We start from the raw sequence: 72089 nt of genomic DNA, 5'->3' as shown, positions 1-72089 counted from the left end.
AGGAGGTCTCTTCTATTCTTCACTTAGCAGCAGCACCTTAGCTACTACCCACCTCTACTACATACTAAGGCAAAGGATTTTGTATGGAGTACAGTCCGCAGCTGAGAATGACTGGAGATATTTCTGCCTCCTGGCTTTCCCCTGCCTCCCCTATACTTGCTCTGTCACATTCATGACACAAGGGGACAGTCAAACAGGACTCAGAGACGTCCTGAACTGGAGAGGTTTTACAGCACCATAGAGGAAATCACCAGGAACTGTATTTATCTCAAGTTGTTAATATTTGGTCTAGACATAGGACTGCAAGTGAACTGATACATCATACAATGCTGATAGCTGCTGGAGATGTTACCCGTGGTATCCCAGGAAATTCTTTAATAGAGGCAAGTTTGTTTGTTTGCAGAAATAATTTCAGATCACTTCCCTTGCAAAGCCTCAGAGGCTTTTGGAGATGACGGTTTAGGTGCTCTCCGCACTCCTCCCCTCCCCTATCTGCCTAGCAGGTGGGATGCCACGATACGACTGAGCCCGAGCACACACGGCCTTCAGAAGGCTTCAGGCCGCCTCCTGCTTTCCTTGCACAAGGCTGCACTGGAGTCTGGCAAAGCTCCCCTGCAGCAGAAACACCTGGATTCCCAAATCTCTGTCCTCTCAGTGGTACTGCCATGCATCTGCTCCGGCAGCACGAATGGCCAAGGGTCTTACAGCTGCTGTCCTCCACAGCGCTTGCATGAGGAATCCCCTGTGAGTCTCACCCCCATTTTCCACCTTCCCAGGCAGGCTATCGGAAAGACAGCCAACTAAATTGCTACCCGAGTAATGAAGAGAAACCCCTTCACAAAGGAATTCACACCATCTCATTAAAACAATAATTAAGAGTCTAGTCACCTAGACCATCTCCCTGTTCTTGTAGTCCACATTATCATCACCAAAAGTCTTCTCCTTCCCTTCGGAATCAGCCTCCACCAGAATATGATGATGCCTGAAGAAATGGCAAGAGACAGGTCTGGATAAGCCTATCTAGCTTCCACTAACCAAAGGTAATAACTCAGGTAGCTTACATCCCCATGCCAATAGCACTTGTGCAAGGGGATAATTTAAAAAAAGCGCTGTTAGTCTCCTAACAGCCAAGGAAAAAAAAAAAAAAAAGATTAACTACTCTTCCTCTTGCTTGTGATCATGGATTCTCGTGGATCATTAAGCAGGCCTTGCAAACGCCAGTCAAGATCAGCCTTCTTCAGAGTACCATCACTGATGTTAGGAAAAAACCCAAACAAACTGGAAAACAGCAGGCCTTCTTTTTCTTATAGGGATGGTTATACCTAGATGTTTACTAAGCAAAAAACCCTTCCTTTAAAAATGTAGCATTAGGATGAATCCTGAGTTCAGACTGTGTGCCTGTAAAAGATCCAATAGGAAAGCATGGAAAATACAGGAAGAGCCGAATATAGTGAGCATAATGAAATCCAAACTGTAGCAATAGAATGCAAATGCTGAGTGTGACTGAAGAAAGGCCAACTAAGCATCTCTGGGAAGGCCACGCTACAGGCATTCATCCTAGCAGACAACCAGAAGACAAAGAAAGAAAATTGAGCATTTCTGAAAAATTCAGGAGGTCCATGAATTTTTACAGAGAACTACCAGCATGTCCTTGACGGAGAGAAAAGAGGGCAACTTTTAACAGCTAACAAAGTGTCTGCAAAGCCAGCAGTAAAAATATTGTTTTGGGATAGTAAGATTATTCTTTACGTTTAACAGTATGAATTACTGTCCACAGAATATACCTATTTGTGACTGCATAGTAATTTTATGTACACAGTCAACAGTGTCAAATGTACAGAGAAAAGATGTCACTGAACCTTAGCCATATGACAAGTTTGAAGTGACTTTACCACCGTATTACTGAAATTATCAAGGAAAGAAGAGTCTGACGTTCCTAAATTTCTTAAAGGATGAATAATTTAATTTAATTCCCACACTGAATAACAGATTTACTTGTAAATGCTCAGACTTTCATTCTGCATTCAGGGTAAGCACCCTGGCTTTGGGGAAGAAACACTGTATTTTCTTTTATACACAACAGTGAGTTTCAGACAACCCTTCAACTGTAAATCTCAATTCCCCTCATTTATTGGGCCATCATTGACGCCTCCATAACAGCAGAAGTCAGAGATTTGAGGGTTTTGAAAGGGTTTAGATACACAAGTCTCTTTAGACTCATGGGAACCGTTCCTGTAAATCTTTCAGGCGGCTCTCAAAAATTTCAGTCTAAATTCCTTCTCCTTCCCTTTGCATTTTTTAAAGAAACTAAACACAGCCCTGGCGAACAGCAGCAAGCAGAGAGGAGACTACGTTATCATCAGCGTTAGCAAGGTAAAACAAGAGAATTGGCTTTGCACGGTAGGAAAGTTTAATAAAAGGCACTTAGAAGTGCCATCACGTTTGTCTTGCACGTGTAGCTGTCACACACGGTATCGAGTGAGTGGTGTTGCAACGCCATGTAGCACAAGGTGAAGTTAGCTGCATATAGTGGCTGGCCAGAGATGAAAATGCTTCTGAAAGATTGCAAGTTACTACTGAACATAACCAGAAAGATAAGTTTAAAAAGCTGAAGGAAGGAAAGAAATTCATCCCATTTCAATTAACTGGGAAGGCTGAACGGAAATATTTACTCCCAAATAGCACTAACAGCTTCAAGTCCGATTCTCCTTTAGGGGACAGAAAGTTTGATAAAAATGCAACACCCTGGTGCTGATTATGATAAATGCTCATTGAAGACGTATTTTGGTAGCGATAAGGAGCTGCGTGACCTTGTGGAGACCCAGTGCTCCCAGGCAGACACTTGGGGCGGCGGCAGCCGCACCTCCGTACAGAGGCAGCCCTTCTGCAGAAAAAGCAAATAAAGAAATGAGCTCAGCTCTGACACAAAACATCTTTTAACTCAATTACTGTTTACAAACACAGCCGTGCTCCTGTCTGGGGGAGCAGAGCCCAGATACTGTCAAAGCGGATAATGAAATGGAAAAGGAAAAAGTAGGCGGGGGGGAAGCCTTTGCCCCAGCATCCCTCCTTTTCCTAGCCCTGGTCATTTGGAGAAACGCATCCAATCCCACCCGGAGATGCAGTGAGGATTGGCCTCCCAAGAGGAGCAGGCAACATAAAAGTCTGGAATGTACTCTGTCCTACTCCCATCACAGCACGGCATTTGAATATTGGATTTAGTGTTGTGCTTCCACAGATATAAAATTAGGCCGACAGAAGTCTGGATTCAGGCCCTTGCTCCATACTGCTAACTTGTAGAGAGCCGGTAGCCAAAAGCATTTGGAACGGTTGTCTCTCTCCAGATGCTGCCATTCATTTCTGTGGGAACAAGACCACTTACATCTAATTACAGTTTCTACTCAAATTAACAGGACAGAAATGACAGCAAAAAAAAAAACCCAACAAACTTCTCCGGACTAACTGGGAGACCTTTCGTCAGCACAGCTTATAAAGCAGTTGACTTTCAAACACACCAACTTTTAAGTAATTTAAAGTTCACATGTTTCAACTGCTCAGTTTGTCTCATCAGCATATTAAAGCAACAGCAAAAGAGAGAGAAAAGGGACAGTTTTAATAAAAAGATCTCCTGCTTGTGAAAGATTTGTTAAATGACCATGCAGTCAAGTATGGAATTGGGATAAAACATTGTTTTCATTATCAAACCACATGCCAGTTGCACGTTACATTATATGATGCGGGCTAGACGTTATACAAAGACACGTTTTCACCGATACACACGTTTCAGTCCATACGCAGTATGTAGTCTTACACGTGCATATGCATCTGTCTGTCACTTAATTGTGGAAATCAGGTCTAACTCCACTGAAAGGTAAGAAAATCTGCAGTTTTCAGATGAGAATCAAGCCACCCATGTACACCTCCCTTCCTTGCATTACATTTGCCATCGGGATCATATCAGTAGTCCATCGGATGCAGAATATTTCTGCCCTTCTAAGTCCATAGGAATTTTGTCATTGCCGTCAGCTGGACTATGTTATCACCACAGGCGTTGACAGACTTTGCTTGGACTGGTCCAGTCACGAAAAGGATGGAAATAGAGGAAAGTGTAAGGCTACGAGATTCCTTCCTTCTGTCTCATCAGGCAGTACTAATGCAGTCCCATAAGGGGTCTCCACGTCCTGCTGGTGAATCGACATCCGATTCAGGTTTTCTCCCTGCCAAACAGACAATCTGCACATGAAAATCATTCTGTGCTATTAATCATAGAATCATAGAATCATTGAGGTTGGAAAAGACCTCTAAGATCATCGAGTCCAACCGTCAACCCAACACCACCATGCCCACTAAACCATGTCCCTAAGCGCCTCATCTACTCGTCTTTTAAATACCTCCAGGGATGGGGACTCCACCACTTCCCTGGGCAGCCTGTTCCAATGTTTAACCACTCTTTCAGTAAAGACATTTTTCCTCACGTCCAATCTAAACCTCCCCTGGCACAACTTGAGGCCATTTCCTCTCGTCCTATCGCTTGTTACTTGGGAGAAGAGACCAACCCCACCTCGCTACAACCTCCTTTCAGGGAGTTGTAGAGAGCGATGAGGTCTCCCCTCAGCCTCCTCTTCTCCAGGCTAAACAACCCCAGTTCCCTCAGCCGCTCCTCATAAGACTTGTTCTCCAGACCCCTCACCAGCCTCGTTGCCCTTCTCTGGACACGCTCCAGCACCTCGACGTCCTTCTTGTAGTGAGGGGCCCAAAACTGAACATTATTATATTATATTATATATATTATATATATTATATATAATATAATATATTATATTATATAATTATATAATAATATATTATATATTATATATTATATAATTATATTATATATATTATATATTATATTATATATTATATTATTATAATCATTATTGATTTATTATTCTGGTCCAGCCTTGGATAGTTGCTGTCTCTCTTAGATCTTAATCAATGTGTGGTAGATAAAATCATTCATAGCATTCTAAAAGAGGGGGTTACATCAACATAGTTAACAGCTTAATACATTCAACGGAAAATTCTGGTCCTTTTTTAACGTAAATTCATCAGCAAACAGGTTCTTTTGCAGTTCCTTACCAGCAGTGCTACTGCATTTGGGTATTACATGGATGCGCAGGTTCTAAACGCAGCCCTGTTCTAAACATGAAGGGGGGACATAGAGCAATGCACAACTGTCATACAGTGTAGGAACACGCACTGTCCCGCTTACTAGTAACAGCTGTTTAATCATGCCTAAGCTCTGAGTGAATTTACACCTGATACGTGCAGATATATACAAGCAAACACTTACCAGCTCAGAATGAGCAAATTACAGACTCGAAAAGGAATGGACAAATCAGCGTGCACAGAAGGTACTGCCAGATACGGGCCCTCTCTCTGATGTTACAGGTAGGTAAGGGTCAAATACAAGCAATGAATTACACTTTATAGGATACCCATAACCCATCTTAAGACCTATTATCACCATCAAAAAAATTAAAATGAGTTTGTGGCTGACTTCTAACACACCAGCTCCTAAATTTTGAAAGTTATTTCTCTCCCAGATTTCACAATTGGACGAGATTTTAAAGGATGTGATAGCCAGGTCCAGCTCCCAGCTTTTCCCGAGGGGCAAAGTAAAATCACAGAAACCATCAAACATCCATTTTGTATGTTCCCGTTGTGAAGGCAGCTGATTATGGAGCAAGAATTTATAGACTGCAATGCACAAATTTTGACTTTTCCTTTTATTTCATCAGCAGAGCCCTTAAGACGCACCAATCAAAGTAAAAATCCTTCTCTAGAAATATGGACTTCACCTCACACTGGGCAGACTTTAAGAAACATTTCAAACCTGAGATGAACAAAAGAAGAGGAGGAAATGTTATACAATGTGGATCTAGACGAAATTCATAGGAAAAAAATGAATTAGTTTTAACTGAAGCTTTTCTCCCCTGTCCTGCCTTTCCTTAGAGAAAGGAAGGCTCTCCATTTGCTCCCACTTAATTATTCCAAACACACAGACATGGTGTTTCAGCACATTATGCCTGTTTAAAAGTGATTTTCAAATAAACACTGCAAAATCTATTGGACATGCGTAGAATTCCTTGCTAAGGGTCCAGCCCAGTTTCCATTGAAGTCAGTGCTCAGAGTTCAATGGCAGTTCTGTTGGACCTTTAAGGTGAGATTTTCAAAAGCTTCCCAGTGAGTCACAGTGTGTCTACGCAGTTAGTTGAGCTCGTGTGTGAGCCTGATCCTTAACTCGGCAAACATCTGCACGGTTAACCCTCAATGCACCTCTAGTTTGGTGCTTGAAGACGGACCTTCAGGAAGCGTAGGGTAGGAGAAGAACCAGCCCTTTTGGGGAGCTGCGAGGGAAGAGGATGCGAACTCCTTCCATAGGTGGTGCAGTAGGAGCTCAGGCTGAAGGAACAGCTTCTCAGGATGCTCCTCAGCTACTGATGTTAACTCCGCTCTTGGACTTTGCACTGAGAGGGACTGCAAGTGTTCGCATGGTTGGTGACAGCAAAGCAGAAACTTAGAAATTTGTGAGCACCTTTGCAATGGAAGCACTGTTAACTAAGAGGACATGAATATTACCACCAGAGCTGAAGCTATTTGTATACTTAAAACTAAGGTATGTTCATCTCTTCTGCTGAATCCACTCGCTAGAATCTCCCTAAAAGTCCTACTTTCCACAGAATCAATATTCCAGCCTACCCTCCAGGGAGGTTCCATGGAGTAGGGAACCACAGCAGGACAACTCCGTTTTTATATGTTTTTTGAAACAAATTAACATAGTTTTAGTTTCCTGGAATTAAACTCGCACTGGTAGTTATAAGAAGAAACCAATAGGTACGAACCAGGTAAAAGAGAAAAGAAACTTTTATCTTCAAGCTGCTAAAACATTCAAAGTTATTTTGTAAGGGACTAGCTAAATGTTGATTTTTTTTTTTTTTTTCTGGTAGAAAAATCACAGAGCGTTGAATTTGTATAACAAGGAAACAGACCACTATCAATTTGTGGTCAGCTTGCACCATCTTAGTCTTTCCCAGAAGAGATTTCTTTCTAGCCAAATATTAGGGATATTGCCAGTTGGTTTCAAGGATAAATTTCTGGAATAACAGCCACTAAGTTGACAGGTTTAAAGCTTTATCTAGAGGGAACATGATAGGGAATGTGCAACAGAACAGATTTTTCACTAGAGACTCATTCCAAGAGCTGCAAAACTACAACAGTTTCCAAAATGTAGGACAGACTTCCTCAGGTTATTGCCTTACACGCATGTCCACACAGCCAACGATTAAAAATTCACAAGAACATCTTGTCATACGGCTCAGCATTCAACTTGCTTTCCAGTCTCTGACTGTAATCTTACCTTGAGCATTCCTTATCGCAGGAGGAAGCTAGTCTTGCAGTTAAGACAGGACTAGGCTGCAAAGTCACAAGAGTTCAAGTCCCGATCCTGCTTCTGAGTTTTGAAGAACTTGTTTAATCCCTCCAAGATGCAGCTTTCCATATGTAGAATGGGGATAATACCACTTGCTTTTGGTTGTCTGTTCAGTCTCTCCAGATCCTAAGTTATTTAGGAAATAGTTTCTTACCATATATTTGCCTTTTGCCTTGTGGAGCAGGACATCCAATGCCATTGGAGCCCTTAAGCCATGTAGCAATATTAGTGAAAGCTAGTGAAATAATGCCAAAGGATATCATGGTGTATGCAGTTTAAAGCCAGGTTAGACAAAAAACTCTCCAGAATGTTTTAAACAAAATTGATCCTGTCTTGAAGACCGTGGATCAGCTACATCATTGCTTCTCAATATGGTTCACCACTTAAGAACTGTTTCTTCTTTCACCCGGGTATGAGGCTCCTGGGTCCGAAGGGATTTCATCTCGAATGTAATGTTTATTGCATGAACACCAGGAAGGCATCACTGAAGAAGGAAGTCAGTTTTGTGACTCTTACCCTGACAAAAGCTGAACTGTATTTCAACCTAAAATTGATGGGCCTGATTGGAGAGACTTCAGGATGAAATTCTCTAGCTAATATAGGCCAGATGTCAGGACAGATGATCGTAGTAGATCCTGCTAGTCTTACAAAAAATTGGCTAATCCACTGTGGCCAACTGTCAGCTCGGGCTCATGAGCGAGCAGTGATTTCTTACTGTATCGACACGCAGGCCATGCAAGAAGTAGTCATAGGGAAGCCTTTGCAAAATTCTGAGGAGCAAATATCGTCCCAAATATTGCAGGCCGTTCGGTGATTTTTTCTGCATATCAGAAAAAGGGATGTGTTCGGAAGAATACAGCCTGCAAATTGTTCACCCCGTTCCACTAAGCCTACTAAATCATCTGGAGGTGTCCCAGTTAAGCAGAACTACAATCCCTATTAAGTGGCACTCGTTGCCACTAAGCATCGTTGGACTTACACGATTTCCCTTGTAGATGTCTGGATTAAGTGGTTTTGCCAACTAAGCACCTCCTTTTTCTGATTCAGTGGAGCGTACTGAATCGTACGTATTTTACTGCTTTATATATTTCAAATAGCATGAAAACTGGCTGGTTTTGTGGAAATTAAAATACAGTTTATCTGTTGCACAAATTTTCAATACACGTGAGCTCCCAATGCATGTGGAATACATTTCATCCCATCTATATATACAGTCCTGCATTATGTATATAGCGGTTTTCAGAGAGCAGCAAACAGCCTTCCCATGCACTTACCCTGGTCTGATAGCATTCTTATGAAACAGAAGTCATATGCTGAACGTTGGAATAATGTCAGCGCACAAAGGAAGGGAAAATAAATAAATAAAGAAAACCAAAATCCAGGCACCTTGAAGCAAAGCTCTGAGAAACCGTCTGTCTCAATGGAAAATCCTAAGGCTGGTGCATTTGGCCGCTTTCAGAGCGTAGTTCAGCGAGTAATGCCTCTTTCATTGGACACTCAAAGCTCTAGAGTCACATCTGTTTGTGCTGGCGTGAGATTGGCACGCTGCTCCCGCTGATGAAAGCTGAAGCGATGGTGCCAACCTACAGGGAAAAGCATGGCTTTCAGGATTTTTCCTTTCTTTCCTTTTGCTGCAAGTATTCTAACACAGTGCCAAGGTGGTGAAAGAGGCGAGCGCACACAAGTTTTCTTTGGAGGACGAGGGGAATGGAAGGAGGAGGGGGGGGAAAGCATTTTGTCTGAAAGAACATAGAGTTCTTTCTTTTTTGATGATAACAGAACAGGTCAACAACGATCTGGACCACGGAAGGCAACAGAAGGTTTGCCTTTAGCTTCTACAGAGGCAGCTTCAGTCCCTGTGCCTCTGTGTGGCAAGTACGCATGCCCCCCAGTGCCTGATTTTCAGAACATAATCTTTACAAATTGCTTCCTTTTCAGGTGAGGCAGATCAAGCACTCGTAGGTTTTTAGACTCAGGCATTTGACCCAGTGAAGCATTTAGGCGCTGATGAATTAGGGGCTGCAACGCCTAACATCCAGGCGCTTGGTCCCAAGAGACCCTACAGCTTTATGGTGCATGCCTAGGTTCCTTTATCAACGGATGGTGAGAGCTGGAGCTCTCTGAGTTTGGCTGATGAGTCTTTTGCAGCTCACGCTTAAAACAGTAACTCTGTCATCTTTATTCAGCACGGTCCAAACAACTCACACTTCCATTTTTCTCCATCCTTTCCTGAGATTAGTCAAGGAACAATATCCACATAGGCCAGTCTATAGCCTGAGAGATGCAAACCAGGTCCAAGCTGCTACCTCCACCACAGTATAGCAGGGATGGGTCAGGGACATACACTTCATGAGGTTTAACAAGGCCAAGTGCAAGGTCCTGCCCCTGGGTCGGGGCAACCCCCGGTATCAGTACAGGCTGGGGGATGAAGGGATTGAGAGCAGCCCTGCCGAGAAGGACTTGGGGGTACTGGTGGATGAAAAGCTGGACATGAGCTGACAACGTGCGCTCGCAGCCCAGAAGGCCAATCGTCTCCTGGGCTGCATCAAAAGCAGCGTGGCCAGCAGGTCGAGGGAGGGGATTCTGCCCCTCTACTCTGCTCTGGTGAGACCCCACCTGCAGCACTGCGTCCAGCTCTGGAGCCCTCAGCAGAAGAAAGACACGGACCTGTTGGAGCGGGTCCAGAAAAGGGCCACGAAAATGCTCAGGGGGATGGAACAGCTCTGCTATGAAGAAAGGCTGAGAGAGTTGGGGTTGTTCAGCCTGGAGAAGAGAAGGCTTCAGGGAGACCTTATTGCAGCCTTTCAGTACTTAAAGGGGGACGTATAAAAAAGATGGCGGCAAACTTTTTAGCAGGGCCTGTTGCGACAGGACAAGGGGGAATGGCTTTAAACTAAAGGGGGGTAGATTTAGGCTAGATCTAAGGAAGAAATTTTTTACGCTGAGGGTGGTGAAACGCTGGCCCAGGTTGCCCAGAGAGGTGGTGGATGCCCCATCCCTGGAAACATTCCAGGTCAGGCTGGACGGGGCTCTGAGCAACCTGATCTAGTTGAAGATGTCCCTGCCCACGGCAGGGGGGTTGGACTGGATGACCTTTAGAGGTCCCTTCCAACCCAAACTATTCTATGATTCTATGATTCATTTCTAGGTAGGCTCGGATTAATAGGAATTGATGCTATGGCCCACAATTTGAGCCCTAAAATAGGGCTCATCCAGGAATAAATGTGAGACCCAGGGCTCTACTATTCTAATGGAGCAGAGGCTGCAAGTTGTTTGAAACCCAGGTTTCAAATATGGTTCCCTAAAGATCAAGTGGAAAGCAGGGCCAAGGAAACAATACACACAACTACCTCTTGAAACAGCATCACCAGAAGGAAAATAGCACGATTCATGAGACCAGATCTCAGGGAGGTTTCCAGTGCCTTCACAGGGGAAGATTAAAAAAAAAAATAAAATAAAAAAATAAAAAAATTTGGAGTTGCAGCAGGACTGAGATTTCAGCTAGCCTCATTCTCATGCCTTGTAAAATATCTGAGAATAATTAAATCTGTTCCTTTTCTTTAATTAGCCTCGTGTCTCATTAGAGTAGTTCACTGCCATGTCTTCATTTACTTGATTATATCTCCTCCACACCTTTGCCTTCCCTCGTTCACCTAATCTTAACATCTCTCTTTTCCTTCCCTTAAAGCTCTTTATTTTAATGCTTTGATGTTATATTGGCTCCCACACACACACACTTTGTTTGAAAAGAAAAACAAAGATAGAAAATCTATACACAAGACAGAAGAGTCAACTACGTCTTGACAAATCAAGCTTTTAAAAAGTCAGAAAAAGCAGATTTAAAGATGAAAGCTCATTCTTAACCCAGCTTCCTTCTTCAGAGACCTTAATATGATCTCTTTATGTAACTGTTTGCCAATTAATTCAAAATATAATGCAAGCTGCAATTTTGCATAGAGACAAGCATTCATTAGGTTTGTGGAGAGCATATAGTTTTCAGACTTTGATTGATTTTTTAAATGTCATTGAGATGTACAGAACAAGACATCTTTTAAAGACATCAATTGTCCAAACAACCACTGTTTAAATCTACAAATTTACAAGAAACAGATGTTTTTCACATGGGTGGAAAACAGAGGTACCCTAGAAGAATTGTAACAACATTTAATCTTAGAGCAGTGACAAGTCCTGTTCAAGTTGTGACCTATATACGGAGAAAACAGCAGTTCATCATCACAGAGTTTGCCTTTCTCATCACATTACCAAAGTTTATAAGCAGGGGCCATGTCCCAGGCTATGTGAGATCAGATTCCTGACTATGTAAGATTATAACCTGTAAAAATTGCTCTGGGCACTTGTAGTTATCACTTCCATCCTCTTGAAGATGCCCTTGCATTGCACCTATGGTACAAGGACAGGTGGCTTTACAGGTAGACACGTACCTAAAACCAGCCCAAAGAAAAACAGGAATATGAAAGTTCTTTCCCACCAATTCTGCTTGAGAAATACACATCTTAAACTGAACAGACAGTAATTGCAGGGACTGAGGTTCCACAGGCACCATTTGAAAGGCCTCCCTGATTTCATACCTAAATAGCGATGCTACCCCAAAGTTGTTCAGCTGATCCTTCATACAATAGCTTGCTGGCATACTCCGAAATACAAGGCAAGAGAGTAAGAAGCCATAAGCTGTGGAATATGTTACTCCACACTTATTATGTGGAATATTAAGGTTTACTGGCATGTGTTTCAGGTACCTAGAGTATTCATTAAACAGGAAAGGGTTTAATTGAGTTCAACAGATTTAATTTTCAAGGATTCCTGGGTGGAATCAGGAGTCCAAACCCCGATGCCTTTCAGATCTTCCCAATCCTGACTTACTGAAAGTGCTTCGAAGTCCCTGCCCTCCTCTGCCTCCAGCTGCAGCATTGTTACTGAACAATGATACTGCAGCAATATGCTGCAGGTGCAGCCGGAGATCCCATTGAAAATGGAGTCACTGCCTGGAAAAAATGACAGACATACAAATCCTGGTATAAACCAAAGTATTCCCTGCATTTTTCACATGTAAATGGCCTGAAGCATCAAACATGGTCCCATGGTGTCATATTTAACAGGACCAGGTAGGAAGATGGCCAGAATCTGAGATACATTGCAGTACGCGTTGATTAGCTTCCGAGTGAGCCCTCCTCTGCAAGCCTCACGTTTTAAAAATTCCTACCCAGACATTTTCGTCACATCAATTAAATGCATTAGCGTATGGAATACTAAAGCTAAAATAAACTGCTAGTTGAGCATTATCACCCATAAGATTTGGTTGGAGACCATACCAGGTCTGCAAGCATAAAGACAACCCTCAGACCCTACTGTGTTCTTCAAATACATAATGCAGACCTTATGTTAGAAAGGGTACAATAATACGTCTGCGGGCAGAGCTCTCTGAGTGTGGTAGGACTCAAACTTCTTATGCCACCAGATCTTAGGTGACACAAGCCGGGTGGAAAATGAGAAATAAGCTGAGAAGCAGATTGACAAAGGAAGCGGGCTGACAATGAGAGAGGGGGCACGGTACAAACAAAAAGCAGAAAAAGGAAAGCACGTTGCTACTGGGTGAAGTGGTCAACTTTTGGCCAACCAGTAGAAGAGAAAAGGAGCAGAAGAGAAAGTCTGTTACCAGCAGCATGGAGGCAAGGCACACAACAGAAGCGCTGGACTGTGGCCCAAACACACACTCCCCTTGGGCCAGGAGCGAGCCAGGGGTAATCATACATCCTAATTGTTCTACCCCGCATGCAGGGATCAAGGTCTAATAGCAAACACCAAAGCCGCAGCTGGGTATGCTCTGACCAAGTCCCCTTGCTCCTTTGGCCACCCTGTTGTTACCCCAGCACCTCGGTGTGGATGGCAAACACCTAATTCCACAGGCACTCACCACTTGGACCTTATTTCCTAGTGACAGGCCAGACCTCTCAGGACTTTTCTCTCCCAACGTGTGACATCTGATCGGCTGAGTTAGAGGACCAGGAAAAGCTGAGTGCTCAGCTGCAACCCAGCAATACGCCTCTCTCAGGGAGAGCGCAAGATGCTGCGGGGACACAAGACCCAAGCCGCAGTACAGCACCGTGGCCCTTCTCACAGTCCAAGACCCTTCTCTCAAGACAGCTACAGCTGGCTCACAAGGTAGGAGAGCAGCACGGGGCAGCAGCACTGCACTGCAAGTGTATGAGACACCGGCTTTCAATTTCAGGGAGCAGGAGCCAGCTCCGAGCTTCACATTCAACGCATGAGGCCAGAAAAGTAGCAAGGAGGTGCTCTTAGCATAGGAATGAATGGGTGCCAGAACACAGCCTTAGACCTGGTTCAGAGAGGGTCCAATGGTGTCCCAAAATCTGATGCCGTTAGAGGTTATGGGAAAAAAAAAAAAAAAAAAAAATCGGCAAAACTTGTAACAAGATGACAATATAGATGGATTCCTCAAGAGTCCCAGATAATCAGGATCCTGGCCCTGTCCTCTTTGCTCAGCAAAACTACTGAAGAGAGGAATTTCCTCTGCGACAGAGCGTGCTGGAAGCATGCCCAGGCCCACCATGGCTCCATCCCAGTAGTTCAGCGTGGAGCCCCCGGTGCTATTCACGATCAAGAGAGTGGATTCTATAGCCCCCTGCTTCCCCCTGCCCCGCTGGTGGCCAAATTCCAACACTGGCATTATGCAAATCCAGCTCAGCCCCCCTGCCCCCCACTCCTTAGCTCTATGCAATATTTTATTGAGCTATTGTTTCTCTAGGACAGTACAGAAAACATCGTGTATTGTCCTCAACTGACAGTCTCAAGCCACAAAAGAAAATATTCTTGCCCTCACGGATGAGTTTTGCAAGCACACAGCAGTGCTTATGCCCCATTCATGGTAGTACGCTCTCACGATGTACGGTACACCAGACTATAATCGAGTGCAGCCTATTTCCCCAGCCGATGTTACCCCAGGCACCGTCCCAACGGTGGGCTCCCCCCTCAGCCAGCTGACAGTCAGCTTCTCCAGCATCCAAGGTGCAAAACTATGCACCCAACATCATCCACTAATTGGCCCATTGCAGCTTACAGGCAGCTGCATTCCCCGCAGACGGGGTTGTGTAACTGGGGTTTAAACACGTATATCCTACGGCATCGGGCTCTGCCGGGACCCTCCGTCGACTCCAGGAGCCGGCGTGTGTGCCCAAAGCAATTATAGAAGCATTCCTTGTCGAGGCAGTTCACTGGTGTAGCAAACATTTTATTTCTCCCACCTGACAAAATAAAAAGCAGGAGAGAATTATTTGTCAGCTCAATCCCTGTGTTAATCTAGTTGCAAGTATAATGTGATTTCCCTCCTGCCCCAGTAGTAGGTATTGCAACACCTTACCTATGGATCATTTTAATCTAATATAATCTGGCTGGCTAGAAAGAAGGTTTCCCTCCACCACAGCTGCTTGTGATTAATGCTAAATATACATGCCAAGCTTCAGTCGGCAAGAGTGTGCATCTCAGCCAGTCTGTATTTGGTAAATCAACAGTAAACCCTATAAAATGCAGAAGATGCTGCAAAGCTTTACATGCTTAAGTTGTACCCAGCTCTTTTTTCAAGCGCTTCCTCTATTTGCCATTTTTAATGCATCATGATCTATTACTTCTTTTCTTTAAGCAACATTGATTTAAAAGCTGCTGATCACGGAAGATAAGAAGTGTCACCTCACCTTTACAAATAACAAACCGTGGGCAAATACTCATTAACTGTTTTGTCCTCCTCATTTTACATACACTTACTGCAAACGTCAGCAAGAGGAGAAGCATTTCGGTTGAAACTAAGATCAAGCACATATGTTATAATAAAAAACACAAAGCCAATAAATGGTAGCTTTTTTATCATTATTAAATACAAACATGTACTCTTATTTTACTATAATTATTAAACTAGGATTAATAATTAATCTTATATATTGCTTCCCTTCACGGTGAATTAAATTATGTAAAAAGTCTCCCACTAGTATTCTTACCCAGCAAGAAACATTTTAATTGTAAATTTGCCTTGTGGAGTCTTTAAATTACACACACACGGACATTAAAAAAGGCCAGGACTATGGATACTGTGTATCCACTAATCTGTAAATAGACTCCCAGTCCAGGACTCATCTCTGAAATGTGGCATCAATTGCACAGGCTCCCATTTAGTTTTAGTTGAATAAAGCCATACTAGATACGCAAATAACATCAAACTTGCCGGATTAGAAAGGGGCACCTCGTACTCTAAATCATGATTGTCAATCATCGCCCAGGATTAAGGGATATAGTTTAAAAACCTAAAAGCAAGCACTTCCTTTTAACTTCTGCCTACTGTGCATTTTGGATTATCGCCCAGAAACAGCATTACTTGAAACAAGGCTGCCTCCCTTCTACCATCTCAGGGAAGTGCATCCTTACCATCTGCTAACCTCTGTTTGGGGGGGGGGAAGTCTCAGCAAAGCATACAATTTAGATTTGAGATCTACTGCTGACTGCGATTATATTTATAACTCGCTTTTCACAGAAAAATGGGGGGTTATTTTTGGCTTAATAAGTGCTTTCTGAACACAGTCACCATTCTTATCACAAAGATGTAAGGCAGTTAAAAACCAGAGCAGCTACTCTGTTCTTACACAGAACTGGCAGCCTTCCTGAATCCCTGCCTTTCACACGAAGGGTTTTGAGAGAATTGCTTGGAATGCATTTCATTGTACTCCTAAAAACAGAGCAGCATCCCATGGATAACTCCGCCTGTCCTCCTGCACACAAGAGAGTCCACATTCAGCCTTCCTACTCTGTCCCCCACCTCTCCCTCCGCCACTTCTCCTGCGTTCCCCTGGTTGAGCTCCAAGACGCTTCGGCAAAGCTGGAGTTGCCACTTTGCAAGTCTCTCCTTCGCCGTCAGAAAAGGCCGTGGGAGAGGGAGATTGGTCAACAAATGTTAACGTTGAACGTGCACGCCAGTTCAGTGAACGGAGCTCAGGATTGGGTCATAAACTGGGAATAATTTATGGGAATAGTTAACAGAACGGGCTGCTCCGTTTGGCCCCTAAGTCATCACTTAGTACCTGATTTTCCAGGCAAACAGGTATGTGGTTTTCCTTATTTGATGTAAAATTCAGGTCATTCTTGGACTTTTGGTTATTTCTGCTCAACAACTGCCATGCCAACTGAGGTACCTGCACATGCAAGTTATATGGAGAGCTGGACACAGATGAACAGTTTTGGGACTCAAGCACGACTAAATCCATGTAGAAGAGAAGGTACACAAGGAATCAGGCAGAGAGGGTAGCTGTCTACACGAACAAGGACCTGTCCGCTCTGTTTGAAGGCATTTCCATCCACGGTTCTGTGCTTCCATTTCTTTGGCTACTACCAGAGACAACACTATGTATCTCATCATTCACATCCATCCTCGTGGACTCAGCTAATGCTTGCAGAGCTCTAAGGTATGCCACATTATGGCATGTTAAAGCCATGTAAAGGCTCTTCAGAACTATGGGGTTTAGACACCCCGATACTTTTGTGGATCTGAGTTTCTAAACTGGATGCGGCGGCGTTGAGTCTACTCAACTTTCCATCGCAGATACCTCAAATGTCCTACGAGGTCATCCTCCGTAAGCAAAGGTTTCTTCCTGCATCTGTTTATGAGCGTGTGTGTCTCCCCTTCTCTCTCTCTGTATATATGTATATTTATACCCACGTGTACATGTACGTTTATAACATTTTTAAACATATGGTATGTAATATAGTCAAGTTACAAGGAAGAAAAAGACAACCTAGAAGAGAATAAAGTGTCATCACTGCTATCCTATTCAATAAAAATAGGATTAAATCAACTTCCACGGCTAATCAAACTCTTTTTCAAAATCAGTATTTTTATAATATCATCTTTATAATTAAGATGCTCACCAGAATCTGGGGACAAGGGTCATAGCCTCAGCTGGTGTAAACTGTCACAGCTGCACTGACTTCATCTGCACTGCCACAATCTAAATGAGTCAACGATCTTGCCCCTAAGGTACAGTTCATGGCTGCATACTGATTAAAGAAAATATACACTGGTTCTTTAAGCAAGAAGGGGAAAAACCTCAGCTAAGGCTAATCTTATCAACATATAACCTTTTAATCAGATTATTGAAACAACATGTTAATTTATGAAAAGTTCAGCATTCTATTAAATTGCAAACAACATAGTGAATTGCAACCCAACAGGCTGCTTCATTGAATTCATGCAGCCACTCCTGGCAAAGGCATTCCAAATTTGAACTTAATTAATATTCCTACTTCTGGTTTCCATAGTTTCTTTTTAAACATGAGTACCAGCAGAAACTGGCAGTAACTTTACCCATATTCTCAATAATAACCCCCCTCTGGCTGTCAATATGTATGAAAGGAAGAATTTTTTGCATACCCCAAACAGCCTGTCATTTTCCTGTCTTTTGTCAAAAATATGTTGGCAACTTTTTCCTCTCTTTTTTTGCTTACACAGCTTAAGGTACTTAACAGTTTCTCTGCTTGGGTTATGAGCGAGGCACCTTCCCTCCTTTGTGTATTGGAAAGAGAGATCAGTAGCCATGCTCCTCCAACCTCAGATGACAGCCACATTGCAAAAAACCCCCAAATTTCAGGGGGGGGGGGGGGGAAGCTTTCCTTGGAAAATCAGGAACTTAAGTGGCTGAAATGCTTGGGGAAGTGTTTCATATTTTCCTTCCTTGCTTAGGAGCTTCGAAAACGGCTAGTGTCCATCTTGGACCAAGAACTTACTATTCTAAATATTCTCTAAAGCTATTTTTCTATTCCTACATAAAAGGGGACTGCCCTTCATACAAGCAATACCTGAGCTAGCCTGAATACCAGAAACACAGACGAAGAAAGTCTCACTCACTCACCATCTGGACAGAAAGCAGGAGAGAAGCACAGCACTGGATCGCACTTGGGCAAGAAGGAGGGAAGAGACATTCCCATCGGTGCCCCACTCCTACAGGAATCTTTCTAGAGGGCACAACTCTTAGTCTGCAGCTTAACAACACTTCCCCTTCTGCGTGATGTGGCCCCAAAACACATCTTTCACCGTCACGTGAGCCTGTTTACCAAACGAGCCCCTCATTCAGAGTATCCAACCCAGTATCCTCTGACTTTTGGGGAGTAATCTTTGTCTTTTGCGCTGGGACAAGAGAAACACAAATATCATTCGGGCGGGTACCCATAGAGCAGAGGGCCCCCGTGAAGAATTTCAGGTAAAAATCTGCATAACAAATCCACCCTGAGCTCCGTGCTGCTACAGGACACTGTAATAAAAATTAAGCCCTCAAGCCTGGGAACCAGTTAGTTCAGATTTATGCCTTTGGACTGCTGCACAGGGGTAGAATCATAGAATCATAGAATCATTAAGGTTGGAAGAGACCTCTAAGATCATCGAGTCCAACCGTCGACCCAACACCACCATGCCCACTAAACCATGTCCCTAAGTGCCTCATCTACACGTCTTTTAAATACCTCCAGGGATGGGGACTCCACCACTTCCCTGGGCAGCCTGTTCCAATGTTTCACCACTCTTTCAGTAAAGAAATTTTTCCTCACGTCCAATCTAAACCTCCCCTAACCCCATGGATAACCCCATTTTCCATGGGGAGGTCAGTGTCTCTGTTTTATCTGGCCAGGTAAACCCCAATTATTTCAGCCAGTGTCTGACTGAACCTCACTCGCGAGCGGAGTTGACCGGCTAAGCTTTAAACCGGGTGCGATGGAGGCGATGCTAGCTGGCAGGTGGAAAGCCTGGTGAGAATTGGAGATGGGTTGTTACCCAAGGATTTGTGATTTATTCCAATTCATAATCCAATAGCCCTATAGACTGTGCTTTTTCTAGAAGACCACTTAATGGCAACAGTTAAGGCACTTTTCAGCAGTTACCTGCTAAAGGACTAGTTGTTCCCTTAACACACAGATCTTGTGATGCCTTGCATGTCATCCTCCATTACAGACTTCACAATTTCCTATGTTAGGGACTATACCTAAAGCTTTTTCCTAAACTGAAACCAGCATGCAAGCTCAGGGTCTCGCCGTGGATATATCCAAACTGATTCTTCTCTCTGAATTTCTAGGGGTGGATTTTTTTAGCCCATCAGTCCATTTTAACCAAATGCACCAGAGGCATAGAAGATTAAAAAAAAAATTGTGCTCCAATAAATTTTGTGCAAAACATTCAATGCAAAGTTCAGAAATACAAATTAGTGCCTGACTAAAACAAAGGCTACAGAGCGAGCTCAGCAGTAGTTTGTTGTTTATCTCATCTGTTGACCAGTCGAAATGCGTGAACTGGTGTCCGGTTAGCACATACGTTAATATATGAGATATATGTGAGGTATTAATGTATATCTCACAAGGATCCACAACACAGACAGCCACTCATCCACCCAGAAGTTGGGGGACACAGCATAGCACAGAGGGTACTCCAGAGCGATTTAAGGGAGCCTTAGGAGTCTTCAGAGGGAGGAACCTGTTGGACATCATTCCCCAGGAAACCAGACTTGGTTTACTCCACTGTTCAAAGAGCAACCCTTGCACAAAAAAGCAGTTAACCCCCCCCGACAAAACAGGACTTAGGTACACGCAATCAGCAAATCAGCCTTCTGCACCTTCTTTCCAGTGCTGTTAAACCCATTGTTCTTTATGGCCTGAATTCAATGCTGACCCTGCTTTAAAAATAGAGGGGGTGGACCAGGTGACTTTCTGAGGTCCCTTTCAATCTGAATTATCCCGTGTCTATCCTATACCTAGGAATACAAGCAGTAAGACCTGTACTTGCCATGCAGCTAAGTACAGCCGTAGTTGAATTGGCCAGTTGCAAAGGTTAGACTACAGAAAAATCCGAGTCAATAAAGATTAAGCTCACCTATGATAGGCTGGCACAGCGAGTCTATGGCATACTCTCAAGAGGTACAGGAGACAGGTAGTGATGCCATGAACCAACTAATCAAACATCAAACACAATAAGGCAACCTTGGGCTGGACAGGACCCATATTTCATTCCATCAAGGCTGATGTCAACCACAATTTCCAAGATTTTGCAGAATAAGAAGCCTGCCTTCATGGTACCACAGTGCAAAAAGGTGATCTTTCATCCCCTCATTCCAAATTCTTCTGTTTTATTGAGTTGAATCAGCTAGGCTCTGTTAGCAGTTGCCTCCTGTGTTGCCAGACAGGGAAGCTCAAAGACACCTGTGAATCAGGAGGGGACAAGATGACAAGCAACTGCTTGACTGATAAAGATCCTATTCTTGGAATAGTTCCTGTCTATCCTGCCAAATATGCCTTGGCTGAAGAGCGTGTGGTGGCTTGGGAGGAGGGATGAAGAGAGGGGAGGGAGTGCTGAGGATCAAAACTGCCTCCAGGTAAGGTAAGGCCCAAGGCAGAGTCGAAAGAGAATGGCAGGTCAGATGGAAGCACCCTAGGAGAGACTGGGCATCTGAGAGGATGTCCAGCCAAACCCAGGATTTTCTTCAGAAGGAGATAAATAATTTCTCCTTGATGTTGGTGGTAGCCTTCAGCTTTAGGGACTCTCAGAGTCCTAACCTGAGGGAATTGGTTTAAAAAAAAAAAAAAAATAAATTGATCAGGAAGCCCAAGTGGTCCTTTGATGGGACAAAAAGATGTTTTGTGGTTCACAGTTTGTAACATAGAGAAGGGCAAATATGACGCCTAGAAAAACCATTCATTGTTGCACAGGGAAAAAATTCTCTAATTCTTCAGCTCCCCTGGGAAGGACAGCAGACATTATTTCTGTTACGATCTGACAAGCATTAGCTAGAAGATGGATCCTGGAAAACAAGAAGGTGAAAGTAGGGAGGACATATGAAGGCAGCTCATAAACAGATCCCTGCAGGAAGCAGACAGACATGAGGTGCCCCCCAACAGACTGCCAGAGTAGCTCCGAAATATCAAAAAGCCTGAGACGTCTCTCAGACCAGGACCAGCATTGCAGAACTCCACCTATGAAGGAAAGTTCACCGTGCAGTGTGGAAGAAGAGATCCAGAAAAGAAACTTTCGAGGACAACGCAACAAAGCCCATTTCTACAAGAAGCCGGTGATGGAACAGATGGACGTCATCTGTAGATTGTCTAACTTGTATCGTACCTCATTGTGCAGTCTCAGACAAATGCACAATCATCAGTCAACCAAACAGTCAGATAGCAGCTGTCACTCATGCAGGCAGAGCTGGGATCCAAGGGGGAGCAAAATGAGAGGGCCTGTTCTTCTCTGCCAAGGACCAGCAGGTGTGGAAGGGGAGAGATGCCAAGCAGAAGGGAACCAAGCTAGAAGAAAACTCATTTTGTTTGAAGTTAGTCAGTGTCAGATTAAAGAAATCAAAGACTTGTTTAGAGTAAAGCAAAGAGAAATAAAGGAAGCATTTTTCAGATTTCAGTCCAAGCCTTTTGTCCAGTTTAACCTCTTTTCTCTTGTTCCTCTATTTGCTTCTTTTCTTCATCAGTCACAACAGAATGGCTCCTCCAGAAGAGACTCATCCCTTGGCTTTGAGATCACCAAAGAGACCAAGATCAAAGCAATTTAGGAAGCACGGTTTTCATGCCTGCATCACCATGTACACCAACGTGCTTCTTCACACAGCACTGTCACTGCAGATAAATCCATAAGCAATGCTGTGCCATAGCAGCCAGAGTTACTGTGCAGCCTTCGTAAGGACAATTACTAAACGCTGAAAGGCAGTACTTGCCTGCTATCAAATTCTCTGTTCTCTAGTCTACCACCAGACTTCCAAATGGAACAAAATCAGCTCTAGATTCTTCCATTTGCCAGGGAAAATGAAATCCAATGAGCCAAGCAAGCTGAAAGGGCTGAATTCATTACAGACCGTCTTCAGGGGTCAAAATAACAAGTACCAGTGGGCTTCCTTGGCCTCTACAAGTAGGTGAGGCCATCTTACTCTTTAGGCATCTCGTTTTAGCTGGTCTAAGCAAGTGGCTTGCGTCTCTTCATAACTGATGAAGCGACTGAGACTCTTCTAGGAAGCAAATCATCTGTCCTACTTTAGTTCTATGCCAGGATGAATCAGACTTTGGAATAGCTCCCTTCTCTCTCAGTCCACGATATAGGGAGCCTACACAACTAGCACAGTACACATTTAAATTCACAGAATGGGAATTTGGCGATATCAGTCCCCCAGGATGATACCATGCTTTGAGAACTGCTCCACTTTCGCCTCTTTTGGCTCCATTTATGTCTTGCATGGCAGTGCAGAGTAGCTATGTTGTCTTCTACAATCTTGTTTCATCACAGAATTGGCTCCGTTCCATTTTCCCCTTGGAATCCACAAAGTTTGACAGCCAAAAATAACATCCCACTAAATTAAAACAAAAAGTTAAAAAAATGTTATGTCACTCTCTCCTAGCTTCCTCAGCACATCTAGTTCTTTCTGTGTCTATTTTATACAGAACAAGTACTGCTCAAGAACGAGAACCATTTCTCGTCTTTTACGGCACAAAGCAATTTGCTGGCACTTAAAATTAAAGGAAAGTGCACTTCAATTCAAAGTTCGAGACAAGTGTAAGAGTGTATCTGACAGCACACTATGTAACTCATGCAATTTTTTAAACCAAGTTGACAGGCTCTTACAAGTTTCTAAGAGTAAAGGGTAGACATTTCCTGAGCCTGATTAGGACCTTATTCAGTCCTGGAAATAAAGAACCAAGATGAACTCTCTTCTTTAGCTGATATTGCTGTTGATTTCTGCCCTCGCAACATGACTGAACAGTTGAGCACTAAGCACTCCCGTTGAATCATTATTTTCTGCCTTCTCTCTTTAAGCTAGGCCCCTAACGTTTCTAAATGTACCATTTTTACATGAAACAAAACAGAAAACTGCCCGCCTTCCTGTTCATTACCTCATACGGTGGGCCTGAATTGAAAACACCAACATGGAGAGAATTACGAGTCGCACAAAGAATAGCTTGGGTTTTCTCAATGTGCGCGGTGTCTTAAATGGGAAGCAAACTACGTTTTGGATCATGTCGCTGCCGCACGAGGCATTCTCCCTCTGGTGGTCTGATCTGAGGGTACGTTCTGGAATAATTTCCCAGAGGGAAACTGACAGCTCTTTCACATCCTTCTCCTCCTCCCTACACACAACCAGCAGTATTATTCTTACAGGATCATTATTTATTAAGACCGAATAAAGTAATTTCCTTTAAAGCAAAGTGCCTTCATAGCGTAAAGACTCCAAAGGGATCTTTGCCCATCTTTGTAGGGACTACCCCCACCTTGGACCTATGTCTTTTTGTCCCCCAAAAGCCACTTCAACCTACTTTTCAATTTTCAGAAAAGAGGCATTCTTTGTTGCTAACAAAAGCACCACCTTAGCACCTCACTCGCCAACAAATTAAGCGCTATCAGCTAAACACGCTCCACCGTCTGCTCCGAGTTATACACCGGTCATGGTAGGTTTTAATTTGATTAGTGATTGGGCTAAAAGCAGCTAAATAAAAATTATAATGCCCAAGAGCCACTTAGACTTGTTCAGACACTTTAAATACTAAATCCCTTCAGCAATATAACATTATCTTTATAGACAAAACTGAGTTTAAAAGTACAAATCTAATTGATCTCAAGTGCATTGGAATTACTATATTTAGGCATTGGATTATGTACAACAGAAAGCCTCATGCTATGTAAGCAACAAAACTAATTGTGGAAAGACAAAGGTATGTGTCTAACGTGCTTATGGACTTTTAAAAATTCATATTTTCATTGAAGCTGGCAAAGTTACAGCTGCTCACACCAGCAGTGAATTTGGCACAGCGCCCTATATGTTGAGCGAACATAAGCCGGCTATTTCTGGTCTCCTTCAGAAGACCTGGACTTCCGAGCCCTGCCTCAAAATTACTATTTAAGGCTCTCACTGTTGCAGGAAGAAAAAAGTAAATTAAAAACCAGCAAGTTGATTCTCAACAGCTAAGCAAGACTTTCTTTTCTTCAGTCTCAACTGGGGACTCAGTTCATGCAGGCATTTATGGCAGATGCTCAGACACCACAGAAGGATGCCATTACACTTTTAAAGAAGCTTTTAAAATGTAATGTACTCTTTCAGAATAAACAAGTTTCCTAGACAAGAGGAAGGAGCAATCCATCCCCACAGCCACTTCTAAGATTAATATATATCAGCGTGTACTAAAAAAAGACACAAAAATGGAGACAAGTTCAAGTCCAGTTGAACTTGTGTCTGGCTGGACAGGGAATTCATTTTAAAGTCTTCAGATGGATGCATAGATTCTGCCTGCTTTGAACTCTGCTGTTGCATGCAACTCAGTTGCCTGCCTGCAGACAGACATCCCCGGGAGGGAAAAGCAACAAAATCCATTTTTTCCTGAATACAACCCCATATCCGCATCTCGGAACAAAACAACCATCAAGAAACACTTGCAGACAACACGATTCAAGATATCCCTCTAAAACTTAGTGGCTCACCCCTTGTTGCGCTTTCTGCTTAACGTGGGATTTTCCAGTGACAAGGACCAGAGAGGAGTCTCTCCTCCTGCTCCTCCTATATAAAAGGAGACACATTCACTAGTTAAAAAGACTCACTTTACCCTCAGAGGCTTCCAGAAAAATGCATCAAGAGGGAAAAACAACCACCAACATTGCAGAAAACAAAACACGTCTCAAAAATAAAAAAAGGTAACAGTGATCTCCAGTTAATTCAGGAAAATCCCCAGAGGGGGATCCACCTATTAAGCACCTAAATCGAGGCTGTGTCCCAGTATTAACGCAAGGGGCTGGGCTGGGTCTTGGAGGTCTCATTTCAAGATGATTCCTTACAGGCTAGGACGAGCAGGAGTGAAAGCGATTTGGATCAGAAATTCCACAGAAGAGCAAAAATCTTTCTAGGTTGAAGGGTGTTGTGTGGGTTTTTGTTTGGTGGTTTTTTTTTTTTTTTAAATGAGAAATTAGAACCACACACACTGCGAAACAAAGTTAAGTTAAATCTAGCCCAGCTTTGCACATTTTAACAATTCACTCTGCTGTCTGTAGAACACAGCAATATAAATATTGCTATCTCTGTTAAAATGAATTATTGACAATTTTAATACATGTTGCACAGTACATATTAATATAGAAAAATACATGTTATCAGCAGTGCAATGTTGACCATGTACTAATCCATTCCACCTGCTCAAATATTAGTGCAAATAATTATATATTTGTAATGCATCATTGCTGTCTAGTTTGAATCTCTGCCTCCAGAATAAATGTCTCTTCTCTGAAGTTGTTTGCTATTATGAGTAAAATGTTATATATTCATACTCAAATTGACTTTGGGTGGATAAGTAAAATGAGCAACCTTCAAAAATCCACTTGTCTAAGACTTAGCAAGTCATTTTAATGAATTGTTTACAGTAAAATGAACGTTATAAAAATATGTCAGACACAGGCTCGTATTAGCTGGCTTCTCTACAACACTCAAATACCACGCGGCAAAACAGCGTAGGGTTCAAAATGACCATCTTCAACTGGCAGCATCAACTGAGGTGAACCTTAACCACGTCTTCCAGCAGGCGTTATTTACCCTGATACCGTGCAGTTTGTCTGCCTACGAATCGATTCTGGGGACATCTTCTCTCCACAGTCTCACCTTTCTTTTCAAGCAAAGAGGTGGCCTTGATGAGGCTGGACACTTGGTAGAACAGCAGCTCCTGTCCCCAACGGACCGATGATCAGAATGGGAAAAGTAGATACAGAACCAAGACGCCGCAAGGGCTCGTTTGTGCCGGGATACACCCTTGGCTAGAAGTGAGGTTGGGACAGGGCTGAGAAGGACGAGGGCAGCCCTGAGAACAGATGAGGTGGGGTTAAGGGGAGTAAATCGCAAGGGAAGACTGCGGTGCAAACAGCCAGTTGACGAAGGGGTGGGGAGCAGAAACAGCCCCAAAAAACTTACAGACCCCCATTGTGCACACAAAGGGGAGGAATAAAAAGGATCGACGTCTCAGTCCGTTCTCTCCTCTATCCTTGCTAAATCCAGGTTTGAGAACGACAAAACACAGTGTGAGGCCGCTTTCAGCAGGCACTGCTGCCGTGGTGCCTATCTCCCAAAAGAGCATTTGTTTCTTCACGCTCTGCTCCAGCAGTCTTACGGACAATTTCAGTTTTCGGTGAAAGATGACAGAGAAGCTTGAACACTTCAAGAAGAAAGATTTGGAAGTATCAACTTTCAAATAATATTGTATATTAGAAGATCAACTGAACAAGCCGGTACTTACAGCTAAGTGTCTCATGAGACAGTCACACAGGCTATACTCCAAAATTACATTACTGGGGTGGAAAAATTCTGAACCTCCAAGGATGACAACCTGTAGCTCGGAGCTACTGGACCCTTTTGGGCAGCCTATGCAGGACAAGCAAAGATCTCTTCTGTAGCACCAAGGTGACACGAGAGCCTCACGCTACTCTATGCTGAGGCTACGCAACCAGGGGAGGGCAAGGACAGGCAGAGAACGTGCCGTGCTGACCCCTCAACAGCAGGGATGAGCTGCTCGGATGGGACCAGGACAGGCTTTAGCATGGCAAGGGTGGGAACTGCCACAGCCCGCGGCTCGGCCAGCATTACAGCCTCTGCTGCAAGGCCTCCTCATTTCAGAGGGGAAAGAGCAGTGCAGATGAGCAGGATTTGGGACCGCTATAAGGAAGTCTCAAATTTATTTTCATCCCAAATCAGGATGAAGAACTTAAATTACAAATAAATAAATAAATTACAAATAAAATTGCAACGTATCTTGACCCTCAAGTATCAAAACAATTCATTTTGGTTTATTAAGCTGTTCTCAAAGATACTATTCAGAGATGGCTCAACTTTACATTTCATGTTACTTTCCTGGCACATTACCTAACGGATGCTGATACCTGACACTTTTCCCCCCACGGCTGGTCCCTTACATGAAGTTTCAATATAATGCACCATACAGCCATCTCAGGAGAGAGCGTGTAGTAACAACGACCTGCAGAGATGAGAGAATATGGGGAAGGTAGAGGAATAAAGGGGAAGGGAGCTAAACTCCTTCTCCTACCAGGCTACATGTGGATGAAGAACTACCAGATAATATGTAAAGGTCTCCTAGAAGCCATGCTGCAAAGTTAAAGGTTTCTTTCTCTCTGGTAGCGTGGTAAGAGGGGAAGGGATATTGCAATCCTGAGATCTGGAAAGGAAAACAGGGCATAGGGATGTAAAGCTGATAGAATAAAAGTAGAAACCAAGGCTTCCACATACACTAAGGGCTGTATTGACACAGAGTAAGCAGTGCTCCATACAAGAGAAAAGACGACAGGCAAACACAGCGGCTTCCCCACTCTAAGACAAGCAGAAGACATGGTATAGAAATCTTGTAGCACCAAAAGAAATTAGGATGGAAGAAAAAAAAAGACAAGCAAAGCAGTGAACATGACTGGGCAGGAGATCTGGCTCTCTCCCCTCCTTAAAACAGATGTAGAAACACCAGGAAAGAAAAAACAAACAAAGTATTCCAGTGTAGATTCCAAAACACAACTCTATCTCCGCTTACAACTAGCACAGAAGTGGTGGTGGTGGGTAACGCCTTGAAGCCAATATCCAGCAGAACATGAGGACAGGAAAGGTGCTCCTACCTTTCAGTTGTCCTCTAGAAGAGTGGCTTTTGGTGCTGGCTTATCCTCCCTACTGCTCCTGGGACAAGTGCAAAGGAGAAGAGCTGCTACCTGCATCTAAAATTAGACAAGCAATTATTTAGATATCTGCTTCCTTCGTACAGGACAAACCATCACCTCAGCCTGGTTTCCCTATCCATGACTGGTTCAACCCAAGTGCTAATCCAAATTAAGAGTTATTGCCATGAAAACTTAACCCAAAGAGCACCCCTCTGTTTTGGAATATGCCATGACATCGAAAACTGAGTATATTAAATTTACTGACATGCACATATTGACTTGAGAAACCTGAACTACGAGCTTCTGAAGAACAGGCCAATGTGTACTGGACCCATGAAGGAACATAACAGGCCTCTCCCTCTTCAGGGCACTTTGTAAGATGCAGCATTTTTGCCACATATTTGCAACATTTCCTACAGAAATGGAGGAATCAATTCAGACAACACTCAGTCCCAACACCCCAGCACCAGCTAAGATGGCAGAGGATTGCTCCTTAGGCAACTGAAATGGCGAGTTATCTGTGGCAGCTGAACACTGAAGCAACCAGTGATTTAAAATGACTTTGTAAAAGCTGAGGAAAAAAAAAAAACCCAAAACAAAACCTAACCCAAGTTCTCTTATTGATTGCGAGAGAAACTGATCTGCCACCTCTCAATACCGTGCCGTTCTCAAGTCAAGTGTCACCCTTCTCCAGATCACTGTAGTCTTCGAAGAAGAAAAAAATAAAATAAGCTCAGCTCCGGCAAATTCTCCTTCCCACCAATCAGCCTGCACATTGCTGATGCATTTCTACTCCTCACAGTGGAGATAAGCAGAGCCCACGTTCACAGCATCACTACCTATCCTTCACAGCAGATTTACACTCGTGTGTGGATGGCCTCTTCCTGTTGAATCCAGCAGTTTCAAGATGAACAGCTCCACGCCAAAGTATTTTAGCCAGTCCCCCTCCTCTAGAGGCTCATTTCATTTCAGGGTGGGATGTGGCTGTGAAGAGATTTTAATTCCAATCCTGCTTATCCTCCTAGGTGGATGTGTACGTCGGGTTTCTATTAATCACATTTTAACCTCTTCCTCCCATGTGCTATGCTACTTCACTTAAAACTGCTTGTTCTCCATATCCTTTTAGTTCATGTCTTCTTCACTTCTTACCCTTTATTTCTAAATATCTAAATCTTATTTTTCCAGGCACTTCCATTTCCCAGTTTTTTATATTTTTGTGTTGAAGAGTATTCTTACAGAACACCAACTCCTTCCTGCCCTCTGTGCATACGCAAACAGAATACAATACCAAATCACGTTAATAAATTATAGGACTTGCAAAAACACAGCTGATTTTCCAGCCTACAACAGTTAACTGCAAAGCCATTTTCACCAATTGTAGACAGCATAATTACACACACACATACAGGCTTCCTCTCGGGCATTCATTTGGCTGCCAGCCTGTCAAATGCCTATGTTCTCAGAGCGAACATTAGAAAGGCAATACTTTAACTCATTACATGAACATTAAAAGGCATATTCGTCTTTTGGATAGTACTTTATTGTATTCAGAAGCCACTGGAAATATTTTCCCAAATTACATGCTATAAGAGCTCTAAACTTAAAAATGTGTGAAAATTATAGTTCCCCGCCCCATCCCAATCCAATTTGTATTGTAAAGTAAACTTACTGACAACGTAGTCTTCTCTAGAAATAGAAACTCTTTCAGTGTGTGCATAGGGAGGTTTTTTTTAAAGGAAGGGGAAAGGGAAAGCTCACACCAGTGATAAATTTGGTCAGTAAAATTACTTTTATTCTTTTTTTTTTTTTTTTTTTTTAAATAGAAGGGCTTATACAATTGCGTATAAAGATATTTGAAGAACATGGAAATGAAATGAAAAAAGTGTCTGCAGGGAATTCTTTTTATTGAGGAAGAGTTCACATATCTAAGTTTAAGTATTCACCTACTTTTTGCTGCCTCCTGTTAACAGGCATAATGAAAATACTGCACTGAGCATATGCATGGAAAACACAGCTAATAAAGCAAGAAATATGGTAAATACATTTCATACAACCTTAAAATAATTCAAACAATCATACAACAAGTTCTGAAGCACTTCTGTGATCTGCAGTCTTAAGATGATGTTCACTGTTCTGAAGTGTTTACAAATTGACACTTTTTTGTAGAAAGATTTTGTACTGGTTAAGAAAACCACAGCCTTAAAATTGTTGGCTTTCAGTTACAGAGGTAACAGAGAGGTATCATCTGAATTCACATCAGAGCTTTTGAAAAAAAAATGGCAGCAGTACAAGCATGTGCCTCCTCCAGTGTCCAAAACTCTTTGTGGCTTTGCCATGGCCAAGGCATAGAGCTACGCAGCTCAACAAAGCAGCCAGTCTCCCCAAATACTTTGAGACAGCCTGGCATCCGTTCTCTTGTTTACTGATATAATGGTCTGCTAAATATAAAATGAAGCAGAAAAACCTCAATTAACCAAGAGAAGTTCCACGCAAGTCTGTCAATATTGACTACACCTGGGAATTCATTAACAAAAGAGGAAAATAATTTTTTTTAACCGACCCACAGAGTAAATTTATAGAAATGCTGCTCTGAAGATGGGAGAGAAAGAAGTTTCCATAACGTACGCTGAGCCCACAGTAGAAATAAAGTGTTACAGATGATTTGTCCAGGGATGATGTAAGTCAGATTGAAGACACAAACCACGGCAGTTCCAGCCTGTTTTCCACAAGAGCTCACTCTGAACAAAGGTCTATTTACAACAATTTTCAACTGCTTGTGGAAAAGCTACCCCAGATGTTTCAAACGCCACTGCTGCTTCAATTCACTATATGCACACTGTGGGTCCACCTCAGAAACACCTTGAATAAACGCTGGCGCGTAACGGACACAAAAGTAGCCTGTCTCCAATATTAAAATTATGATCAGTGGAAGAGCAGCTTTCGCGCACTTCAACATTTTATATTGCTCAGGCACTGAGGATCAATTATCTTCAGCACAGGAATTTTCAACTCGAGGTTTTTGCTAGAGCCGCTGTCCATTTCTCCCACATGTGAAAAACTGGGCTACGTTTTACCCTTTCACTTTGTTAGAATTTGGATTTATTTACATACAAAACAAGAGACGGGAGAAAGGTCTCTTGTATTAACCCAACAATGGGCACCTTCACCGTGTAATAAGAACGCCTTAGGCAAGGCAGCTGCATTTACTTTAGGAGCATATATAAAATTCAGTGTGCTGGTATCAAACAGAAACAATAATGTCAGATCATACAATGCCAGTACGTTCCGGTGGGCCCTCGACTATTAGGTGCCAAAGAACCAAAAAAACCCCCAAAACTTTTCACCACTTCAGTTCTGTTTAGAATGCTACACAATGAATAAATTACATCTTTCTGGGATAGTGTTGCTTTTACTCCTACATCTCAAAGAAATTCCAAGCTAATTAATTAGAGCAAGAAATTACATTGAGCAGGATAACGTTTTAAATGAAAGAAATTACTTAGAAACACCAATCAAAGATAATTTGATTATGATTAGCTGTGCTGAAGTCTAAGTCATTAAAATTGATGGAGAATGTTTTTACACTGGTCTATTCTATGTAATCCATTACCTACGCTATGCTCTGTAGTTCAAGTCTAACAAATGGTATCTGATAATTCAATATTGAAGACTAAAATACTTTCAATGCACCACTTGCTTTCCTACACCAACATGTTTCCAATAAAAAAAAGAAAAATCAGTAGCAAGTAGATTTGCAAAATTCTTCACCAGGAGAACTTCAGCTTACACAAAATATCATTCAGATTTTTACCTGCTCGCCTTCTATATCATCATGTTTAAATATGGCTGCTGCTTTATTCTGAACAGTCATTATCTCACAAAAGTTACAACCATGGTTTGGTAAGAAATCATTCCCTGCGCTTTCTAACAACTGAGGGCTTGCCCAAAGGTACAACATTTCTTTCCATGCTCTCAGCTGAAGTGACGAGCAAGACGAGCAGACCTATAATCAACACGCAGCTGAACAAAGGAGTGAAGGATGTTCTTGTCCAGATTAGCAAGTTGTTCTCCTGAGCAAACTTGCTTTAAATTATCCGGGGCTACAACCAGAAGATTGCAAAGTGCATGCAAGGTATCAAAGAGCTGTAACACCAGCGCAATCTGTGGTTAAGAGAAAAACAGAAAGACAGATATTAAGGGTTAGAGTTGCTTGAACTCTTGTGACACAATGTCCACCTAGATTCTCAAAATACTTCCTCCCTACAGAGGATTTACATCCATCATTCTCTCCTCATGTGTGCATAAATAGACACATGTACCTATACATCTGTACGGAGATATGCACACATGCAAAGTTAGACACAGAACACATAATAATGCAAACTCAGTACCTCTTCGGTATACACACACAGCCTGCAAGCAATAAAATGGTATCAGGAAACTCCTCTTTAGGACATGATAAAGAACTGCTGGTATATTAACAGAATATATAACATCAATATACAAAATGGTGATGTTCAAACAGAAACAAACTATTTTTACGAAGAAAAAGTGTCTGATTAAAAATACGAGTCCTGCTACTAATTTCGACAGGGCTGTACATCACCAACCCGTACATGCTTACCTTGAAGTCTTTGGCACACTTCCTATATTCAGCCACATCACAAATAGCTAACATGCCTCCCATGCAACTGTAGGAATACTGCTGTAGGTGTTCATAGATAAGTCGATGAAAACGAACTCCAAGCTCCATCAAAACTGTGTCCACATTCTTGCCATCCATAGAATTTCTAATCTTTTCCACCTGCTTTCTAACATAGCCACAGACTTTAACACAAGCCTAAATAAAAAAAAAAAGAAAAAAAAGAATTAGGTAACTTACTTTCTAGAAATCTGTTCTTCTCAAAGTGGCTTCCACATCATAAGCTGAACATCAGTCAGTAAGTCTTTAAACTTCCCACATCATGTCACTGAATTTAGTGATTTTCCAATTAATAATTTTCCAAGAGTTTTTTATTTGCCACATAAAGATGCAAAAATGCAAGTGGAAAGATGGATGCAAGACTATTCAATTCAGTTATAGCTCACATCAGTTCAGAATAGAACAGTTTAATTTGGGCTTTTAATTCAAACAATGATCAACCAAGGCGAGGGGGAGGGGGAAGTGATTAAAAACCTCTTGTCAGCTGCAATTATAAACCCAAATTAACAGCCATGCAGGCATCTTCACCCTTCCCACATAGTACCAGACTACGTCCTACTGCTCCACTTTTCCCATTCCCACCTGGCTGCAGGTATTCAGGCAATGCTCTCACTTCTTCCCATTGACTGTAGTTTGTTCTCTACTCCTCTTTGCATTGTTCCCTAACAAGAGCCTAATGTAAACCAGCACTACAGCTTCTCAGCAGCCCGTAGGCTGGGATTCAGACAGATTCGGCAGTAGAGACAACATTCTGCAGCAAAAAATGTTCATGCCATACCCCTGCTGCTTTGTCATGCTCCTGCCATTCTAAGGGGAAAAAGCACCCAGCAACTAGAGAGTACCTGATAATTGATTTTCTGAAACTGATAGCTTAAAGCTAATTATCAGCTAAAAACCTTGTTCCAAATCTGGGCCTCTTGGGAGGGGAAAGAATGTGACAGTTCGTCCAGCACCTACTGATTTGTGTCTGACACTAGATAGAAAACTGCTAACATTCCGTTTCAGCTTGAGAAAATAGTTCACAACTGAGTTTGGAGGTGCTTAGTGCAAAATGGCATAGCTAAGTAAATTAATCAAATGCACGTGTTGTCTAATGCATGTTGGTAAGGAATATCTTGTACCTGATAACACTCATGAGCATTTGAAGCTATACTGATGAGCTGGGACTTCGTTTACTTACATTAGTATATTGAATCAAAACATTGTTTTCATCTTCCGGTTTAAAATCTGTCTTCTTTTGCTCTGCAGCCAAGATGTGCTTCATCTGTCCGATCATACAATTCAGTGTCCTTTAAAGTTACAAATACAGATTGTGTTTTGAAGGGAATATTTTAATTTCCTTGATTTTTATATTTACATATACTACTATGATTCTATACAAAAGTAAGCAGCATAAAGCAGTGAGGAAAACCCCCCCAACTACCTAACATTTGAGCAATCTACAGAAGATACACTAAAAGCAAAACATTTATTATAAAAAGCAAGCGGTGCTAGGACATGTCAAAGGAAATAATTCATTTAACAGACACGCGCACACACATACGGACTCTTCTGAAGTTGCAATGCAATTCTATAGAGAAGATACGCTTGATTTTATGTAAGCGGTTAGAAAAAGGAGAATCAGCCAAAAAAAAACCCCCAACAACCCTAAAACTCTTTCCTCCAAGTTCAGTGTCTCGGAGCACAGCACACAGCACGCTGGCCAGCTGGTTTTAAAGGGGACACGTTAATTGTAAGGTAATCCATTCAAGTCCAGCCCTTCAGAGAAACTGGATAGCATTCTTCAATGCGGAGGGAATCAGAAAGCCAAAGGAAGCATTCCAAAGATTTTAGCTGAATTAGATCACATTGCGTATTACTCGGAAGGAAGCATCAGAAAACACTTGGAAAATGAGGGGGGGGGGACACAACAAAATAAAACCCCCCAAACACACAACAAAACCTCTTCCTTTGCCAGAGCTTGGTATTTCTCTTGTCTTCAGAAATCTAATAGAGTTTTACAGTGTCATTTATTTCTCCCTCACAGGTTTCATCTTTTCAGAACATTATCTAAGGTCAAGGCTCTGGTTTACTTTAAGTCCAAACCAAAGGTCAAACAGCAAAGCAGCCGAGAGGCTGCATACCTCTCTCAGTGCCTATCTTTGCCAGGAACCTCCCTCTCTCTCTCCTTCCCCCCCCGCCCCGTCCCCCCTTCTACACCCTCCTCACCCCTCCAACCTCCCCCAAGAAAATACAGTCAAGGCCATTACAGGCCTTGAAGGATTCAAGCTGGGCTGAAGGGGAGAAGAATACATGTATCCAAAGAGGGAAAGAACTTTTTCTACGCATATTGCTGACTTGCATTTCAGGTGTACTTCATTCAACAATCCACATACCAACAGAAATTTAAAGAAATTGTATCTTGCATTCTCCTCAATTCCCATTTTCAATAAATACTCCCAGAAGGCTGTTTACACAGAATACAAACTGAAAGAAAACCAGTTGAACTAATTTTGTTTGGCTATAAATCACTTTTACAGAGGTAGACAATTGCTATGAATGCCATTCAAGAAGCTGCTATTGGACTTTTTCAGATTGCATAATGTTGAAGCCATCAACGTTTAGAAATTTGCTTTTATTTTTTAGACTAGATCATTCCTTTAAGCAAGACAATCAATTCTCAACAGCATCAGTGGCACCACAAAGCAGCATGTTAAGCAGGCATACAAACACATTTTATGTGTAACATTCATCTCAAAGCTAATCTCTCTTTTATATGTGCCGCAGCACAAATGGTTTCGAAGTCTCCATCCACAAACTTCTGAATGTACCGTTTTCCAACAGGGACTTGTTCTCCTAAGTCTTGCTATCACTTTTAAGAGATTAATTATTTTACACAGTTACAAACTATTCTAATGCTGATGACTGACATATGTCTGTCTAGATCTAAGCTTATGGCCTCAACAGTTCAAGTATTTCAAACTTTGTGTTTAAACCTCTACGGTCACTTCCAGCAGGAGCAGCTAAAATCTCAGTTGCCGCTTACACATCCTCTATCTCCACCTTTCTTTTTGCACCTGCAGAAAATGCAGGTGCAAATAATGTATCAAATCTCTTCCTCATCCCTCTGCAGAAAGTACCCAGCAGGACACAAATGCAATGCCTGTTTTTCCTATACAGTGCTGTTTCTCATCCCTCTCCAGTATGGTGTGATCCTTACAAAAACCTCAATAATAATTTCCAGAGTAGCCCTCATTACCCACAGGATGGCTTATTTCTGTTACTGCAGAGAGAAAACAGGCACAGAAAGCTTAGGTTACATGTTCTTAGTTGACTAATGCCACCTTGAAATATGGGAACGCTACATGCTTCCCGGACCAAAGTAGGGCATCACACAACCGCTCCATTTCCTAATATTAAGCTTGTTAGTTTGCAGTCTTCCTCTGCTGCAAAACAGTTATGATTTTAATTTACAATTTTTATAGCTGTCCCCTCATTTTTATTTGGAGAGATGGGGGGGGGTGGGGGGGTGGAGAGATTAAATGAGTCAGTCACAACCTCAAAGCAAGTCAATGTCAGAATCAAAATTATTCCAGGTCTACAGGCTTCTATGACTAGGTCTAATCCATAGCACTGCACAGATTCAAGCAAATCATCTAACCTATTTTTGTCAAACTTTGTTCCTAATGGAAATCCTGCAAGTCTTTAACCTATTTCAATCATCATTCCCCCCTCCTTTAAAGTAGAGAAAAGTAGTTTGAGACAGTAAGGTAAAACTGAATTATTGCACTCTCTCAACATAACCAAAATTCTCTAATGCCCTTGCAGAAGTATTTATGGGTCAGAAATCTGCCATGGAAAACATGACCCTCTAAACAAACAAAATCTAAGTTTCCTATGCACAATAATGCATACTTATGGATTGTAAAAAAAAAAAAAAAATTAAAAAATAATCACTTTTGTGTTCAGAAATAACTCATCCTTAAAAGGAAAGCTAACACACATCACAAAGGAGTTTTACAAGAATAACGATTAACAGAAAGTTTAAATCTCTACTTGCCTATCAATGCCCATATCCAGCTTCACTTCCATTTGTTCTATGATATCCTTTTTCTTCTGAAGGCATTCAGATAATTTAGGAGAAGAACTGCAACAGTATAAAGGGTTGGGTGGGTGACAGTGTTAAAATATCAAAACAAAATTTCCCTGCTGGGTCTGCTACTTACAACCGGATTTTGTGAACGCTTCCCACCCCATCAGAAAGGGCTAGTTTAGATGGAGTTAGCCGGCTTCAGAACAACAAATCAACAGCCTGAACAGCCACCCGAGCCCGGGCAGGACTTGCTGAGTGCTGATGGGCAGGTCTGTAATACACTTTAGGCAGTATCGTGCCTGCTGAGCAGTGCCTCTTCTCAGCTGCTGCCAGCCCCTGGCAGGTGAGCGAGCAAAACCAGCTTTTCGCGTGCACTAATTCACAGCACATCAGTGCGCTCTACCTCGAGTGTATTCAACCCGTGGCTCCCAACAACATGCAGCTGTCATGCAGTTCGCATGTGGCTCCCAAGGCATGGCCAGCTGCTCCCTCTGCAGAGCCTGTGAGGTACCCCAGGAATCTCAGCAGCCCTGATATTGCCAGCTCAACCCCAGGTGCAGCCACAAACCCCCTGTAGTCCTGGCCTGTAATGCAGCAGTGAGGTCTCTAAGGAGCAACTTGTCTCTCCTTCCTATCAACAGTCTTGGAGCCCCCTCTCTCCCGTTAGTTCTCCAAGGTACCAATTTGTTTAACTTCCCTTCTTCTCCCTCTCATTACAGCATTTTATCTCCCCACAACATCTAGCTGAACCGCTCCAGCGATAAACTCCTCTTAACAGACATGAAGCATGAAAAAAATTGCTTTCTTCACCAAAAATGACCATTCACAAAGGAAACGCTAATCAAAATAAGGTACCTGATCAATGGCATCAGATGATCATTGAACTGCTTGTCAAATAAATGGAAAATAGTATTGGCCTGGTGGACAACATCCAAGAAATAAAGATTTGCATTCTTTGAATCAGAAGAGGGAATGCCTAAAGCAAGGAAGGTTTCATTAGGATTGTAATGATACGCAGTTCTTATAACAGCATGATGATTTTTTAAATATGCAGAATTTTTCCATGAATGTTTAAATCACAGGCTTAGAGTTTCAAAACTTACCATGGTGCCATATAGCTATGAGAAGTATTCTATATATCAGGTAATAACCACAAGCATAGAAATATCTTGCTTTTAAAATTTCTAAAAGCAAAATGGAACAGCCAATTTAAATATTTCTTCAGAACACAAGTTTTGTGCTTTCATGTAGGAAAGACAGGTTCTCACTGTCAAGATTTTAACTTAATACAAGCAATTGTCTTATTTACTGTCACTCTTTAAAATGCATACGTACACAAACAAGCATGGAATTCTTATAAAACGTAAGACACTAAGCCTTAATATAAAAATATTCTTCTGCTATGGCACAGAGAACAACTGAAAGAGGTAGGGAGTGCTGACGTCCCAATTTCCGACACAAACGTTTTTGAAGACAGTAGCATGTTTCCATCTGTGCATCAATTCCCCAAATGGAAGTTACACCTCAGAAGACATTAAATGCGGACTCCCAAATACACAAAACGAATTTCATTTAACCAATACATTCTGAACAAGGCCAATGAATAAGGCCCAGCACGGACCTGCAAAGATCATCTGCACAAAAAGGCCAATGAGATGAAATTCTCAGAAAATAGTATACTCACCAGCAAGGCCTGTTTCTAATGCATAATCGATGTGTTCAGTACATAAGAACTCTACAAGCATAGAAAAAATTCTGAAAGCATTCTTCGGTAAGTCAGATGGATCAGAGAGCTTTAAAGAAAAAAAAATTTATCCTAAAGGTCAGTTCTACATATAAGCTTAAGTTATAACAAGTATTCCAGAATAATTGGAATTTTATTCTAAATTAAAAGTATTCATACAGAGAACTATCCAGGAACAGCCTTTAGTATCAATAAACCCTTCAGCACTAACAAGTAAACTGAAGCCAACACGCCACAGGATGCTACAGAAAGCAAAAGTATAAACAGTTTCTAATAATAGTAATAATAAAGGAAGATATTAATTAATAGTCCTTAAAACACAATTGTCCAGATGTAATCTCAGAAGTTACCTAAACTGCATACCGCTGGACGCTGGGAAAAGCTACACAAAAGAGATGATTCTATCCATGCCCTGCCTTTTTTCTTTTTTGCTAAGCTTCTGCCACTGGCCGTAGTCACAGACAGGACACTGGGTTAGCTGGACCTCCAGTTTCACCCAGCGCAGCTGTTCTTTTATCACTGCCACAGTACTGCAGAAAAATAACACAGACTGAACTTCAGCTACATTTATCACAGTTCAGCTGGAGTCAACAGAGCATGAAAATTTTTATTAAGTGAAGTAATGCCCCACATATCCGCACAGCATCTGTACCTTCATGAGCTGTAAGGAACATGGGATTTTGGACAGCAACCTGTCAGTAAATCCCTTTTCCAAAGAAAAATGCGCCAGGGCTTTTGCACATAAGAAATATGGCTTTCGTTTTTAAGGAATTATGTGAAGACTTTATGAAGCTGGGAGTAAGAAATATTACTATTGCAATTCAAGTTAATTTATGTAACAACACTCCCAAAGATTTCTGCTGTATTCCCCCCAAAAAACAAAACAAAACCCCCAACAACAGAACACCGTTACAGAAATTTCCAAACACCAAAATGTTGCAATATACGGTTACATTCAGAATTACCAACTTATTTTTCCTAAAGCAGTCACAGTTGGGACACACAGCGTATCTGCATGCATCTGCCATGTGATATAAATATCACAATTAGTTAGCCAGGGACATATTTAACTTCTTTTTCGCATAGCGAGTTGCCCTGACCACAAACAAAACCCTAGCAGCATGTGTGGTAACGGAGATGTTATACACCTGTAATTCTAAAAATCTCCTTATATGCCGAGATCCATTTAGCACTGGTTTCCACCCCAATACATACAATTGTTTTCAGACCAAGTATGAAGAATTCTGTTCCCAACAGGGAAAGAAAACGGGAAAAAAAGTTGTTGTGCACAACTGGAAAAAGTTAGTTTATGTCATGAACTTAACAACTGCTTCTAGCAACTACCATACTGAGAAAAATAACGATCTACGTGCTTGCCTTGCAGTCACTGACTTTCACTACTAGAACCATGAATCGTTAAGGCTGGAAAAGACCTCCAAGATCATCGAGTCCAACCATCAACCCGACACCACCATGCCCACTAAACCATGTCCCTCAGCGCCTCATCTACACGTCCTTTAAATACCTCCAGGGGTGGTGACTCAACCGCTTCCCTGGGCAGCCTGTTCCGTTGTTTAACCACTCTTTCGGTAAAGAAATTTTTCCTCATGTCCACTAGGAAGGTGGTCATCTCAGTGTGTACAGGTAACAGTGCTGTATCTGTATTTTGTTATACCTTTGGCCCCTCTAAGTTTATAAAATATTAGAACTTCTACATATCTAAAATGTTAAGTTTTTCTGCAACAAGCTAATTTAGAATGTTAAAGGCATTAAAATTTATTAGAAATCAGTGTAGTTAGCTAATAAAAAAATCCCTACCATTTAAGTTTGCAATTAAGTTTCAAGGGTTTTCATTTACACTGAAGTATCAGACAAACAGTAAGTGACAGGCAGTAAAACCAGCAATTTAATCAGAAGGAAAACACTTTTTTTTGTTAGACTAAAGCATTTAAAGAACAGTAGAGGGTTAGCAAGGTAAACCACATTAAAGATTATCCCTCTCAGCATTTTCTTGGTGATATTCTCTAATGCTAGAAGAAATGGCACTTGACACAGGAAAACAACTGTTGAACTTCTCTACATTTTTAAAGCAGGAAAAAAAAATTACATTAAAGGCTTCTCAAGTCTTGGGTCTAATTAGTAAGAAAAGCAATGCAGACAATAGGTTTAACCCTCCCCACTTCTTCCAAAAATAGACAGTATTAAAAACCAGAAAATACAACTAGATCCACATTTGAAATCAAACCCTTAGCCTCCACCATGACCCCGATTCAGTGAAAAATACAAAAGAGAATTAATTTGTTTAATAATGTCCTTCCTATCACACTTCAACTGAAAATTGAACCTCAAGATTTAATTTCACGCACAAAATTATATCATTAATGGAGATCACAGGAAGCAAACTTACCCTGTGACATCTTTCAAACGCTTGTTTCGTTTCTTGCAAAAGGTTAACCACCACTTCTTGTGACAGAAAAGTTTCTCCGTGTGTGTCAATACTTGGCCCCAACGGTAAGTTTGTACGTTGCCTTATTCTCTCTTTGAGGTCTTGAATACTGGAACAAAGATATACCAAAAGAAGATTTCAATGGATGGAAATTTTGATGCTGAAATTCAACAATGATTTAGGGTATTTTAGTTGTTAACTTAAAAAACAGAACCCAAGACACAGTTTAGGATATGCAAGCATTAAGACAGTTTTGCAAGCTTAAAACAAATTGCCAGTAAATGCAAAACTACCACCTCTGATCCCATGGTCAGCTGTGTTCTACCATGGCACGTTCTCACCATGGGACCAGCTATTCCCCATTGTGGAGTAAGAGTAATTTCAATTGAATCCTATGGCACTTATGCTCTGGGGACAAAGTTTAGCCTCCATACCTTCTGTCCCATTGTACTTCCAAAACACTAATGAGAGTTTTCTATCTCATCCACACCCACAAATCCTCTCATCCTCATCCACTACCTCAGCAGTCCTGATTTAGTCAAGCATGCTCCAACACATTACCATGCATAAAACAACCCATAAAGTCAGTCACTACAATCAATTTAATTTTCCCCAAGAAAATTAAATTTTCATGTTTTTTAATTCATTTAATTACTTTGCTGCTGCTGTTCTCTCCAAATCACTTTTCATTCCTGACACACTGAACCCAGTAGCTCCTTGAAAGGCGCAGTAGTCTTATCACCTCTGCTTCACACAAGTTTTAATTCTTCCTTTCCCACTTCTCGCTACTCCTTTATTAGAGTTTCTCTACCCTGAGGATAATGAAGTCTTGTTTTACCTTTCTCTAAGTCCATTGCATCTTCTGGGCTCATTAAGAGCTTTCTCACTGACATTGCTATGGTCTTTTCCCCTTCCTAGGTCTTGGGAGGGGACCACAAGACCTGGGCAGGTGAAAAAAAATGTATGCTTTTAGATACACACATATACATGCTTTAGGTACCTTAATTTTGCTTCAGTCCTTTTGTGGATCTGGATCCTAAGTTGAAACATAGGTTTAACTGGTATTTTTCATTTCCCATGAGCGTATAAATACCATGCATGCCCTTTCACATGTACCGAGAGCAATACACTTTTTAGCAGAAGTTAACATAAAGTGATAGCAAATTATAAAAAGCTGTAGGTCATTTTAGAAGCCTGCTCTTTTGCAGTTCATCACTGTACTTCTGACATGGCAAATACTACGTTTCTCCCCTTACCGCCTCCCTTCCATTTTAAAACTACAAAACTTCACAGAAGAAACTTACCCTCCGGTGCCAATGGACCTCTTCTGGTGGTTTTTGGAATCATAATAGCGTTGCAGAATCATAGCACTCCTACTTTTCAAATAACCAATTTCCACCTCAATGTAATTCTCCAAGTAGGAAATGAAAATGGATTTGATAAGCTTAGACAAGAAAGTCTGCTTATCAGTACCCAAGTTAAATTCCATCAATTTGCTTGACAGATTAGTAGTTCTTTATGCAAAAGAAACAAAGAAGGGGAGAGGAGGAAAAGGTTGAATTTGTATGAATTACAGCATTACATGTTTGTAAAGTACATAGCACAACGGAATCCTGATTGCGATTAAGACTTCTAGCAGCTTTACATTTAAGTAAAGAATTTTGCATAATTCACGTTTAATTACATACAGTACAATTGCAATCAAGTAAGTCGCCAGTGAGATGCGGAGGACTGGCTTTTGCACGGTTTTAAAATTACTCTCAAAGATCACTATACTAAATACTTCCCATTAAAAATAATAATGGCAATTTTAAATTTTCTTTAGGAAAGCAATCTCTGTAAAGGTTAATGGCCATAAAAATTTTTCAATTTTTATGAGAAGTTTACATTTTTGGCTTCTCTTTCTACATCTTGATAATAAATCAACCTATTACAAGAGAACAGCTACAACAATAATTTCATCATCAATATATAAGTACCTTGTATATAGATCATAGAGATTCTTAAGATACTGTTCTGCATCTGATTTCCTGTGTTCTTCTAGCTGGTCCTTTACATAACTCTGTAAAATTTGGGTACATCTGTTAGAAGAATAACTATCAGCCACAGGTCTGACTCACCACTTGCTAGATTATACGCAGTTTACTGCAAAGTGTATATCTTACTTAAGGTAATTAATATATTCTTTGTTTTTAAATCTCTAATTTACAGATCTTGCATTACCTACAGATAGAGTTAAATGCATCTTTTAGAAGAAAATTATTTAATAATACAAAGCAGTAGCGTGTGAAGCAAAGACAAAAGACAGATTGCTTTGAAAATACACTTGACCAACAAACACAAAATCCCCTCTTTTTAAGAATCAAAACCACCGGAGGCCTAGGGGCATTTCCACAGTTGACAGTAAGCAAAGGAGATGCTTACATATTTGCTTATCATAATACATACACAAAGCAGATACAAGCTTAGAGCCTTCTTGTCACTGAATATTTGGATAAAAATATTATTTACCATAAAATAGTAAGTCAAAACTGACACACAAATTTGGGGTTGAAAGACAAGCTCAATATTTACACTATAAGGAGAATAACATCTACAGGGAAATGGCTTTTTGCAACGAATAGTCATGTTGTTGACTTCATACACTTAAGAGAGTCATAGAATCATTTAGGTTGGAAAAGACCTTTAACATCATCAAGTCCAACCGTTAACCTAACACTGTCAACTCCACCACGAAACCATGTCCCTAAGTGCCACATCTACACGTCTTTTAAATACCTTCAGGGATGGTAACTCAACCGCTTCCCTGGGCAGCCTGTTCCAACGCTTGACAACCCTTGCGGTGAGGAAATTTTTCCTAATATCCAATCTAAACCTCCCCTGGTGCAACTTGAGGCCATTTCCTCTCGTCCTATCGCTAGTTACTTGGGAGAAGAGACCAGCACCCACCTCGCTACAACCTCCTTTCAGGTAGTTGTAGAGAGTGACAAGGTCTCCCCTGAGCCTCCTTTTCTCCAGGCTAAACAACCCCAGTTCCCTCAGCCGCTCCTCAGAAGACTTGTGCTCTAGACCCTTCACCAGCTTCATTGCCCTTCTTTGGACGCGCAGGATGGAAAACTTAGTATTTTCAACTATTCCAGACTTTCATATAAACATTGCATTAGCTGTGAGACAGTATTCACAACGTAAGTTATTTTTGCTTATTCAATGCTAACCTCACACATGAAACCCAATTCCAAGAATGAACAGATTAAAGATTCTTATTAAATACGAAACTTCTTTTCCTGACGTATTCTTGGTAGGGGGACTACAGAAGAAATCAAATATGCAATGACATCTTGTGAATTAGCTAACGAACACACTGATTCCCTTATAATTTTACATATTGAATTTGAGTATTTTCAGTTGCACTGTATTCAGAGTACAAGCAGCTTTATTTGATATAGGCTTGATTATCTGTCTGAATTGTTACAGAGCAATCAGCTGTGATTCTACATCTTCATACAAGATTACAAATCTTGTAAATTCTCATTAATTGTTATTACTAGATATAATATTTTTGGATGAAAAGTTTCCTCAATGAACTTCAGCACGTTAAAATTTGAAATACCTGAAGTTTAACTTCAAAGATATTTTGAATGAGTTTGGCTAGCACAGTCTCTGGATTGCTAAAGACGTCTCCAACTTGCTTATTCACTCGCTGGCAGAGAATGGCTGCATCTTCAAAGACATCATTCCTCAGAAATGCACCCTAGGGTTTTAGAAGCACATTTTGTAATATATCTACAACAATCTGTACGACTAAATAAATCAACACCCAAAGAGATACATGTAAAACAAAATGCATTACCTCTTGACACTGTTTTATGTACACATCAACGCAATGGGAATAGCCCTATGGAAGGAGCAAAACAACTCAATGTTAAAGCAGGTTCTCCATGCTTTCAGTATAGAATGAAATCAAGGAAATACAACCCCTGTGAAAAAGTTATCGCAAAAAAAAAAGATTCATCGGAAGTGTACTCTTTCAAATCCATTTTTGTCACAAACTTAATGTAACGTCACTTATCACCACACACATACAAGAAAAGATTATCTTAGAATGGTCTCTACTGACACTGCCTCCGATCCCCCATCATCTGCCTCTTTTATTCCCTTGCATTTGATTTCGGATGGAACATCTCACTATTTTTGAAGTTATACGTGTTATCTGATATGGTGGTTGTGCCCATGCAAATACGTTCACTTAAAGCAGGCACTTATTGTATCGTAGGTTGTTTTATTTATGTATTTAAATTAAAACCCTCAGTTTTTACCTTAAAATGAAGCAAAACTGCTGCTACTTCTCTCATTCTGGAGATTTCGCCTCTCCGCTGTGCACTGGTAAACTCTTGAATTAGCTGGCACTCTAAATCGTGGTACTTACCTGGAGAGGAAAGGGGATAACCACAAAAATCCATCAGGCTACGTAACACAAGCACTGACAAAAACTGTAATGCTGACAGTATTGCATACTTGTTTAATCATCTTTAACAATTCAAATATAGGAATATGGATTGAACTGGATAGATAACTTACTTGCTATCTTTGATTTTACTTCAGAAAACCTGTTAACAACAAAAATACCATGATTAAATTCAAATCCACACCACAAGAGAAATCACAGACATCACAGATCATGAGTAACAAGCACTCTACTTAAAAATAAAAACATGTAACACAAAGACGACAGAAAAGTTACACGCTTTATATCCATAAAAACCTACAAGCATCTAATTCAAATCTAGCATTAAGTCAGCACAGCAAAATTATCCCATTAAAAGTCTGTTAAGCAGTCTAGGATGTGTATGTAAAGATGATCCTACAACATGAGTGTGTGAACACAAATTCGAGAATAGAGAAGAGAGAAATAAGCACACAATCCATCTCAAAAGGTACATGAATCACTAAGTAAAGCACCAAAAAAGTAGGCAAGGGAAGCATCAGAAAATTATAGCTATGTGAAGATTTTTTTTTTTTAAAAAAAAAAAGATGTTCAGATAGAATTTTACCTGTCAAAAGGCAGTTCCTGTGCAATCAAATGCAGTTTCTGAATAATATCAGCTGCCTCTTTAATCTGTTAAGAGTAAAACATGACAGAATTATTAAAGAAGGTCTGATTGTGGGCTATTCCTTTCCTCCCCCTCCACTGTCCAATTTTCATACATGTAGTTCCCATTTCTAAAGCTGGTTGAGTTGATATACCCGTGCAAGAGATCACCCTTTTAAAGTTCCTATATGTACTTTTATGATGCTTAAGGGTTTGGGTTTTTTTGAAACATAAAATTATATAGGTCAAAACATGATAAAAAGTCTTTTATTATATGTTCACATTGGGCATGTCTATGTAGGTGTCTAAGCTACCTGGACAAATAGCTCATCACTGCACTATGCCAACATAGCTATACAGCTTGCAGACCAAAGATTCCTCAGGGCTGATTACATCAGAATGTGGCTAGAGCAATCTCATGAAAGTTTGCACCCTTCCATTTGGGAATAAAATATATAGCTGTAACACAGAGCTGGCTGAACTGCAACATTATACTTTACAAGGGATTAGGATAAAAGTCTTACTGAATCACACCCAACCAGAAGAGATCTCTGTTGAACTCAGAAGTGAAGTGGCTAGCAACCCTTTCAGACACGTCAGGAAAAGCACTGGGGAATTCTTTGCAATTGATGCAATTAGCTGTATAGCTGTATCCAAAAAAGCCATGACAATGCTCGGCACGGAGAGGGGAGGAAGGGGAAAAAGGGGATCAAGGCAGAGCATAGTTGGAGTACCTCACATTCTCCCAAGGAAGGAGATATGGGAGCTGTATGAGAAATTACAAACTCTGAGGTGCAAAACAAAGATCAAGATGTAAGTTAGTTAATCATGCATCTACAAAACATGAACAGTCACACGAATACAAGAGCTAACAAATGAAGTTAACACAGCATCCAAATTTCTGCTCTGTCCTGGACAGCAAAACCTTTTATCATTTATTCTTCCACGACCAATCAGCACGGGAAGCGCACCTACTTAGCGCTTAGTGACTGTTTCACTAGGCTGACTAAAACTATAGAAAACACCAATGTGAAAATGTGGGGAACGCAGCTGATTGCAACTGAAGTTCAGTGGATTTAAGCAGATAGTGTTGACTGGCCCAAACCGGACACAGCTCTGGGATGGTTTTACAGGCTTTATTATGCTGTCTTGGTGACTGGAAGGCACCTCGAAGGGGGTGATGAAAGCTCCAGCTACTACGTTCAAGCAAAACCTCTATAAATTGACACAACGGAGAACATGGAGAACATGCAGTTTATCTTATTCTTCCTGTTAGTCATGTTCCAGGGAAGTGGAGTGAGAGGAAAGAAGTAATGAAATCCTATTCTCCCACCACTTAGAGCAGGTTGGGATTAAAACTTTTCAAGAATAGAACAAGACACACAGGTAAGAGTACAGGGAACAGGCATCACGCTAGGTAGGTTGTTCAGCAAAAACAGGGGCTCTCATATCTCTCATATCCATTCTGTTTATTAAGAGCAGCTTATGTTTTGAACTGTCAGCTTACAATAGCCTCTTAAGTCAAAAGCAGCTACGCTCCTCAAATAAATCCAATGAAACAGCAGTTACTTCTACTAGCTTAGAGCAACCTTAATACCTAACTAACAATCGTGATCAATACTGATGTCATTAGAATAGCCTATAGATCAGCAGTTATTCACCGCTGTTACAAAAAAAAAAAAAGAAAAAGAACAAAACACCCCACAAACGCAACATTTTCTTTGTCTCCTCTTCACACAATAGCTGTTAACTAACTTAGATTTGATTGAATTCAGGGCCTTTTCTTATGCATAACGGAAGCCGTGACAGATCAATTCTCCATGGTTTCTGCTTAAATCTGGACATATTTCATTTTTAATTGAATCAGGCTTCTGTAAACTATTAAGCCAAAATAAATATAGATTCTGTAAAACACAACTTAAAGGCTATAACATATCTAGAAAAAAAATGAAAAATCTTGGACAAATAACGGCAAGAGAGAATTTTAACACAAAATATTTTTATGAACAAGTTAAAAGGCATAATGGAATAATGTTGAGTACAGAACATAAACGGAGAAAAGGATATAAGAATAATAGTAAACACATTAAACCCAGGACAATGCTATTGCACTATGAGCTGCTAGATCATTTTGATAGTTTAATTGTTTTAACTGGAGTGATTTGCTCACTTCAAGACTTCAGTACAGGAGAGGGACTGGTTAGCTGCCAGTGCAAGGGAAATTATAAGGATTCAGAGGATGACGACACACAATACGTAACATGGGACAAGACAGCAAGGAAAAACCTTCACAGAGATGGTAAGATAGAAATTGCTCAGTACAGCTAGGAGAAAGTAATGTGGGAAGCAACAACTTGAGTGTAGGGAAAAAAAGGAATCCAACAGATTTTAAGAACTGATACTACTGTGAAAAATATGAATTCCCTAGGAAATAACTGCATTATAATTCTTTTCCTGCCTCTCCTTTCACAGTACCCCCTGCCCTCAACATCTCAAAGAAAAACTCACGTTTGTGAGGGATGGCATAGTACAAAAAAACATAACATCCTCCAAAACACTACCTAAAACCCACATCAGTTCGAAGATCAGAAGACACTGACAAAGCATTAAGGTTTTACATTTAAGAATATAATTTGTTACTATCTCATACTTTAGAACTATTTTTAGTTCAAAGATGCCTTAAGATGTGATAGCACGTCTAGGCAGGTTCTTTTATAAACACTACTTCTACTTACTATTTAAACTGGGAGGCAAAAACTTACAGAACAGTACTAACCCACCTTGACTGAAATTAGTCTCAGTAAGATAACTTGTATCCAGAAAATCTTGTCTGTGTTCCCATACGCTTCCCCTGCAGACTGGGACAAGACTTCTGGCCTTTACTACTTTTTTCTTTCTCCAGATTTGCTGAATATCTTATTCTTCTTCTTCAGGGTTTATAAAGATTAATTTGTTTACCAATTTCCAGGTTTACCGTATTTATCTACCATTTTTTTCAGATCCTCCAACAGAAAATATTACAAAACTTTAAGTAAACTGAAAGTTGAATTCTATATGAGACTCTTCAGCAGACAACACATAGTTCTCTTTAACTTATGCTTTATTATTTACCATGTTGCCATTAAATATTTTTAACACGCATGTTTTATTTCTACGTAGGGGGGAAAAAAAAAAAAAAGAAAAAAGCTTATGCAGATCTGGAAAAGCCTGTCCCCACAGATGAACTTTTGTTACGTTGAAACCTTTCTGTTTTCCTAGGAAGTCAGAGAAGTTTTTATGTGCTCCCTCTTTGATTAGGGCAAACTATCAACTGGTAGTTACCATATATCCACAGACCATGAATCAAAAGTCACTATGCAACTGACTTCTTGGGAATACAACCATATGAAATGATTAGTTTCTCATTTTTCTGAGAGATACCTTCAGCTCAGTAGAGAGGGGATAACTATTAACCTTGGGTCCTTTGAGAGCTGCATTTCAAGCACGTATTTTTTGCTGAACGTGCAAACCAAGTTTTTGCTGTTCCCACATACTGTAATTTTTTCCTGACTACAGGCATACTACTGCACAAAATTTACGGGGAGTGGGAAGATTCTTCAGGACACCTCAAAAAAAAACCCCAAACCAACAACTTTACTTATCTTTCAAAGTGCATAGGGAAATCTAGTATGTGCCCTTTTGCTGACAGCTGGACGCTTTTCCTTCATTTTATTTCTGTTAGCCACACCATTCAGATTACATTTGCTTCATGAACATACTCTTGAAGCATAAGAAAAACAAAATGCTTTAACATTTCTTTGAAGTTTTCCTGCCCGGTTCCTCTAAATTCAGAGGGTGGAGACATAACCACAGGACTATACAAAGCCCAAAGGCATGCTGTGACAAAAAGGTATCCAAGGCCAGTGGACTGACCCAACAGAGTAAAGTTTCACAAAGAAGTTGTATTCAGAAACATTCTGCATTACAGGGTGGATCTGAGGCAAGGGGTTCAAAGGAAAAAGGCAGATATTGTATGCGCTCTAAAGTTGCCCTCCCAGCATTTCTCAAATCTCTGATAATTTCATAAAATGAAAAATGCCAACATTGCCACATTAAGCATCACTGAATACAAATGCTTTATCAGCAATCTGCAGCCTAGTGTTGTTAATTTACATTTCAGAACAATGAAACTTTAACAAGTCAGTCACTCACTGGTTTGAAGTCTGACCATGGTAAGTCATGGTAGCAGCTTGTAATTAGGGCAGTACTGCTTATTGCTTTGAACTGCTTTCATCCCGCTGACAGCTCTTACCTTTTCAGAGTTTGTAAAAACATCAGACTTCAGCTCTCCATCCAGAAACTCATTAAAGTATTTCATCAGCTTCTGAGCCTCCACAGCCCGTTGCCGTGGCGTGTTTACCCCCTCCAGTTGGTCGCCAAGGTGACAGACCTTAGTTGCTACGTAGCTGATGTGCTCATCTAGTTCTTGGAAATGTTGGAAGGCAACCTGGGAGAACATAGACACGGACACAAAACGCATGATTTCCATTTACTGTGCTTTAGGAAACACCAGATTTACTTCAGCAAGAAGCATAGTGAATGCAGGCGTCAGCTTTCCAGGTGCTGTATCTCAGAACGACAGAACTACTCAGAACCACTAATTAAGTACACACAACTGCTTAAAGTTTAGTGTCTTCCTTTAAACTATTGTGAAGACTCGCTACTTTCAGAATAGCTAACACTCATTAATGGAACATGCAGATAAGTCCCCTTTGACAGGGGAAATTGTTTTCCATCAAACCCTCTTTATTCTTCTCTCAAATAGTAGCACGCTGTACCAAGAAATGTTAATGGAGCATGTGATGCTTTTAAAACTTGCACAGCTTAGCTCTTCAGATTTTACCTGGTTGCTTTTCTGCAGCTCTTGTACTTTCTTGGCAAATTCCTTTGCTTCCTTCTGGCATTGCTGTTCTAGTTTCTCCACCTTTCTCTGAATCCTTTCATCCATTACCTGTAATTCTTGGATATGATTTACAAATTCTTCCAATAATCTGATTTAAAATAAAATACAGGAAAGCAGACTTTAGTTTGAAAGACATTGTCTTCTGCAGAGAGCTTAAAAAACCCCAAAGAAAAGAACTTGCCTACAAGGCTGATACAATCACGTCTAATTTACAAATGCTGTTTTGTTTTAAACTACATCGCCCTAGTTGTGTAGAACTCTATGCCTATGTGATCACATAAAAGGTAGGCCAGGGGAGAGGGGAATACCTAAATACCAATCACTCAAGAATGTGGCTCTGCCACAGGTACAAAAATCCCTATAATCCCATCTTCCCTAAATAAGTCTTGTAAGGACAAAGAGAGCTTAGACCACTACATCCCTTCAATGTAAGGGCTATAACAGGAAAATATTTTCTACTGTACATTTTACTGTAAACTTTTAAATCAGCATCCTATTAATAGGCAATGAATACAATCATATAGTCTCATAATGTTGTTTTGGTTATAACCATGTTGCTTCCTGACTTCATTTCTTTTCTTCCTGTAACATACACCATTTTATTTTTTTTTTCCTGCCCTTTCCCATCACTTTGATTTTTCTTTCAGACTCACATTTTACCCTTCCCAAACACAGTACATCTGAATGCATTCTTAAATTTCCTCTATTCTTTTTCATTCCATTCTCAATGTCTCTCTCTTTCTCATTCCTGTTTTTGTCCATTCTGTCCCATTCCAGTCATCTTTTCAGCTTAGACTTTTCTAAACATCCCAGTCACTGATGCTTAGGGAACGGATTATTCCCAGATCCTCCATAGCCATAAAACTCATTCTCATAACTGAAAACATATGAAAGATTTGAGAACTCTGCTCTCCAGGTTTAACGTCAAAGCAGAAGAGGAAAGGAAACGGGAATCCCTTCCAGGGAGCTATTTCTAGACTACTCAGGAATCTGCATTTTCACATATACTCTTGTTCAGAAGGTATACTGTGAATGCGAAGCCCTTCCAACCTGCAGTGCTGCTGAAAGGCAGAATGAGCACGCTGTTCCTCTCCTGGCTCCCCATGCACAGGCTAGAGACTCTCAGCCACCAGAAGGGAAAAGTAGAACGTATTATTCCACCCTCGCACGACTCCTTCCCAGTAACAACCATAGTACCTCTCTTGGCCAACATCTAGAGCTTTCTCCGAGCAACACCTAAATGATACTAATGTGACTCTTTAGTTGCATGGAGGGTCATCAAATTTTCAGCTTTAACTTCTGCTGTTAAAATGACTGGCTTTTACCCTGCTGCTTGGAGCACGCGAACTGCCTTTTTGCTCACTGTATTGGTCTAAAAACCTATTTCAAGTGATATCTTTACAACAGTAAGTGACTTAAAGGCACAACTTATTAAAGAAAACTGGATTGGGACAGATGTTTATGACTTCTTTCCTCCACTTCCTGCTTGCCAGAAGCCCAAGAGTAAGCATGTTGCATTAGATTCCAGAGAAAACCACAAGGAACAGACTGAAGTTTACAGAAGTATTTTTAAAATAAAATTTAAACAATAGTTAAGTGACACAAGGCATACTTTCAAACAAAAGCCTGGAGAAGTGCAGATAGCTTCTATTCATTTTAGCAAACTGATTCAGTTCAGTTTGGGGGTTGTTTTTTAAACAGGTATTGTACCAACTCAGCATTTATTCAGCAAAAGTATTCAATATAGTGAGAGAGGAAAGAATGCTCAAGTAGGAGAGGCAGCTGCTGCTGGTCAGGTTTCTCAGAAAGGAAATAAAGAATCCCACATTCTTTCTACCAAACAAAAGCATCATCTTCTAAAAACACAAAAGAAAAAACATACACCAAAAGGTCTGTTTCTTTTTGATATTAATTTTGGCTTCCTGCCCAATACTAGAATATCCCACAAGAAAAATACTTACTGTTGCAGGATTCTCCCACTTGTCCCAAAAAATATGAAAGCGCTTCACAGAAGTTAACACAAGCAACCCAGCAGAAATACAGAAGATGGGTTAAACTGAGTTGGTATTGGTACAAAACATTACCCATCCTAAAGTATATACTAGGCACAACTGCGGGGAAAGAGCTACAGGAAGCAACGTTGTGTATTTCCAGGCTTCCTCCTGCTTAACTCGCATGTAAAGCTCTGCATAGGATACAGGCCCCAGACTGAATGCCAAGGGTTCAAGCATCTTGCTAGAACTCCAACAACATCCTTCCTCTTCTCATAGCCCCCAAAGAGCCAGACTGCTCCAGAAGGAATGTCCTTCGACCATGCTAATGGAGCTTTTTGTATCTGCTTTTGAGTAACAACAGCTTGTCTATGAAGTTAGTTATTCCTAAACTCTTTAAGAGTTCTAGCTCAGGTTACGACAAACAATCTCAATCTGGAATAAGATCCTGTAGGCGAGAAGTCACTGAGGAACAGCTACTGCACTTTTGAATTCGTATCACCATAATCTAAATTAACATTCAGGTAGCTAAACTTTCTGTTGAGCCTGCCAGCTCAACAGTGTTCCAGTAACCATAATAGGAAGAAGGTCAAGCTCATCTCCTAAGTTATAATCATGTGAAAAATGAAAACACTTAAGCTAATTACATCTCCAGAAAGAATACCAATACTGGTACAAAAGCTAAAAAGTAGCATATTTGAAACAGTCACTCTTTTCAAAACAAAAGATGATCCAGAGATTTGGAGTACAGAAGCTTAGATGTTGAACACTGCTGCATAAAATTGTGCATCTGAGTTACCAATGCATCACCCAATGCTGGCCCAGTAACCAGAGAGCTGGCTTCTTAGGGTGAGGTTTCTCAACAGAGCCAAGCCAGCTCACCACAAACAAGAGAAGGTCCTGCACTACCTCCTCCTTCCCCACTTCCCCTACCCTAGCCTTGCTCCTTTCCACACCCACGTTCCTTCTCACCACCCGCTCACAGACACACAGCCTCGTCCCTTTGCACCGGCTCCCAGGCTCTTCCAGTCCCCCAAAACTGCTAACCCAACTAGAAGAGAGGTTGATTTCTTTTTCTTGTCAGGCTAGTTTTCTGACATTTTAGTGAGTTAGATTAGGTTATCATGAGATCAGGTGCCTAGAGCTAGCTCAAGATGTGCCATCACCATGTGCAGCTAAGAGCAAGGAAGAAGGACACGAGCCCATCTCCATTCGGCAGCAGCAAGCTGTTCATTTGACTCAGACTATAAAAATTCACACAAATTCAGTTTAAAATGATCTAAGTCAACATTGCCATGTTCCTGCCTTTCTTCTCATTCTACCTGTTTGTGCCTTTTATTTGCACCAGGACTGTAAACTACTGGGTCTTACAACAAGCCAGCTCAGGGAGCTAAACGAGCAAGAAACTCATTAAATCGACTTAACTATCATAGCAGTCAAGCCTCGTATTATGCTTTAATCTGGCAACTCCAGTGCTTTGGAACATTCATGTCTGACAAGGACAAACAACATCAATTCTCCTTCATTCAAAAGGTCTAAATCAGAAAGTGACTTTCCCTACTCTTGTTACTGAATAATTGGTTCTGAGTAATTGGCTCATGGTCACAAATTCTAGCAATTCTCCCAAATGAAAACCTCCTTGGACACACACCAGCACTACATACAGGCTTTTTGTTATATGTGTAATAAAACAGTACAATTAGAGATACATTCACTTTGACCATTATGCAATTTTATTTTACCTTTTTGGATCAAAAGCTTCTCCACCTCTGGAACCTCCTCCAGGTGTTCTCCATGCCAGGCGTTCAATGTATTCATCTGCCACAAAAGGCTCCTAGCCACAGAATAAAAACTCCTTACAATGTGCCACAGCAGGTTGTTCCTTAAGCAGCTGCTTACACATCATTTTGAAATCGTTTGGAAGCTTTACTACAATCAAGAGCAAGTACAGTGTTGACAATTACCCTGTCACCTCTTATGTTTACGTATTTCATATAGAGAACACTGGTCTTAATATGGTGGGTTTGAAGATCTAGTCTAGAGATTGCCAGACTACTAGCAAAGAATTTGCTGCAGGTCTATGAAGAGTTGGCTCTAAATGACCTGTCCTTATTTCCAGGTGAGCTTATGGCTTGAACCATGCAGCAGCTACACTGATTTGAGATGTTACATCACGAGACCCAGCTGTCAGCTGTGCAGCAAATCAGATGGAAGAATTGATCTGCCTAAAAAATTACGTGGCAAAGTCAGTTTTCTTTGCAGTTGCTCAACTCTCCGATGCAGTTCACAACACGGCATCACAAGCAGAACTGACCAAGGCACTGCCCTGTGGCAAAAACAGCGTGAGATTGCCACTGGACACTATGCAACATCAAACTGCAGCTGCAGAAACAAAGCAGATAAAAAGGAAAAAAAAACGAAGCAAGCATAAAAACAGATGGACTTCACTTTCCCAAGAAGGAAAAACAGGGCATGAGTGATGCTAAAAACACAAGGTTACACTGCACAACAGTGAACAATTAAGATGATTTTTCCATCCAACAATGTTTTCAGAAGGCAGAGACCTCATGATAAAACCAAGAGCTCCTATTTAAGTTGGCCTAATACTTAAGCCAGCTCAAACATTTCTTTACATAGTTAATATTAAATACTCAAAACATAGTCCAACACCTATCCTTTCAAAAACTAGCATTTATCACTTCAGCTTCATTGGTAATCTAGCAGTATTGTTTAGGTGCTAACATCAGCACATCTAAGACCAGTAAGCAAAGTATTCTCACAACCACCAGGATTTCATGGACAGCTTTTAAATTACAGGCAGCAATGGTTCTAAAACTGTGAAACACAACCCAACACAGAGCCAGGAGCGGCTCTGGTTAACAGTGGTGTTTGCCACAACTCATTTCTAATGAAACACGTGAACATGCCATCACTGCTTTTGATAAAGCTTGGTTTAAAAAAATAAAAATAAAAAATAAACAGACCTCCACAGGTCCCAAATTGGTTCTTGTATCAGTAGGTCTAAAACCTTGTCAGAAGTAATAGGGAGGAAAAAAACAGCATTATAGTATTATTTTAATAACTAAAAACAAGGGTTGGAAAGCAAATATTGGCAGTTCAAGGTTTGTCATTCCTCAAAAACACATTATGCCCTATCCAGTCAGGCCCAGCTATTAAACAGAAATATAAAATTCTTTTAAATACATTTTGCAACATGTTGAATCCTGCTGGACAGGACAGAAGTTTCACCCTTTCAACAGATCACCCAGTAACTCCTCATTCAAGGACTGACTAGAGTAACTGTGTTTTGCTCACCCTCCTTGGTTAAGCTTCAGAAATAACTGGATGATACCACATACAATTTCTCTACAAGTCACTCGTCTCTTTAACCTGGTCCTTCCTGATACACAACGTTAAGTTCCCTTTACGTGAATCCTTTTCATCAAAAGTTATAATACAGTGTTTTCACACCAAGTGTAAATTCTCTCCTTATGTCATCTTTACATCTAAATGTTTGGGAACATTTTTGCAATTTTAATTATAGATGAAATGAGCCATTCAATACAGTAACATTCCCTTCAGGGGAGTCCTCCAGCTTCCTAATTACCTTATGGCTCTTCGCAGCACTTCTTTATATGAAAATCACAACCACAATCTTTCCTCTGAAGATCCCGTAATTCAGCTGGAGTACCACTCTAGTTACAAGGATACCAATGCCAAGTACAGCATGCCATGGAAGAACCCTATATAAAGGGTGCACTGTTTACTGATGCTCTGTGTGTGTATATAACATTTTCTACATTTCTCCCTTCAGATGTTCGTGCTAAAAGATAATTCACATACACACCCATAACGACCTTGAATTTTTTCTTTTTTTTTTTGTAAAACAACATTTACAGAGTTTTTCTGCAAGCCTATCAAAGCCTCCTCTCTTAAGAAAATCTGATATACATGCCCTAGACCCTCAAAAGAAAAATTATAATGCCAATCATGCCCTATCCATTATGCCTCTAACACCCCTCTAAAGCTCCCTCAAGTGCATGTGTACACAGAGTACCTGCAGCTCCCTCCCCCCCATCCCAAAAACTAGTCGGGCACACGGCAACAAACGCTGTGGTTAACCCCGAACTCGGTGCCGCCCAACCAGCCAAACTGAACCGGCGCCAGCCCAGTCCCCTCCGCTGCCCTTCCCACAGTGCGGGCGCTCACGTGCGTCCCCCTCTTCCGCAACGCTCATCCCATCTGCCTCTCTCCTCCTCCAACATCTGCTCTTCTGCAAAGGTTATAAACCTGCATTTTAACAACTTGACACATCCCTGAAGAGCGTCAATTAGTTTAGTTAGACCTCAATGATGGCAGAATCGCTGCTATATGCGGGTGTAGTAATATTTTAAAGGGGCATAACCTGGAAAATACCTGTTTTTCAAGAACACTTACATAGGAGACCTGTCCTTCAGTTTTTTATCATATAAACCCTGTTCTGTATTATTTAAGAAATAGTAACAGTAGGGGATATTATTACGTGCAGACTACTGACCAACAGAGAAGCAAAATGAGCTTTTTCTTCCAAATTTTCACAAAGGGTGTGCTAAAAATAATCTATTTGATTTATAAAGAATAAACGAAGTTCAACAGTGTCATTTTAAGACATGACTTCATACGTTCCACTGCAAATCCAGAACTTTTTAGTTTTGTTTGTATATCGTAGCTTCCATATACATTTGCTCTTTTTAATGCTATCTTGGTAATAGGGTTACCTATAGCTATATGACAGCCTAATTCCTATTTTAAGTCTCCTATCCAGTTCTGCAGAAATTGCTGAAAATCAGCTATTACAAATGTCATTTGCAAGTCCTTTGCCTGTTATCAGATGAGCCCCAACAGTCAATTTCTTCACAGCTTTGAACTTCCCTCTAGCTCTAGATGAATTAACGTGATCCTATCCATTCAGCCAACACTACTGATCTAATAAGAGATATGCCTGAAATGGATGATAACCTGGTTTGATCTGGTCTGTATAAATGAAACTAAACTGGACCTAGCCACATTAAAATCCAGTTTAGAAGCAATCATTGTTAAATTACACTTCGAGTTATATGAGGGAGAATTGAGTCCATGTTGTGTCCATTTTCAGCACAGATCTTTCCGCATTCTACAATGTCAAGTATCTATACTGAAAATGACTTTCAAACACACTTCCATGCGAACATTGCAGGCAAATACTACCCTCAGTATGCAGCTCAGGGTTACTCCCATAATAAGCATATGTTTTCATGTTCTAACATTCATGGCAGCGACTTCAAACTAACATAGCAGGCAACATTAATTTAGTGAATGTCAACAAAACCTCTCTTGCCTTTGAAGTGAGAGAGAAGCGAAAGCAGGAGAGAAAGAAATACTGGTTTCCATATTGGAAAACATAATTCAAGCCCTATCTCTAGGCAAAGGTCTCACCTACTTTGCAATTTCATTTTTATTGCTATTGCAAAATGGAACAAATTGTTGCATGACCCAAAGCAGCCAAAACATACAGTTTTCTTTCCACATCCGCGTTATCTCACATTCAACATCCCACAAAGAACAGAACCGCATTGTCATCACGTTGAGAAATCAATGGACTCCTAGGACAGCTAGAGAGGTGTACAGAGGGTATAAAACCTGGCATCTAGGTACTTAGAACATGGTATATTAGTCTTGCTATTTTTTTAAACCACGCAAGCCAAAACATGTGAGTCATAACACTCACATGTCATAACAGTGATTCATAAATACAAGGGCACACAATGCATTTATATAAACCACAGATGAAGGATCTTCCAGAGAAACAGGAAGACCTTTCCTGAAGGCTGGGCAAAGCGTGTCCCAGTGTTAACACACCAAATGAACAACCGGCTCTTGAGTGACTCAGCGAGCAAATACAGGATACCTGGTAAAGATACCACATCCCATGCACTAGCAAGTGGGGACAAACACTTTCTGTAGATCACAGGTCACATCACGAGAGCCTCTGGTCCAAGCCAGGAGAGGAGAGTTTACCAGACTCTTGCTATATTCCTGCCCTGCTCATGCACGGCCTTGGGCAAGCTATTTGGCTTCTTGTGCCTCAGTTCCACAGCGGCTAAAGGGAGGGCAAAGTTATTTCCTTATTTCAGAAGAGTAGAAGCTGCGCTGAGATACCACGGTGCTGGGGTCAAGTGAATACGTGCCTTCGGGAGAAGAAGAGTCACGTTATCTGCTTGGCGGTCGGCCCTGGCGTGGCCTGTGACCCTGCCGAAAGAAGCACCCCACCTGCTGCAAAGACCTGGGAGCCCCAGGAGAAGGAGGCCCCGACGTAAGGGGCATGGAAAGCCCTCGCCTGAGGGAAGGTGAGGGACTGCATCCTCCCGGGGCATCACCCGCGCTCCCCTCCCGTCTCCTCAGCCTCCCACACCGACACCCCGTTTCCTCAGGTTCCGGCGTTGCGCCGCTCGCCCCCCGCACACGCCCTCGCCCCGGGCGGGAGGGCCCGCTTCCCTCCCCGCGGCCTCGCCGCCCGAGCAGGAGCTCGCCCGAGGGGCCGCGCCCCGGCCGCAGCGGGGGGGGAGGACGCCGCAGCCCCTCAGAAAGCCGGGCGGCCCCGCCACCGCCTCCCGTCCCCGGGCCCGGGCCCAGCGCGGCCCCCTCCGCCCGGGGAAGCCCGCAGGGAGCCCCGGCGCTGCCCGCACCCACCTCGAAGAGCTCGGCCGTGGTAGCCATGGCCGCAGGGAGGGCGGCGGGGCTCCTCAGCGGCCCGCCGCCGCCCCGCCGCTGCCGCCCATTGTGTCCCGCCGCCCCGGCAGCAGCAGCAGCCGCCGCGGCGCCGCCTCCGCCCGCCGGAAATGGGCCTGCGCCGGGCGGCCGCCGCCGCGCGCAGCTCCCGGCCCCTCCCCGGCCGCGGCCGCCCCTCCGCCGCGCCCCGGCCGCCCTCAGCGCCGCGCCGCCGCCGCCGCCATGGCCCTGCGGGCGCTGTGGGTCCTCAGGCACGACCCCGGGGCCGGCGGCGCCGTGCTCTTCTGCAGGTAACGGCGGCGCGCCGGGCCGGGTGCGTGTGGAGACCGGGACGGGGGGAGGCGGGGATGGGCGCGGGCCCGGCGGCCTGGGCAGGCCCGCGGGTCGGGCCGGGCCGGGCCGAGGGTCTTCAGGGGGCCGGGGCTCGGCTCGGCGGGGCGGCCGGCGGCGGGGGTTTTCTGGGCGCGCTGGCAGGCGGCCGCCTCTCCCCGGGGTGCGCGTCTTGTCGGGCTTCTGGCCCCGGTGAGGGGGGAAAGAGGAAGCTGGCAGGTTCGCATCGGAGGGCGCCGGTGTCTTCAGAGCAGCCGGGGCTGCCTCGGGGCCCCGAAACAGATGCAAAAATACCGAAATAGTCTGACGCCTCATAAATCCCTTCGCTCCTCAGAGCGCCGCTGGCCACTGTACGTTTCTGAACCCGGTTTTGAAAATTTCTAGGTTCAGATAATGTGCTTTTCACAACCGCCTAAATATCTTTTTTTACAGCTTCTGCATTTTGCACATGACTTTTCTTTCTCTGTTCCTCTTTCTGTTAGTTACTGTGAAGACTTTACCTAGCTCTTCTCTGTCCTTAAATGGAAAAAGGACAAGGTAGTGATTATGAAGTACTGTTAGATGAACAAAATGGGCAAAGCATGTATTTTGCTTATATTCTCTTCATATTCTTCTTTACTTGTACTAAAAGCACAGTATTTCCAGGCAGAAATTTAACTTTCCATTTGATTTTAATTTTTGCATACAAAGACAGTTTTTTTAAGTTAGCGAAACAAAGGAGGACTTTTTATTCAGAACTCTTACAAGAGTTTTAAGTAAGACTTTGAGCTAGGCAGGCTGCTTTTCTTGGTCTGGCAAAATTTGTTGCCATTTCCGTATGCTCTCTGTGATTTCAGAGGACTCAGTTCCAAAGAATGAGAGGAAAAATAACTGGGGGGTGGGAGAAGGAAAAATACTGAGACCTGGATAAAGAGACGTGACCTACAGTCCTAGTCTGAACTTGGTAAGACTGAAGAGGGAACCTAGAAGGAGGCAAAAAAAAAAAAGAGCAAGTAGGCTATCTTCCATCTTCAGGTGTGGACAGATCTCTACATTGGACATTCCTCTACTTGTTTTAGGATTAGTATTATGGTCCTTGTATTACCTACAAGACTAGAGATGAGGCCTCCCCTCTACAAACACAGAGAAAGAGAAAGCCTTGTCTCAAAAATCTGAGAGTGTAATCACCATGGAGGAAGGGGGGCTAGTGACGGGGATATGTGAAGTAACTTGTCACACAGTAAGCGGCAGAGACAAGGAATAGCGCTCCTTTGAAAAGGGCAAACTATACTTGATACTTCAAGTGATTTCCAGACTTAGATCTTTCAAGTTCCCAGAGGAAATAATAGGGCTGTGGAAACCCCAAGTTTATCCTCCTAACTGACCTTAAATTCAACAAAGCACACAGACAATATAAAGAATGCCGGATCACATGGAAACTGTTGGTTTCGGGACTTATGCACTCAGCTGGAGATACATGAGCCCTGATCTTTAACCTCAGAGAAGACATCTGGGACATCAAAGCATTCCACTTTTTTTTGAGCTGATCATAACTTAATTCAGGCAACAAGTATGGTCTCTCTCTTGATTCACCAAAGCTCGTTCATCCCTGGAAACTTTCAGCTTTTTAAGTTTTCATCACTTTCTAGAAGGGAGTACTGAAAAACTGAGATCTGAAGGGCTAGCTAATCATCTAATGACTCAGCTAAAGCTGGGAAGATTCAGTGGGAGGAGAAGACTGCTGTGGCACGGGGACAGCTTCAGCAAATGGAACAGGCAGATTGGGACATAAGTAAGACAAAACTAGACTGAAATATCACCTCTTCCTTTGTTTTGGAAACGTCAACCAAAAATAAGAGATGCTCACCAAGGTTACATGTAACCTCTTATCAACAGCCTTGCTCTGGAAGTCCTCATAAATTTTCGAGCTGCAAAACCACTTTGTTTCTTTGCTCTTCAAAATAGATGTGAGACTGCAGGGAAGCATTTTACTGTCATCTGTATCCTGTTTATGGATCTCGTAGCTCTGGCTTCTCTCTGCCTATGCTTGCTTTTTCCTTACTGGGGAAAAAAAAAAAAAAGCTCTAGATGCCTGATTAAGAATCAAACAAAAAAGCACAGTCACTGAAAATAAGCCTGAGGAAGCGCAGCTGCCTCCAGCAAGAGACTCTGCTACTCAGTTAAGGGAAGATGCTGTAGGTGGGACTTAAAGGCAACAGGGTAAGAACCATGCAAGTGTTCAGGAGCAGAAGGGGAGCGCTACATATGGAGGTCATAGATAAAACAAAGTACCACCTTGCTAGGATTACAAGTCCTATGACAATTTAAGAAACAGACTGTCAATGCGTCTTTAAAAAGATGGTATAAAAAGGGGAATAAATGAAGGCATTTATGTATCCGTGCATTTTTTCTCCCATGTTTGTGTGTAAGCGTGGCTCTGAGTGCAAACAAACATGCAGCCTGAGAACAGATCTGCTACAAGGTGATTCATAAAGTGACTTAACTAGTTGCCTGCCTGTAACCTGTGATGTGCACTTTGAGGGTCTGTGGATAACTACTAAGGGAATCCATGAAAGAGAATGTAGAAAAGCTAGCCTGTTCTCAAACTTAATGTAAGAGAGACTCAGGGGAGTCTGTAGTTCCAAAAAAGGATGAAAACCAATGCATTAGTGGAAGTAGTAATTTTTCTTTTCTCAGCTATTTATTAAAAGGCAACTCTTCAGTTCCTCTTGATAGATTTAGGTTAGCTTGAGAAGAAATTCATCCCTCTCTCCTTTAGAAAAAATACTGCTTCAAAAGAAAAAATCCCAGACATAGCATTAAACAGCTAGTATGACTTTTCTCAAACGTTATCTCTAGGAAATTTGAAATGAAATGTATATGTTGATGCAACATAGCAGTTTTAAAATATACAAAACCTTGTGTCTCTGTAGCATGATTACATCTTAAACACTCAAAAGTAAAAAAAATGAAATTATGAAGCAGTCATAACAGCTTTAAGTCACATATGTTGCACTTGCAGTGTGGAATCCATTTTGTTCCCCCCCAAAAAACCATGCAGCTCTTGCTGGAAAAAATGGACTTATGTACAGTGAAATCTTTTTGTATTTATACTATTGTAAAGATTTCTAGTTAATCTTGTTAATCAATTAAAGCAACTGCTGCAAATCAATTGTGTAAGCTCAGAACAGCAATGAAGAACCTGTATATAAGTAACTTCCCTTATACTGTCTCATAGTATTTGGTAGAGTAGCAAAGCTGTAGCAGTAGCATATTATACCTAGGCAAAAAGCTGTTGTAGTTGAATTGTATTACATGGGACATCTGTTTTCTTAAATGTCTGAAAACTTGTGTGGAGTGTGATCTCACCTCTTAGAAAATTTTCGCTGTTGAAGTTTTGCTGCCCTGATGCAAGTTGTGCTTGGGTTCATTAGTGTAATTAAAACATCCTATACCTTTGTGCAACAGGAAGGGTAGGCAGACAGATTCACGTTTTATTCAAAAAATGAATGAATGTATTTGCTCAAAGTTTCCAGTAAAAATTCCCCTGCTAGAATTAATCCTAATTACTCCTGAAATAGTTTTATTGGCAAAGATTTAGATTCTGATCCCATCGCCGTTTCTATCAGGACGCTGCTGGCTTCCACTTAAACGAGGTTACTTTTAGGACCAGGCGGGCCTTTGGCAGTTACTTGAATACCTAAGAGAAACCCATCCTTGATTATGTCAATATTCCAAAGATTTCTATAATGCTTTTGCATTCTCTGACAGCCAGAAAAGGAATTGCGTGGTTCTGCTTCTAGGAACTCTGTTGGTATGATATTTTGGGTGGGAAAAGACGAGTAGCACTAAGACGCTGTTATTTCCATGTCACAGACGTTACCCCACCGTTGAAATACGTGCTGAGACCTTCAACGGGTCAACACATGTGCCTGTACCATCTGACAGTGCTTTTCTTAAAGCCTTGCTTTTCGAACTGAGACTCGTAGATGACCATATTTTTGCGGAGCATCGAGATACTTGTACTCGAATCAATCACTCGTCGGTATATTCAGTTCGCACCGAAGGAGGGGATCTCTGGCCCGTGCTTGCTTTTCAGAAGAGTGGTCTGATATACGCGTGTCTTCCACTAGTTGAGGAGACCTTGGAGCCACGGCCACCCCTCCTCACCGTTAGTGGGCTCTCGCAAGGACTGGCTCTTCTGTTAGGCATTGTGGACTACATCTCTCCAAGTCGGAAAAATGAAGCTGAGATGAGCGCGAAAATAGGCCAGCTTCGAAATTTGCTTATACAGGCCTGTCCACTTGGCACCCCCTTAAACACAAACATACGCAGCTTAAACAGCTCGTTTGATGACATTCAGGAAACGCCTACAGATGAGAATCAACCGGCTTGGAGATCCAACACATATAAAGGCAAACCTCAGGTTAACGTCTGCATCACTGAAAAAGTCAAGTGTATGCAGTATGACAAAAGAGACGTTGTGGACATGTGGCAAGTTTATGGAGCTGTAAATTGCAAGGTGAGAGCATTTTATGTGCAAGTTTGACCAAAGTATTTTTCATGCAAGCACACTGGGAAAGTAAATACTCATGCCATTTTGCTTTGGTATGTGATCGGTGAATTTCTAATACTGTAATATTTCGAAGTGTAACGAACTATTACATATTAGACTGATGCATTAGTGGTTTTTATTTTGATCTTTACTGTTTTTTTCCTGCATGCTTCATGCATTTTTTCAGTAACTATTTATGGGACTTAAATTTCCAGCAGTAGCTGCATTGTATTTTCGCAAATTTTTCTTATTTTAAATGAAATCGGGAGAAATCATTTCATACAGTCTTTGCATATAGAGTCTAAGAAATGGTAGTGCTAACACCAACTTTATTTCCAGCTATCTAATAAGCAGTGTGTTAAATAATGATTAGAAGCAGAATTTCTGAATGAGTCTTCTACAAGTGTCTTTACATGACCATTTTTAATTAATTTTCCTACCAAACAGAAGTTTAATCTTCCATCCTACTTTAATTGTATTACAACAACATTTTGAATCCACACATGCTGTTTGTTTGGCTGACATAAGAACCGCTGATACAGAATCTGGTGAAAGAAACCGGTTGTATAATTATTTTGAATGTTTTTGTATGTGACAATGGTTTTCATGGTTTAATATTAAAAACTGGGGAATATTGACTAAATAGATCAATAATAATTCTGAAATCCGTTAAAATTTGTGTTTCCTGTAATTGATGGTATTTAACATTCTTTGTTCTGAATTACGCTTAGGAAGCACACTGTATTATCCTGGTACAGTGTATTTGTAACTGCCAGTGTTTTAAGAGGAGAAAGACCTAATAAAGTGGATCATGGTAATTTAATTATTTGCAGGAGGTGGGATACTCATCTCCGAAGGAAGCCAACCTAAGTACTGCACTTCCGAAGACTAGGTTATTTCCCACCAGCCATGCTGGTAGGGATTATGTGGGTGAACAGCTTCCTGCTCTCAGAGGGCCAAGTTTCTAGGTCATCTTGCCGAGCGGATGGCCTAACATAAGAAGAAAGCCCTGGTGTAATCGCGCACTGCCGAGCTGGCACACGGAGGGACGAGACAATGGATGCGCTGCACATGGTTGCTGTGAGAAAGCTGACGTGGGACCACAGTGGCCATTAATAGCATGCTCGAATCCATTAAGCGGATGTTGTAAAAGTAACTGAATTAATCAGACTATCACCAAGTGTGTTTATGTAACATTCATAATGATGTAGCTATACAGTAAGTCCTTGGCTTGCTTATCTGCTGTTTTCTTGCTAAAGAGTACTTGTCGAGTAAGAGACATTTCGCTAAGACTGCATCACTAGCCCTACTGTGGGAAAGGCTACAGAAATGGGAAAGGGACTTTGTTTTGAAAGTATTTGTCAGTACTAATGTTTGAAGCCATCTGAAAATGTTTAGTGTGGTGGTTTTTTTTTTTTAATGCTTATATTCGATTTTTGAACATCTAATCCTGACTTGAGGGAGATATTTTAGAATAACTTCTTGACTTCATTTTTTCAAGTGTGACATAGAGGGATCTGCACCAAATGTAACCCTCAGTTTGAACCTCCCGACTAATGGTCCTCCGCTCCAAGATATCGTGGTCCATCATTGCGTGACTTCCGTTGACCCTGCCATGCTGATGTCCAGTAGTGCCGAGCCACTGGATTATTCTGTGTATAATGGACCTTACAAATTTCCTTTCATTCCTCCTTCAGATTCATTCAACTTGTGTTACTACACTTCCCAGGTAATAACATCCCTGACCCTCGCTATTTTCCAGTCTTCAAATGGGAAATAAAAATACCTGTGTTGTTGAACATGTCTGAATGAGTTTCAGTCCGATTCAGGCGGGTAAAATGCTTTTTATATAATAAACTGCTTGGAAGGCACTGCAGGACGTGAGTCATCTGAGTCACGTTCAGAAGGTGCCAGTACCTTTGACTGCTTGGCGTGGCTGCTCTTACTTTAAATGAACCACTTAGATGCCTGAATTTGACAAAATGAATCCAGGCTGAGATGTCAAGAGCATATACCACAAATCTACGTATCACAAGCAGCCTGAAGAGTTTGGCATATACTGTTCAAAACCGCTCTGCAATTAATGGGGTTTTATTTTTTAAAGTACTTTAGCAATTAAAACAGTATATAACTGATCTTACGATGATGGTGTTAATTTATCTTGAGAATGAATATAGTTTTTTCCAGGTTCCTGTTCCACCAATTTTGGGATGTTATCAACTCATTGAAGAGGGATCACAGTTAAAAATAACAGTTAATTTAAAGCTTCATGAAAGCATAAAGAATTCTTTTGAGTACTGTGAAGCTCGTATACCTTTTTTCAACAGGTAAGAATAAAGAAATCCTAAATAAATTTCTTCCATTTCTCTGTGATCTTTCTGAAATTAACTTGTCAGGAGTCAATATAACAGATTATGCTCCATCAAAGTACTACCAGTGGACACCGACCTTGAAAATGGCGGGAAGTCCCCTTGGAATTCTTGTAATTTCCAGAATACAGAATCATACAGGAATACTTGGTAACGTTCTGAATACTTCTGTTGCGCATCCTGTTTCACTGTGGTGTTTTTTCATGTGAAACCCTGCTACAATCCTCCTGGTGGATTAAGTCTTGAGATCACTTCCAAGCCAGGGTTACCCGTTCCTTAAGGCTGCTAATCCTAGCTACAGATCAGCTTGTCAAAATATAGTTATTTAAAATTAAAACGACAGTTTTCATTTAAGCCTCTCTGACAACTGCCATGACTATGCTGTCACATAATTACCGTGAAAATTTGAAGATTAAACGATACAAAGTTGCTGATGCTGATCATAGTGTTAGTAAAATGCTGTCAGTGAACTGAAGACTGTAAAATATCAACAGCTCTTCTATGATTACTAGGTTGAGACCATGGTGATTTCATCCTGCTCTGTAATTTCTTTCCTTAAATTAGCGGTGTGCCCAGATAGGTATGATTTGTCTGTATGCACATAAATAATGTCTTTCAGCATTTTGTTGCTTTCTTTAACGAAATGGGTGTTAACAAATACTGAATGATACCAATTCCAATGGCTTTATTTCTCCTCTGTCATGCTGTAGGGGCCCAATCGCTCAATTAGAGTACAAAGTCAGTTATGGCCAACTGGATTTGTCACGAGAGAAGAGCCTACTGGTCTGGGTCATCGGTAAGCAGAACACCCCTGTGCACTCTTGCTTCCTCCCCCAGTCAGTTTTGTATAGCGTAGGCCCAGCTGTATAATTCCTTATAGATGCTGTTTCTGGCTTTAGGACAGAAGTTCCCTAAATCTTTGGAAGTTTCTCTGACTGGAACCGTGTCTTTTGGCACTGCAGGCAAAGAGCACCCAACTGATTACGTTTGCACCGGGAACACTGCTTATGTAAAAGTAAGTCGCAGGCTCTGTGAAAAGAGGCCTTAGTAGTCATTTTTTTATTATCTTAAATTGGCTATGAAAATACGTTGATTTTAAATCAGACGTAATTGTTAGCCTCTTTGTTCTCAGCATGGAGTTTCCCGTTTTCTTGCTTACAGGATTTGACATCCTGTCATTTTGGAGTGCGCTTGCACACCATGAGCATGTAACACAGATTGCCAGTATTTGCACAGCAAGCGTGACAATATGCATCTGATCGTGTTTTCCCTCTTTCTGTAGCTGTATTTTAGGATCCCAGATTTCACACTTACTGGATGTTACGTAGACCAGCATTCTATTCAGATCTTTGCACCAGGAAAACCCAAAATTACTGCATGTGAGTTGCTAAAAATGTCATTTATTTAACTGAAACTGCTTATTGAAGTTATGAACTGGATGTCAATGACTAAAATTATGTAGCTAAAGTTGGACAAAGCTTTTTCCTGGTTTGCTTGGGACATGCCAGAAATTTTGTTCTCTGCTTTGTATTTTTTTTTTTTTGTGACGCTTAAAGCTTCCCTGGAGGTAGGGACTGGCATCTCCTTTTCAGATGAAAGCTCTTACTACTCAGTTACAAAGTCAGGCTCTCTCTTGGGCTCTCTCCCCTTCGCCCTGTGATGTTTTACTATGCTCTACGTAAGGGCAGAACTTTTACTGGGGGGACAGAGAATGCCTCTCCGTAGTCTGGCCTCTTGGTTAGGAGACTTTTGTCAGAGACGTGGTGTGTGGATTGGAAATACCCAGGTACGGAACTCAGCTCCTGCGTGCAAGGTGAGACTGCTGCTGTCAGTGTCATCACACCAGCATCCCTTGGTGGGTGTGGTGCTACACTGAATCTGTGGAGCAGAAACCAAATCTGCTTATTCTTGAGTTAACACATGACTACTTCCAAGTCTGCACCAAAAATACACTAATTGGGAACACAGTAGGCACTCATTAAATCTGAGAAGTACTGTCTAACGGAAGCATTTTTATTTGTTGCTATCTATCTGTTGCAACTTCTGTCAGTCATGTTAGCAGGAGTCTGTAAACGCCTTTTGAAAACTGTGATCTACACTGTTAATTTTGTGACAGGTCACATTCAGTCCTTAATTGCAACACAAAAAAGCAACATTTTCATACTGTATGTTTTCTATCGAGTACGCAATTTATATTCATTGAACAAAATCCAAGCCATCCACCTGCTTTTGACTTAACCTCTGTTTGAATTTTAAGCTCATGACCAATACCGTTAGTAAAGGTAATTGAAGCTTAGACTTTAAATGTCTCATTATCAGAAACGATTTTCAGATAATAATAAGAGTCTTACAGTTTAAAGAGGCCATTACACCTTCTCTGTAAACTAGTAAGTATGGATTAGTAATCTCTTAACTTGGATGAAGGAATGTCTGATTGTAAGGCGCCCTGTAATGCTTATTTCTCTTGCCTGTTTTTTGTTTGTTTTTTTTTTAGCCCGGGAACTAATTTCTTCTGATTACTACATCTGGAATTCCAAAGCACCAGCACCTACGACGTACAAAACCTTATTTGACTAATTTGCTTGTGAATTATTTTTGTATTTAAACAAAACAGCTAATGAGAGTAATGTCACGATACAGTGAAAATAAATATTCTCCAGCACTTGTACTTTGTATGTTTGCTTAAAAATCTCTGCTGAGGAAAACCAAAAGAAGTCACTTCTCTTAAAAACATAAGTTGGTTTTTAAATTGCTTAGTCCTGGATAACAGCTTAGAGAAGACAATTTGAAAGGTACTTGCCGTGGCCATTTTTACTTTCCCTTCTAACATTAACTGGTACAAAGTAAGTACCTCGTAATACAGATACAGACTGGTACGATTGGGCATGTCTTCCAGGAAGACTCCCTGTTACTTCACTGGTTTTGTAAACCAACGAGCTCACGGGACGTGAAAGCTTTCGGTGTCTTGTTCCTGTCATCAAGTCACAAGAACCTGACTAGAATCCAGTTTAACAGGACAGTTAAAAGCAAGAGTTCTGTTATTTTCACGAGATGCGTACAGAATACATACGAATCAATAATTTACAAGAATTTTAAGAGGGGGAGTATGGCATGAGCGGCACTTCTAGAAGTGGAGACAATACGGGGGTCTTTATTGCCCTGTCAGCAGAAGTGGTGAGTTCCCTTTCACACGTGCCTGTGAACTGCATTGCTCTGAAAGCTAGCGTTAGCGAGCATCCAGAGGTGTGAACCTGGTTTTTCCAATCGCAAGACTAGCTCTGAGCAGGCAAAACCAGCTAAGTTTGCTGGAGATTCCAAAAAACATTACTGAGCCTTTTTCCTTGGAAAAATAGGCGTAAAAGAAAAGGACTCGGTTTACAGAGGCAGACCTCTAATTTTGAGAAGAAAATTGGTATCTGCAGGAACACAGGAAACGGACTCTAAGAAAGTTATCAGGAAATGAGCAAATCCTGAAAGGCTGGTGAAAAACTGAGAGAACCTGGAGAGCAGCACAAAAGAAGAGAAGAATGCCGTCTAATAACCGAGCATGCCGGCTGCTCCTGCCGTACCTCTTGTTTAACTGTACGCAGTGTGATAAATAAGATTAGTGATTATGTAAGGAGAAAAGTTTTAAGCTATAATTTAAAAAATGCTTAGATTGAGATAGTAATCTGATTGGTTGCTTAAATGTTCTACAGGGTAAATTAATTCATGTGAAACATGCCGTTCAGCTGAAACTGCTATGCAAACTTTAACAGAGCTATGCTGTGACCCATTTCACATAGGTGATGTGTCCGTTTTGATTAGCAGGCAAAAGGTGAATTAATGATTCTGCCCAGAATCCAGCCCCTACCTGTTAACACTCGGCCGCATGCCTGGACACTACAGCGTGAGTGGGGAGAGGGGGTCTCTGTTGGAAGGGTTTAGATCATGTTCTGTACGCTGGGCACCCAGCGCAGGATTTCAGTGTGCGGCGTTTGCACCTACCCATGAGAAAGATGGGAGCTGTCTATTCTGTGCAGCAGCACCGTGGAGGAATGGCTTTTCTTCTTCGCAGCATTTCTCCAAGAAATCCTATGAAACAGTGGGACTGTCAAAACTCACAGCACATTAGAAGAGAACCCCCTTGCACTTGCTAGCAGGGGGTCCTTCCCAAATCATTTCCCTTTTTGCTTCCCCCTTGTCCGTGTCTCTAAGTCTCTCAAGGTTAGGAGAGCTGCAGTGCTCGGGAACGGAGGGCTGCTGCTTCGGATTACTTTGCGCACACCTATCAGTGCGGGTTTGGAGGGAGGGAGGGAGGGTGTGGGTGATGTTTCTCTTCTAGCCCTCAGCAGTCTTCTAAAACTTCATGCAAGCCATCACCTGTTTTGATTTATTATAAGGGTTTGCTCCATAAACCTCTGGATTATAACTCTAGCACGCTTTTGCTGCAGTGCTCTGCCCCTGCTCAGGGACGGCTCTGCAGTAAGAAGTGGGGACAGGAGGCTGTGTCTGCCTTTTTTTGAAAGTGTGGCTGAGGTCTCTGTGGCAGGCTTGAGTATTCAGCACGCCCTGTTCTTTGGAAAGCCCTGTTCTTTGGAAGGCACCCATGAACGAGTCGGACAGCAGAACGGATCAGGTTAAACTGGCACACACATTAATCCAACGGTCTTGTGCAACAGCTGTGAGACACCCACGCGGGTGGAGAAAGGGTTGGATGAAGCCTTTCTCCTGGCCTGATGGCTACGCTTGTCGTTTGGGAAGGGCCCGTTCTCATGGATGCTTCATAAATCTTAGTGAGGTAGTAAACTAGTAAAGTAAGCTTAGTAGTAAACTTAGTAAGCCTAGTAAACTAGGTGGCTAGCAACTCGGGTCTATTACAGCTGAGGTACCTTTAGGCATGACCTGCAGAACACAAGGCATGGAGAGAAATGAGTGATGGGTG

At 41.6% G+C, this 72089-nt stretch overlaps 2 protein-coding genes across 4 annotated transcripts; one reads left to right on the top strand and one right to left on the bottom strand.

The window, feature by feature from the left end:
• Positions 1–30086: 30086 nt before the first annotated feature.
• EXOC5 (exocyst complex component 5) lies at positions 30087–60006 on the bottom strand. 2 transcript variants are annotated; one of them, XM_076345689.1, is made up of 19 exons: positions 59894–60006; positions 54928–55019; positions 51135–51282; positions 50544–50738; positions 46215–46279; positions 45742–45770; positions 45480–45589; positions 45014–45058; positions 44774–44914; positions 43143–43225; positions 42468–42677; positions 42164–42199; positions 41125–41272; positions 38658–38766; positions 37829–37949; positions 36941–37027; positions 34082–34190; positions 32824–33039; positions 30087–32360 (listed from the first exon to the last, which is right to left on the bottom strand). In XM_076345689.1, exons 1-19 carry the CDS (start codon positions 59918–59920, stop codon positions 32172–32174), a joined length of 2160 nt encoding a protein of 719 aa, XP_076201804.1. In that variant the 5' UTR covers positions 59921–60006; the 3' UTR covers positions 30087–32171. The 2 variants fall into 2 exon arrangements, with proteins under 2 accessions (XP_076201804.1, XP_076201805.1); XM_076345690.1 differs by lacking the exon at positions 42164–42199.
• A 132-nt stretch (positions 60007–60138) lies between these two features.
• Positions 60139–69833, top strand: AP5M1 (adaptor related protein complex 5 subunit mu 1). Of its 2 annotated transcripts, none has more exons than XM_076345692.1 (8): positions 60139–60222; positions 64118–64763; positions 66298–66525; positions 66984–67123; positions 67876–67961; positions 68128–68180; positions 68448–68544; positions 69660–69833. In XM_076345692.1, the coding sequence occupies exons 1-8, from the start codon at positions 60155–60157 to the stop codon at positions 69740–69742; spliced, it is 1401 nt and encodes a 466-aa protein (XP_076201807.1). In that variant the 5' UTR covers positions 60139–60154; the 3' UTR covers positions 69743–69833. The 2 variants fall into 2 exon arrangements, with proteins under 2 accessions (XP_076201807.1, XP_076201806.1); XM_076345691.1 differs by having other exon boundaries at positions 68065–68180.
• Positions 69834–72089: the final 2256 nt, after the last annotated feature.

This window comes from Aptenodytes patagonicus, chromosome 7 (assembly GCF_965638725.1).
Source record: "Aptenodytes patagonicus chromosome 7, bAptPat1.pri.cur, whole genome shotgun sequence".
Lineage (NCBI taxonomy): Eukaryota > Metazoa > Chordata > Aves > Sphenisciformes > Spheniscidae > Aptenodytes > Aptenodytes patagonicus.
This window is presented reverse-complemented; position numbering and strand designations above follow the sequence as displayed.

What these genes read in the sequence shown, in the direction of transcription:
- EXOC5 (XM_076345689.1), bottom strand. Translation starts at nt 59,920, where the DNA reads ATGGCTACCACGGCCGAGCTCTTCGAG. An exon ending in ACATAAAACAGTGTCAAGAG is followed by an intron (nt 44,915 to 45,013) that starts GTAATGCATTTT and finishes CTAAAACCCTAG; the next exon opens with GGTGCATTTCTGAGGAATGA. An exon ending in TCTTTGAAGTTAAACTTCAG is followed by an intron (nt 43,226 to 44,773) that starts GTATTTCAAATT and finishes CAAATTTTACAG; the next exon opens with AGTTATGTAAAGGACCAGCT.
- AP5M1 (XM_076345691.1), top strand. Translation starts at nt 60,155, where the DNA reads ATGGCCCTGCGGGCGCTGTGGGTCCTCAGGCACGACCCCGGGGCCGGC. An exon ending in TGTGTTACTACACTTCCCAG is followed by an intron (nt 66,526 to 66,983) that starts GTAATAACATCC and finishes AGTTTTTTCCAG; the next exon opens with GTTCCTGTTCCACCAATTTT. An exon ending in CCTACTGGTCTGGGTCATCG is followed by an intron (nt 67,962 to 68,064) that starts GTAAGCAGAACA and finishes TTCTGGCTTTAG; the next exon opens with GACAGAAGTTCCCTAAATCT.